Raw genomic sequence first — 63405 nt, forward strand, 5'->3', positions numbered from 1 at the left:
GATTCTATGATGAGAACGCTCTTAAAATAAAACCCTAGCCCTCAACTTTAATTTTGTCAAGATGGAGTTTTCTAAAATGAAACATTTGCATACAGTACCAATTACCTATACTCTTCCCCAGAATAGCACAAACTATAATTCTTAGCCAACGTTGGAAATTTGGTCTTAAAACCAAGCTGTTTGGTCTTAAAACAAAGCTGACCGTGCAAGGCAGCCGCTCAGGTCCTCAGATCCCGCTCAGCCCCAAACTCAGCAGGAGCTGAAGAAACTTCACCCCAAACCAAAATTTTGGCAGGAAGAGGCCGCTGCCGTAGGGGCAGGCGCAGGCGCCGGGCCCCGGCTGGGTCTCCGTCCTGCACGGAAACCTTCACCTACGGGGACGGCGGGCTGCCTCTGCCAGGCGGGGAACCGGGCGGGCTGGAAAGACGGCCCCCAGGGCGGTGTGTGAAGAGAGGGAGGGCCGGGCCCGGGGCGGGCCCCCGCGCCAGCTCCGGCAATCGCCGCCTCGCTGGAAACTTTGTCCCCAGCGGCCCTTCCCGCCCCTGACCCGCGGAGCCGGGTCCAGCCGGGAGAAAAGGGGATCCCCGCGGGCAGCCGGGGCTGGGGCCGACGCCGCAGCGGCCTCTCCTGCGCCGCGATGGACTCCGGCAGCGAGACCCACGAGCTGAACGGGCGGGCGGAGGGCGCGGAGCCGGCGGTCGTCGAGCGGGTAGGGGCCGCGGGAGCTCCCCGCCGGCTGAGACGGGCGGAGGGCGGGAGCGGGCTCGGCTGCCGCAGCGCCCGGACATGGCGGGCGGCAGCGAGGCGTGAGGAGGCGGCGGGGGCCGCCGGGAAGCGGGCCTGGGAAGCGGCGGGTCTCACGGCAGCGGCGAGACAGGCGTGAGGGGCCCGGGCCATCTCCGCCCGGCCGCAGGTGCCCCGCGGAGCCCTCCCGCCGAGCCGGGGCGGGAAGCGGCTCCGGGAAGGGGATGGTGTGCTGAGTGCTGCCGCAGTCCTACAGTTTTTTTTTTTTTTACACGTCTTCCATTAATTCAGCGCTTTTTGTAAGGATGCTGCTGCAAGCGTCGCATTTTGTCTCGCTTCAAAGATAGGCAAGCGCCTACGAAGGACTGAAACGAAAATGCTTTTTAGTCCTCGGCACGATGGCCCCTTAGTTCCTATACATGTCAGCCGAAAGGTCGTCAGATGTCCTCCCCACCCGGAAAGCTCTGCTTGGAGCACATCGGCACCTCTCTGAACCTGGGAGGGTTTTTCCACCCAGATGACTTGGGAGAGGATGGGAAAGTTACTCAGGGATATCTACAGAGGAGATAAGTGAGCACAAAAGTAGGAGGAATTACTTAAAGGATTGGGCCTGTATGTTTGGGTTTGTTTTTTTTTTTTTCATACAGTAATCCAAGTAAAAACAAAAAGACAAATACCCAGCTTTTTACTACTCCATGTAGTCAAAACATGACCAGAGATCTTCACTGGAGAGCATTTCATCCCATATTCTGTTTACACATAAAGGATATTTTCCAAGCATGCCACTTATCTGAAAAGCCAGACTGGCAAAAGAGCATCTTTTATGTTGTTTTGGAAAGGACTAAACTCTAAAAAGCAGCTCTTATTCCAACCTAAGACTCTTCCACATAGAAACAGTTGTACTAAACCACTTTCTACGTCACTGGTAAAACTTTCTGGTTACAGACAGACTGGACTGATTGTGTAGCAGATCTGTCCTTCCTCCCTCCCTTCCTGACAAACCCTTGTAGTCATGAATATCATAGCAAGAAAACAAAAAATCTGGTTTTAATAAATCCTGGAAAGTACCTGAAGAGAATGAAGGCTGGGATATGCGTGCCAAACTGGTGGCCTGAAGGGGTTTTCTTTAAGCCACAGACTTCTCAGCAATTTTCTTTTTTTATTAACATAGTGTTTTTGATTGCATCACAACTACCAGTCATGGGGTTTTATTTCTTTTAACTTGGTCTGCTCCAAGAATTTTTCTGCAACTTTCCTGTTTTACCTCATCTTCAGTTGCAAGCAGTCATCATTTTGTTACATCTTTCCCATAGAAACTGCAAGTTCTATGTGAGTGCCATATAAAGAATAAGCAGCGAGATGTATTATTATATTATATTATGTGTATACAGTAGCACTTCAGAGAATTTTACAGACACTTTTTTTTTGTTTTCTAACCAACCAAAAATAAAGTATATGTAAGGTAAAACAGATGGGGACAGATTTCTTAAAAACCAATCTGTGAATAGGAGATACCTTAAAAAAATCTGACCAAGTTCACAATTCACACAAACAAAAGAACGCCCCAGCTCAGGAGCCAGCTAAACCTGGAGAGACCACAAATCCGCAGGTGCCTAAATCTTCAGTATTGGAGTCAAAAGTGTGTGTCTGCTTTTAGGAATGCTTGCAGGCATCGCAACTTGGACCGCCCTGGTTTGCTTACTGCCCATCGTAGCGTCTGCCCTCTCCTCAATATAGATTCTCTTGCACATCTTCAGCAATAGACTGCTACCTTCTCTGACACAAGAGCTGACATGAAATGCAGATATAGTTGTCTTACCTTACAAGCATTCAAAGCACACAAATTAAAAAAAGACTAGTTAAGCTCACTGTAATTCTGCATGAGTGGTCACACGGTGGTTTAATGTGGTTTATTTTAACTCCATTATTAATTTGGATAAATTTTTTTAGCAGCTGTCAAGCTTTTAGAAGCAAGAAATTCCTTGCTTCTAATACAGGGTTGGCCTGGCACACCTTACTGACTAATGTGAATAATGACACTTGGCAGAAGTATCTGGCAGCTTCTGCAAAGGATCTGTTCATACAAATACAGATAGTAACTGTTTTTTCTTCTTCCTCTATTTGCTTTCCTTGTTTGTGTTCCATACTGAAACAGTCTAGATTCACCGTGTTGTAAAATCTAGTTTAATGTTTCCAAGATAACAGGAAATGCCAGTTGAAAGAGTTAAAGAAGAACAAGAATTGGATAGTAGGAAAGAATAGCTCTGGAATAGTTGGCTTCTATTATAGTTATTACTTCTATTTAGTTATTACAAAAAATGTATTCAAGATTGTATATTCATTCATAAGTAGTTTAGGGACATGGCAGTTTCTTGGCATCATACTGCAAGTAACAAACTTCAAATTTGTAGGAACTTGAAATTATTTTACTGCATATGGAATGAAATGGCATGTTCTAAAGCATTGCTTGTATCAAACTGAATTTGGAGTATTTGATATACTCCAAATATTGAAACTATTGATGATAAGGTTTTTTTGTCTGTTTTTTAAGTAACTAGAATAAACAAACAGTGCTTTAACAATACAAAATAGGCAGCCCACAATCCGGTTGTGAGAAATATTATTGTAAGACCAAATCACTGGAATGAGCAGTAGTAATGCATGACAGAAAAAAAATCATACAGGAGAAAGCTTCTATTTAAATAGCTGTACAAACAAGTTTAAGTTATTACTTAATTTCACAAAGTATTCATTAGCTGTGCTGATTATTGTTAAGTCATTTAAAGAGTAAAAATATTCTAAACTGGTCCAGTATAGCTTTAGGAAAATGGTGCTCTGCCCTGAGCTAACATGACTGTACTTTTCCCTTTTTTTCATACTAACTTCTTAGCTCTCAGGAATCAGCATGGTTACCACTTTTTTTTTTTCATTAATGTAGTAATAATTGCATTTTCTGTCTGTTTGTATAGAAAGTGGCTCTTCCTAAGTATAGGCTTTTAAAGATGCTAGAAAATTGATGCTGTCTATGAAATATGAACACAGGCTGAGTTTTTCCCTTTTTTTTTTTTTTTTTAATTGCCTGCAACCATACTGTCTCAAGATGTGATTGCAGAAGTCTCACAAGCTAGTTAGTGTTATGCTAGGTTGGTACTTGGATGGACAGATTCCCCGCCATCCCAAAATTAAATTCTTACAGGAAATGTAACTGATGATGTAGGGTTTTTTCTCTCTGAGTCAGTGCTAAGCTGAACAAGTAATCTAATGTTTTATTGGGGGAAAAGAAATAATATCTTCTGAGGAGGCATACAAAGGATCTAATCATCCATTACATAACTGATATAGCTTAAAATATTTTTTGTTGGAACAATATTTCTTTTCTTTGTAGAATATTTTCCCTATTTCTTTAGATCAGCAAGATCTCTGAGACAGAGGGGAAGTCCAGTTTCAGAGTGGCCACATATGGCCCATTAAATTTTCAGTGTGTGGGTGATGGAGATGTGGACAGAATTTCCACATCTATGAGGATCATTAAATAATTGTATAAAGTTACTAGTTCAGTTCTGTAACGGTAGGGTTGATCTTAGAAAAAAAAGAAAAGAAAAGTTCTGAAATTGTGTTCTGGTTTAGTCCTATATTATTCCTTTTATGTCTGAGCCTTCTCTTTTTTGATATAACTGGAATTTTTCCTGAACATGAGATTACCACTAAAAGATCTGGAAAAGTTTGCTGTGCAGTATTTTTCTTAAAGGTGAATATTTAAAAAACTTAGAAAATTACTTTTTAAACAAAAGGGCTTTTTAGCATCTTTTTAACAGTTTTGATTAGAAAGGCTATTGCAAAACACAGTAAAGAACAGTCCACTGTAATATCAGTATGACTCAGCCTTATGTTTACGCATATTATTAGACTCATTATTATGCAGCAAGTTTCCATTATTTTAAAATTAGGACTGTCCCTAAACACAAGAATTTAAGGAAGCTTGCTCTGTGACATTACAAACCCAGAGGTCATATTGATCAACAAGCTTGTCTGATCTCATTTTGAATCAAGGCTGTTTGGCTATTGAAAGTGTCTAAAAGCTGCCATAAAATTGCAGTAATCACTAACCTAAAATAGAAAGGAAACTGTATGCAGAGTGAGAGCAAGCCAAAGACTACGAAGCCTGCACTTCAGAGTAAATGTAATTGAAAGAGAAGAGCCTTCTAACAGCTTAAGGAAGGTGTTATTAATCAATCAGAAGCACTGTTCTTAGAAACCTTGTTTGGAATACAGAAATAATATTCAGCATTATTTTCCCGATTAAACTATACAAAACTGTGTGTCTCCTGTATTTAATAAAGGCATTCTACTGCATAATGATTTAAAGTTAGAATAACATCTAAGTATTTAGTGCTAATACTGTACCAATAGTAAAATAAGTATTTGTACGTTTTCAGAACCCAGATATGAGAGTCTGGGCCTGACATGCAAAACATGTTGAGCTCTGGGTCCTGCAGTACCAGCTGATACTAAGCAGCTGCAATTACAAAGTGCAAATCAAAATTAAAGTGACCCAGGGTGTACTTCTAGCTTATACTTCGCAGTTTCTGGTTCTAAGTATTCATCTGGGAAATTGGAAGTTCACCTTGCTGACTGCAAAATACTGGTTTTCTAGTGGGATTTAAGAAGAAAACAGTAACCAATCTTGTGCTACTGCAAGTGTCTGTTAACTTCATTTCAGGAACAGTAAATTCAGTATTCATAACAGATCTGACTCTTAACTCGGAAATTTCAAGGTCCTGTTGGTTCAGGCAATATTTGCCTTTTACAGCTTTTGTGGGGCTTTTGTTTTGGCTTTTTTTTAGATTTTATTAAAACAATCTCTTTAGGGGAACAGATATATGGTGGAAGACATTTAAGAAGCTGAGTAAAGTACCTAGGGACATACCAAAAGAGGAGAGAAGGAATGAATCCTAAAAACTTGCACTCAAAATCCAAATTATTTCTTTCCTCCTGCATTCATAGGGCAGAGTGACAGAAATGAACATAACTGTGTTCTAAATAGAAATGCAAAGTAGGTGTCATTTTCACTAGTGGTTTTTTCCCTCTATGGTTTACAGATGACTGGCATGTCCAAAACCCTACCCGTCTTCTCTGGACACACTAACTGGTACATTTTGGGAAACTCAGGTCAAGTTGGACAAGAAAAAAAAATTACTTTCGGTCTTTCCTTTTTTTTGGTCAGACTTCCAGCACGTTAATTTGACTGCTTCAGCAGTCACTAGTGTTTGATAAATACTCTGTTGAACAAACAGCTTCATAAATTTTGTCACAAGTAGTGATTTAATGCTGTAATAGAAGCAGAAATCCTTACTATAACAAGTTACTGTATTTAGAAAAGATACTTTATTATTCGTTTTCAAATGTTTCCATTTTCAGTGCTGTTTCCTTCCTGGTGAATCACCAGGTGGGTCTTAGATGTGATTCATGAAACTCAGCATCTAAGGACATTCACCTCAGTGCCACTTTTATTTATTTTTTAATAAATGTAATGAATAAATCCTTTCTGTATTTCAAAGGGACTCAGTTCTTCTGGGTGTACTGTTGGAATGATGAGTCAAGGAAAGCAGTGGCAAAGTCTGTACCAACACAGTAAGACTGTGTATCCAATACTGTTCAATCCTGGTGTGAAGGTTTGGTTTTATAGAAGCAAAAAGGTGCCAGCTTCTGATGTAGCATCTTAGCTTTATCCTTGCAAACTGCAGTGCTCTGGTGTCGTGGTTTAACCCCAGCCAGCAACTAAGCACCACACAGCTGCTCACTCACTCCCCCCACAGTGGGATGGGGAGAGAATCAGAAGAGTAAAAGTGAGAAGACTCATGGGTTGAGATAAAGACAGTTTAGTAGGTAAAGCAAAAGCCGCACGCGCAAGCAAAGCAAAGCAAAGCAAGGAATTAATTCACTATTTCCCATCGGCAGGCAGGTGTTCAGCCATTCTCAGGAAAGCAGGGCTCCATCATGCATAATGGTTACTTGGGAAGATGAATGCCATCATGCTGAACATCCCCCCCTTCCTTCTTCTTCCCCCAGCTTATATACTGAGCATGACGTCATATGGTATGGAATAGCCCTTTGGCCAGTTTGGGTCAGCTGTCCTGGCTGTGCCCCCTCCCAGCTTCTGGTGCACCTGGCAGGGCATGGGAAGCTGAAAAGTCCTTGGCTAGTATAAACACTACTTAGCAACAACCAAAACATTGGTGTGTTATCAACATTATTCTCATGCTAAATCCAAAACACAGCACTATACCAGCTACTAAGAAGAAAATTAACTCTATCCCAGATGAAACCAGGACAGTATCCACCCCTTATTCCATACCATTTACGTCATGCTCATGTCCGACATTATCCAATACATCCTCATTAACCAGCGCTCCCCTTCCCATCCTTCGATACAATACACAGGTATCATTCCCTTAGTCTATGGACAACCCCTGTGAAATGTCTGTAAAATGTCCATAAATGTCCACAAAATGTCCATTGAGTTCATTTAGTTCATGACTTTGGGCTCCATCTGTGATGGTGGTTGCTCAGGACAGGAGAGGTGGTGTGTTGCCTGGAGTTATTGGGCACCAAAGCCAGCTCAGGTCCTGTCACTGCTGCACTTGCACTGTTTCTTGTAAGGCTTGTCCTCCATTGGTTCAGGTGGTTCCTGCTGTGGTAATTCCTATAACATGCAACTCAGATCATGGGTTACAACAATTTAAAGGTATTTCCATTACAATTGCCACCCCTGGTCCCTTTGGGCCAGGTTATAGGATTTAACATTGCAATGAACTCCTCCCCTAGCTCCTAGCCTGGCTAGCAACAAGGGGTTCCTGCTATAGTAATTCCCATAACATGCAACTCAAATCTCGGGTTACAACAATTTAAAGGTATTTCCATTACAATCTCCACCCCTGGCCCCTTTGGACCAGACCGTTGGGTTTAACACTGCAATGGACTCCTCCCCTTGCCCCTGCTCCAGCTTGGACTTTTCCACAGACTGCAGTCCCTTAGGGGTTTACCTGCTCCAAGTGGAGCCTTATCTGTGAGCCACAGTCTCTCCAGGGGTATACCTGCTGTAGCATAGGCTTATCCACAGCCTCAGTCACTTAGAGGAGCACCTCTTCCAGCGTGGCCTTCTCCTTGGGCCACAATGCCTTCAGAGATGCACTTGCTCCAGCATGGCTTTACCCGTGGCCACACGCTTTGAGGTGCTCCAGCATGAGCTCATGCACAGCCACTGATGCTTCAAGGTGTACCTGCTGCAGCATGGACTTATCCACAGCCACAGATGCTTCGAGGTGTACCTTCTCCAGCGTGGCCTTATCCTTGGGCTACAATCCCTTCAGAGGTATACTTGCTGCGGCACAGACATAACCATGGCCACAGACGCTTCGAGACATACCTGCTCTGGCATGGGCTTATCCATGTCCACAGACGCTTTGCGGTGTCCTGCTCGCACGTGGACTCACCCACAGGTCACAGTCCCTTCGACTTGAGCTCACACTGGAGTTCCAGCCTGTCCAGCACAGCAGCACAGAAACAGCAGCGATGCCCTGGCCATCTGCCAGCCCAGGTGCATGGCCATTGCTGTTATCTAAATGTTCCCAGGCACAGCAGAGTAAGATGATCAGCAGCACAGCAAGCAGCAAAAGCAAAAAGCAGCCACTAACAAGCACTAGACTCTAATATACAGTAAGGCAAGCAAGCCCTGTTGCAAGCACAGAAGCCTGCTGATTAATAGCTAAACAGCAATAACAGCTATAGATTTGACCTAGCACATTCCAATTAAATCTGTTGTTATCTCGAACCCTTCGTGCCCCACGTTTGGTGCCAAAAAGGACATCTGGGCAAGCAAACAGGCCCTGCTGCTGTGCAGGGACACGGAGCGGTACTGTCTGTGGGGACAGCATCACGTGACTGTGAAAATAAGCTCTTCCACAGGGGATTCTTCCAGTCACAGACGGAGCAAGAGGGGGAGTCTTTTTACTCCTCTCCTTTTTATAACTGTGCGTAGACTAGCATGGCAGGTTGTTCTGCTCAGAGGTTGATGCTTTGTGGGCGATGGGAGACCTGAGGGCAGGCTGTTACTGACAGGGAAAGGAAGATACAGCAGTTCCAGCTACACCCGGCTCTTACACGCACACATGTGAATACACATGCTGTTTTTCCTTAGACTCATTTGGTGACACACTAACTGAAGGGATCAGCTTGTCTGTACCAGGTTATTTGAACATTGAAAGTGTGTAATGAGGTGTTTTGATTACATTGAGACTGAAGCAGGTCACGTGGAATACATACTGTTCTCTTGCCAAGTGACACCTGCAGGAAAAGCCGCACTTTACATGCATCCTAGCAAATCTCTAGAAGTTTCACTTTTCCTGTCTGCAGCCCTGTGGGTACTATGCCCTTACAGCATAGTGTGTCGTTTGGTCCTGCAGGCTGCACGTGTTGCTACAAGGTTGGAATCTCCTTGAAACCATAAAGCCACATAACAAAGTTCCCATATAATTTCTGTTGTACATGACTGTCATTATCCTGAGGTTAAGGCAACAGCTCTTCTTTCATTGCCTGTCTATATATTGCTGTGTAACACGTAGTCTGATCTTAAAAACTGCTGCCATAGTACTGACTGCATTTGTTTCAATACTTGTGGCATTTGCCTTCAACTTGCTTCCAGAAGGCAAGGCTAATGTGCCTTTTTTTTTGGTTTTATGGTTTTCCAGCATGAGTCAGGAGGTTCCATTTCTCAATCAGGAGATGGGAAATGATTGTTTCTGAGAATGTCATGATTATAGGTCCTTTTTCCTGCAGAAGGCAAGATCACAGGCTGAGATAAAGCTCTGTACAGTAGAGCTGACATTTCAGTTCTCCATATGCCTAGTTCCGATTCTGAACTGGTCTGCTTTCAGGAGTGGTAGCTGAAAGCTTTTAACAGAGTAAAATGCTATTTTTTAGAATCTAAACATAGTAAATAGCTGAGTTGTCATTCCAAGAATAAGAAGTTTTGCCTTAGTTCGCCTTAGCAGCACCCTACTTTGAAAAGTCTTCTCCATTTATTGGAGTTCAGAAGTTACTCAAAACCTTTGCTTCCACTGCAGTTCAAATGCCATAGCCTGCTATTTCCACTTGCAACTTGACAATACAAAAAATTAGCAAACAGCAAGGTCCTAAAAGTGCAGCAGGGCATTTCCGCAAGAAAAAGAAAAGATCATATTCTGTTGTTTATGTATAAACTGTCTTACATCATGTAGTCACAGATGTAACTGAAAGAAAGATGTAGCCCAGACTATTTACTCTTTTGTATAGTGAAAAAAAAGCCGTGTCAAACATGATCACATTCCTACATTGAGTGAAAACAAAGAAATCGGTCATCATATTTTCACTGCGGTCCCCTTCCATCGGGATTAAGAACTGAGTCACAGCTACCCGTGTAGTTTTTGCCTGTGTTACAAACTGCAGCCTTGTAGACCCAATAGATATTTCAAAGTCAGTATTTTTGGCAGGAAGGAGTTACTTAGCTACTAGACATAGGAAAAAGCTTCTTCTATTATGAACTTGTGACAAAATAGGTCATATTATTTCTACAGTCTACTGAGAAAGTTTCTTTTAAATTCATGCCCAGAAATTGAATTCTGCTGTTACACACGTAGCTCTCCATCCCCTCTTACACTGCTAGCATTAGGAAGCCAAGAGCTAAATGTGTGTGTTTGGCTTTTTACTGTACAATAAACAGTGAAAAATGTTAGTCTGGATTTTTCTACTGAGTACTGCCAGCATACATTCCATGCTGCTTCCATACGGAAATGAACATCCACACCTGATTTAGTGCTTCTGGTTGATGGTATACTAGAATTACAGTGTTTTTCTGAAGCATCCAAATGCTATAGTGGTTTAATGGGGCAGGGGGGTGGGAAGAGGAGGCTCTCCTTGGGGAGAGAAAAGGTGACAAATGTGGGACAGATTCCCCAGCCAAATTGCATTTTTAGATTGTGGGATATAGACAAAACCAAATGAGTATCAAGTTCTTCCTGACCAAAGTCAGTATCTGTCTCAGAGCCATTTTCTTCCTGGGAGCTTGGTCTCAGTAAAGAAGCCGTCTGCGTGAACCTACGATTACATGTCTTCCTTCTCTTTGCAGAAAAAAAGTCTGCTGCTGCCCCATGACATTTTTCACTCAGTAAAATATTTAGGCTGTGGTTGACTGCAGCATGTCTGGTGAAAATAGGTCAAGTTTGGTATTTGAATGCCCTGGAAAAACTGGCAATGTGCTTGCTGTATGCATCAATATCTGTTCTATTTAAAAGGATGCTTTTAGGTCTGGACAGTGGCAAACCTGGCTTTGGAGTTGGAAATTTGATAGTTATGACTGCTGCTGAAGAGAGTAATTAGAGGGTGTTTTCTGCATTTGAACTAACCTTCAAAGCGAGACTTTCTTCACAGTGTTTTCTGGCAAGCAGGAACACGTTTGTGTAGTAAGAAGGTCTCTAAGAGGCAGGTTTAAAGAAGTCAGCTAGAATAAGCTTACTCTTAATATATTTGTGTATTATTTTTGAAAATAAAGTCTAGAAGTAAGAGCAGTGAGCATGAAGTTCCTAACCTGTTCAGAGACTACAGAAAAGAAGGTTACCTACTCTTTCTTCATCACGGAGTTAGGCATCTAAGTCTAACCTAGTTACCCTAAGCTGCATGTAATCCGTAGACAAATAGGCACCTCTAGGAGACTTCAAATCTCCAATTTCAAGTTGGGTCACATGAATTGTCATGAGGAAACACTCATTTTATTCATCCTGCTGGATTAACTAGCTCTGGTTTTACCCTGCAGTTGGTTTTTATTTTCCTGTTTGTTTGCAGGGGAATTTAAAAAAACCCCAAACACCTGCTGGTGTGAAAATGGAAAAAAAGTTTCCCTTGTAATTGAGCAGTGCTTGGCAACCACAGATCATATGATATTTAAGCTGAAAAACAGTTGACTGTGTATGGATGGACCTGGACAGTGGCATGGCGGAGTAAGAAGCAGCAGGGAATCAGGTCAAGCAAAGGTTATACAGTGGCCAACTTTCACAGAAATCCTCAAAATAAGACTCATGAGTAATTAAGGAACTGTGTAGATGTGTGATGACAGAGGATGAATTTAATAAATACTTGTATTTTTAAGTACACCTTTAGGAGTAAATTAGTTACAACAATCTGTTGTTTGCTTGATTGTTTTACAGTGTTTTTTCCCTCCCAACTTTTCTCAGTGCAAACTTTTCAGCTTTTTCAATCTTTCCTCTTCCCAGGGTAGAAACATACTATTTAAACTGATCCTACAAGCTGGAGAAAGTGTATCTGCCAAAGTGCAATACAGACACGATTTACTGCTCCCTTGTCACATGGAGGACAGCGGTAACAGTGAAAAAGATGCACTGATAGTCGCAGTACCGCTATTACTCTATCAATCAGTATGATTACAGAAATCAGTTGATGGGCCAAGTGATCTCTCTCTCACTACACCAATTAAAAGAGATGTGAATAATCTTTTTCGTCTCTCCCAATTTTAGCCCAGAATGTCACAGTGGTTTCAAAGAAATGGACCTATGAATATCAACCACTATGCAAATAAGAAGAGCGCTGCGGAGAGCATGCTGGACATTGCCCTGCTGATGGCCAATGCATCCCAGCTGAAAGCCGTGATGGAGCAAGGACCTTCTTTTTCCTTCTACATCCCGCTTATCATTCTTATCAGCCTGTCGCTCACACTGCAAATTATGGTGGGAGTGCTCCTGATATTCCTTGGTATGTAGCAACAGCAAGAACCATTGACATGTACTTTTCTTACAGGATGGAACCTATAAGATGGTATGTAGACTCCCTATTTATTTTTAAAAAGCTGCTATATTTGAAAGTCTTTACCTCAGAATTGATTAAAGTTTTCTCTTCAGACCATAGAAATATTGCAACAAAACGAATAAGGGCAGCTTTATGTGGAATCTTATTTGCCCAGAGTATGAATATTTTTCTTTTCAGAAGGCCTGAGAAGGAAGGAAAATTATGAAATACTGCAAAAGAAACATTAATAGGCCAGATAGGATCATGCAGCCTGCCCAGTTTCGTAATACTGTTTCTGGCAAGACCTGTTACTTGATCTTATGACTGAAATGTATTTCTTCCATATCAGACATATCATAAATAATATTATAAGAATATATTATGAACATAGAACTCCGAAACAGAAGTGGAAGTTGAAATGTCCATCTTCATGTTGGTGTGGTATATTGCCTTCAGTTTGTTTGTGTTTCTGCAATCAAATCAAAGGTTTGATAGCAAAGGCTTGACAATAATGAAAAAAGCCCCCTAGTTTTAAATTTAAGAAATTATTCAAAGCATCCTAAATCTCTAGGTGGGGAATGGTAGAAATGTAGTTGTTATTGTTAATTTTCAAACCTGTGTTAAACTGAAATTAAAGTTAAAAAGAAGAATAGGCTACTTGGAGCAAGATTTACCATAAAGAACATACCTCATCTATTACCCACATACTATGACTTTAGTAAAAAAATTTGAAATTACATATAATACGGAAACACAGTCCAAGTAGCATCCTGGGACTACAGATAAGATTGTCTTGAATTCTGCTAATTGCTAGGGAAACCTTTTCTACTTTCTACTGAAGAAATGTGATGCAATACCTTTAACATATGCTAGAAATCATTTCAATAGAATGAGTTGAAATAGGAGTTGTGTTAGTGCATGCTTTGGACACATTTAATGAGACAGCTGTAGAATTAGTTTCCTGCTCCCTGCCTTCCCCCGTCTCCTCTTTCTGTCTTATTTGTTGAATTATGGATCTTCACATTCCTAGGAGTTCAATGCAGTGTCTTTGCTGTTCTCAAAAATAGAGGTTCCACTATTCGGTATTAATAGGTACAATGCTGTGAGGCACAAGAACCTATACTTAGCACTAAAAATTAGGTATTTTAAGTGAGTATTGCTAGATTAGTAGCACATGTATGTGCTACATCCTCTGCCTTATTCTGTAAGGCAGAATATTGATCTAAGTAGCTATAGAACCAGGCTCATTTCTAAAACAATGTCATCACTAAGTGAGCATGAATTATGCAAAAAACCTCAACTAAAACTCCACAGAGAGTGGAGAGACAACACTCTTCTGGAAATCCGAGTTTTCTGTTTTGACCTTAAACAAGTCTTCAGTACTTCTCTTTGCTACCTTAACCTACTGTGATATTTTCCCCCATGCTTTTGCAAGGCAAAATGCAAAAAGAAACCAGTGGCAGTTTGCAAAGCTGCTGAAACCTGCGACATTCATTAGCAGCACCCAAAACCCTAGACCATAACTTTGGAGAGGTGATCAAAGATACCTGTGGAAATCAGAGGAAATGTTTAGGTTTCAGCATCAGTTGAACACTGTTATTCACTGAAATAAATGATGCCTTCACTGGTAGGAGACAGCTATGGATCACTTCTTTTGCTAGTGATATATGATCATTTATTCTCATAAGTTTTTTCAAATCTTTCTCTTTAAATTAATGGGTACTATATGACGGATCTTAAGTCTACCATAAATCAAAAGCCTTGAAGGTGATAGCCAGAGTTCACACATGGCATTTACTAAGTTATAGGTGCCACCTTTGGCATCTCTGTTAGTCTTTCAATGTTCTGGTTTTTAGCACAACTGAAAAAACAACTTTCTGTTCAAGGAGGAAGTTCCTAGGAAAACAGGATACATAAGACTTGTAATATTGATATGCAGCTGACCTAGCTTTTTTCTTTCTTACAAAAGAGACAGAATAAAGCTGTCTCTGCATTTGATAGAGTTGGTACAAGAGAAAATTCCAGGTACTGGCTCAGAGGAGATTCCAGAAAGGGACTGGAAAAAGCAACCTGATGATACTGGGGGATGTGGGAAAAGAGTAATGGAAAAGTCAGCAAAACACTTATGTTTCTTGGTTGAAGGCATCTCCCTGGTGGTTGTTTCGGTTAAGCAAGATTTGAGGCTGTAAACAAGTTCCCTGTTTTTTGTTGGGCAATAATTTCTCATTATATGCTGAGTCATTGCTTTTTAATGCTTGTTTCTGACAGACATTGCCAAAGTGGCTTCCGAATCTGTAATTTTTAGGGTTTGTCACATTTAGAGTAAAGAGAGCACCCAGCAGCCCCAACTCTGAAGTTGGGCTGAGGCAGAGTTCATAGACCGCTTTAGCAAATAGTGAGATTTATCAGGAGTTCAGCCTGTGCTCTGCAGTCAGCAGTGGCTCTAGGTTTGGCCTACCGAGGGTGACAAAGCTTATAGTGGTATGCTGTTGGAGTGATGCTGTCATGCTGAGCTCAAAAGTACTGAAGATAGGGAATAGGATATGAAGGTACAAAGATACAGGCATCATAGCAAGAACTTGCTTTTTACAGTGTGTATTTGGTAGTTTTGGCCTGCAGGAACAGTTTGCCTCTTAACAAGCTCTCACAAGTCCAAGCAATAGTCTGTGCAACCATCCAGTTTCTTTCCTTGAGACAGAGTTTTATCCCACGAGCTACCAGTTCTCACAGTTCTTTACTGGGGATTAAAAGCTTTTGCTCCTTCAAAAGAGCCTTTCACAAAAACATTTTGAAAAATGTTCAGTGAACTTGTCCTTGAAAGTGATTTGGTAATCTTAACTTTTTGGAAGAAAAGTGACGAATGTCTTGAAATAGTTCAAGTGGCATGAAATCATAGTAATCTAATCCCACTATAATAAAATACTTAAAGAATAACTGTTCTTAAAAGCATTTTCACAAACACCCTCATCTTAAGTACTATAATCACAAAGATAGGGTTACTACAATTCTACTTCAAAATTTAGAGCACCGCCTAAACTGACAAGCAATACTTGTCTTCTCTGACCCTTATTTGGACAAAGGGACAGCTGTGAAAGTGTCAGTTCTCCTTTGAGCATGATTTCTTTTAACTCACAAAACATGTTAGGCCATTATTGCCTTTTCTTTTTTAAACCAACCATCTGAAATGCTTTTCTTCCATACTTCAGGATTAATTATTCCATTTCATTTATTCTGCTTCATTCACGTGATAGTACTAGAGTCCTTCCAGGTACTGTTAGGATGCAAGCATCCACGTAGCTCCAGATGCTTTACAAGACATGTATAAACTCACTTTCAGGGTTAAGTACTGCTGAGCTTAAATTATTTCATGCCTACACAGGTGTGCAGTAGCTTAAGCTTCTCAGTTCCCCCATGCTGTTCTTCGGTGCTTTGACTGGCCTGTGATGTTTAACTATACTGCTTTAGCAAACAGGACTTGAGCAGGCGCGCAGAATTCCTTGAAACCAAACCAGCATTAGACTTCCTAATTAGGGACACCAAGTGAACCTGGCTTTTAATACTTCAGCATCACGAGTGTGTTTGCCGCCACTTCTACTTTAACTGCTTCAACAAGCAAGTGAGTCTTGGTTCTGTGGTTAAGTTCTGCAGTGTTGATAGGGTCATTATGTTAAAAGCAAATAACAAAGTTTATCATCCATCAGAGGGTCTGAGTTGCAGAGCTCTTACTGCAGGAGAACAGAGACAGAGGAAAATCTTGGGCTTCCGCTGATGCCAGGCAAGCACCCCCAGACTTCTTACTGTCTTATACAAGCACATGCTTTACTGTCAAGTCTATTATCAGTCCAATGTAACTCATTTATATGTTTTCACAAGGCCTGGAACCAAAACTTAAACTAAATTAATACTATCTCCCTTGTGTGTTCCTCCCTCACTTCCATTAGCAGTTCGACCAAAGAACAACTGCAAGAAACAAAAGAAAATGTTTACACAGCTGATGCTCTCTGTAAAAAGGACTGTAGCTACTGCTTTGAAATCTTCTTCTGTTTAACAGATATAATGCCCTTGCTTTCTGAAAACAGAATCAGTGCAAAAGCAGGGAGTACAGCTGTGGAAGGGCACCAGTACAAAAAAAATCCAGCGCTGCTAAAGAGATTGGGCTGTCTGCAAAGAACCTGTAGCATTTTAACTGTAGGAAATTTAACTTCATTCCATCCTGTCAGGGCTTCAAGCTTCATGTATTCAAGACTGAAATAATTTTTAAATGCTTATAGTCTGCAACAAAACTAGGTTTCAAAAGATCAAGAACTCAGAAGATTTCTAGTAATATTTGTGTATCCATTACTTCCCATGCGTATCCATAGGGATTAGATGCTAGTTACTGGAAGCTAATAGGCTCCTTGTGGTTAAACATCTTCTCCTTAGCACTTCCACTGACACTGCAGAATCTTACTTCCCTTTTAACTATGATTGATGCAAATAGCTCACTGTAAGAGAAATTCTTGAATTACATGAGTAGTGAAGACTTTTATTCTGGATTTTGAAATATACATATAATTAAAACTTATTTTTTCCTTTCTCTTTGAAGTAAAATATGACCTTAACAACCCTGCAAAACATGGAAAGCTGGATTTCCTCAACAACCTTGCAACTGGGCTAGTATTCATTATAGTAGTTGTGAATATTTTTATCACTGCCTTTGGAGTGCAGAAGCCAGTTGCTGAGTCAGCATCAAGACAGTAAGTGCAAGGTGAGTGTGGTCTCTCTGCACCATAAGGTAGTAGGGCATAGCATACAAGAATGCAGTGCACACTAGGGCATAGCTTTCAAAATAGCCACGAGCTTATCTATACAGGTCTAGCCTTCACACATAAATGAGTTTACTTCAGACTACTGCAAAAGCAGAAGCTACTAGGAACTGCTAAGTTATTACATTGTATTTGTAAATGTAGACTTCAAAAATTGATGGCAGCATCTTACTTTGCCAGGGGCCCCTTGCATGTGTCACGCACAGGAAGTGTAAAGATTGTCCTTCTGGCTTAGCCACTCCTTTTCCTCATTGCTGACCAAGCCAAGAAGGGAAATAATGTTGTTTTGCTTCCTCCAAATGCCTCTTCTTTTTTTAAGAAAAGTGTGCAGTATACTGCATCTACTCTGTTATGAACACTGAAGACTTAATCTTTATCCAGGTAACTAGGGCTGTTAAGTCCAACATCTAATACTACACATTATTGGAGCCCTTCAGTTCCTATGCAAATAGTGTGGCTTTTCTGTCCTCCCAAGCTGCAGGTCTTTTGCTTTGTGGGAGACTTGGCATACAAAGATATGCACTATCTATTTGATACGTGTGGTCATTTAGAACCATATTGTTTGCTCTACCTGTTTGTTATTAACTTAAGTTTGTTATTTACTTATACAGAAGGATAAGTATAGGGATTGTGGGAATCAAAATAGGTATCTTCCTAGCATCATAGCTATGATGAACAATTTGGTAGGAGATAAACCTCAACTGTAGGCTTGTAGCCCAAGAAGCACTGTAGTCCAACATCTGCCTTTAAAATAGCACTGCTAAGTCTGTGTGTGCCAACATCACTCTGGCTCTTTATCTTCCAAATCTCAAATCATGTTCAGAATACCTGCTGAAGAAGGTATATATGTATGACTTCCTTGACAAGCCACAGTACACTGGCTACTACACAGACAGCCCATACATGTAACACTATTAATTTGAGTTAACTTCTAGATGAAACCCTTTCTCCATGAAAAAGAAGATACAAGGCCTTTAAACCCCTATCTGAAGATGACTGGTGCAACAGAAATCTGTAACAAGAATGGAAACCAGACCAAAATCTATCAGGACTCCAAACACCATGGGGGGAAATCAGTGCAACAAATTATTAGGAAGATGAAGAATGAAATTCATTTATTTTGGGGTGTGGACGGAATCGTCTGCTTTAACCAACACCTGTGAAATTCTGGCAGTGAAACAAGGTAGTTTTATTGTATTTTCTGGCCATAGTCTCTACAAATAAACTAATAAATATTTAATTTTAGCAGCAAAGAGCACATAGATTATCTGAGATATTATCAGAATTATAGGGAGAACATCCATCTCAGCAGTACGTATTAGAACAATACTGAAACACTAACCACAAAATTGCACTGGCAAAGCCAAGGGAACTGAATGAAGGATTATTGGAATTTTAGCTGTCTTCACAGGAAAAAACATGCACAATAGCCAGTAACAGAGGCAGAGACAAGAATCTGAAATAGGCATCAAGAAATTCAAATAATGGACAAGGTGACATACCAGAATCCCAGCTGTGCCTCTTTTTTGATACAGTGAAAGAAAAACTTAAGAGGGAAAAGAGGAGAAGCATTTTTTTCTTATCACACTGATATATGCTGAGTAGAGAGGAAGATGAGTTGACAATCCAGTCCCAAGCCAGATAGTGCCTTAATATAATGGTATATTGAGAAATCAGCTAATAGCTAGAAGGTAGGTATCACACACCTTGCCTTAGCAGGATACTGGATGGGTGAGCTCACCACATTTCACCTGCTATTTCTCTACTAGTACCATGTTCCCTAATGAGGTCTTACTGATTCTCCCCAGTACCAGTGCCAGCTCTGCTCCCTTTTCGATCTCTTGCTGGCTTTTAGGAGCTGCTGCTTCTGCAGTTTTCCAAACACAACTGCTGTATTTCTCTACAGCAGAACTCAATACTGAAGGGCTTTGAAGAACGCTGCAGCTGTTACAGGTTTTGCAGGACATCTGTTTTGTGTGTTACAAGCCAATTCAGCTCTGGGCAGCACTAACATGCCAGGCTGGCTTCTGAACATTGCTACGCATTAGCTCTTTAAACACATAAAGTGCATCCCCCTGCAAATTTCTTCCACCTGTCCATGGACTTTGTCTCCTTTCCCCTTTCTTCAGACACATGTGTGGCTAAGTCTTAGGGAAACATCAGTGGTTTTCTGCAATGTCTTACTGCTTAGCTGGCACTGTCTGGCAAGAAGATGCTCTTCTCAGCATTTGTGTTGGAGTTTCTCCTCTACTATTCCTTCTGCTTTCCATAAACTGTCAACCCAAAGGGTTTTGTGGCTTAATTATGACTAGGATTGTGGACTCTCTAGTTAGAAAGCTAGGTCTTAAATAATAATAAATAATAAACGAGTTCACGTGTAACTTGTCTGAGATCATCATGAAAGTATGAACACAGTTCTGCCTAATGTATGCTACTAGCTCATACAGCTATATATCATATATTGCATATAGCTATGCACAACCAGAGTATTTGTTCACGTACATAAACGTGATTGATTGGTATCTACTGCTGAAATTGGTTTAATAAACTTGCAGTGCCGCATTAGAGGAGAAACAGTAGCCATTTTATGTAACCTCAGGTAGAGGCAAGACCAAAGGATGTTTAAAGCAAGTTTACATCTGTACAAAAACAGCAGCTGTGTGATCCTGCCTTCATACTTCTTACACATGCAGTTTCTTAATAAAATGGCCAAATGTCTGGGACCTGTGGTTTTTTGCTCCACACTTGTTAAATGCTTGTTTAAAGCATTTGACTTTAACTGCTTAAACTTCTTGAAGTTCTTCATTGCTTTGGAACACTACATCTGTTGTTTGCTCATTTGTACATATTGCCCTTGCTAAAAACACCTGGTCATCTGGATGCAACTTGAAAAATAAGTTCTTTCCAGTCCACTGCCACAGTCTCCTGAGAGAATTGAGTGGCCACCATTTTCTGGCTTCACCTTCACTATAATAGTGCACGCTCTTCCAAAGAAAACTTAATTCCCCCTTTAAAGCAAATTTGTCATTTACTGTAATTCTTATATCCCTAACATCTCAATATCTTTGTTTTCTGTTTCAGATACCTGAAGCATTCATTCTTCTGTAGACACCATTTGCACTTGAGACACAGTGGGAAAAAAAAAATAATCTGAAGAAGCTGGACATATCAAGCAGCTTTCTCAAGTACAAGGTGAACTTTACCTATTAAACTGGGCACCTGCGAGCAATTCAAGTAGCAAATTGAAAGAAGTTTATTCCTCTACAACTTACTTTTCCCTCTTCTCTTCCCAAGATTGATTGCTGCAGTTGTGTTACTCTATGGCTAAAAGCATCACTAATTTTTTAATTTTTATTTTTAAATATATATAGAGATATAAATATCTTCTAGGTTCTTACCTGCTGGCTCAGGGACTGACACTATTTCTAGTAATGGTGTAGATTATAAAAATTTCTACACCAAAAACATTTCAGTGTTTTTATTTCCAAGGTATCACATCTGTAATCAGAAAAATCCTAGTTTTCTAGAGTGTGCTTACTTGTAGGTGCAGATCTGTACTGATACATTTCCTTACCGTTTATTTTTAAATGCTCTCTTGTACATATCAATAGAAGTTTGACTTCTGTGTGTCTCATCTCATTTACAATTTTTATTGATCACGTTTCTCTTTAGTTATGTCCCAAGGGCTATGGAAGTACCATATCTTCATTTATGTGTTCTGTAAGAATTACTAAGAAAAAACAAATCAGAAACTTGTGTGATTAGTAATGGAATAGACATTCTTTTTTATTTTTTAATTAATCTTTTGTTGCTTCATTTCCAACTTAACACATATTTAACCAGTATCTAGCAAGCAATGGTTTTAGTTGTGCGTATCGTACTAATTTAAACATAGCTCAGAACAAGTTCTGAATGAGATACTCAGGACAACTTTCCTTATTTATTTTTTACAAACCAGCGAACTGTTGAAGGACTATTCCTACATATTTGTGTTATTGCAGTTTTGATGCTGTAGTGTAGTGAATTGATGGGCCAAATAACAGTGCTGAAAACCTTAAAAACCTTTCTTTTGGAGAAAACAAGTGACTGTAGGCAGAGCCCTTCCAAGCATGAAATTTATCTGTGGCTCAACATCGGGCAGTAATTTTGATAAGATTCTTGAACATACCACCTTTGTTGCCTTTCACATTTTTACTCACTGGAGTATTTGCCCATCTGTGCATCTGATTCAGTCTGGAGAAGCTCTCTGGAGGCATCTACCTCTCTTCTGTACAGGAAACTTTGTACCTAAGCTAGATGTCTGAAGTAGTTGCTTTGTGTTGTCCTAAATACATAACCCATCCAAAAGATAGTTACTTTTAACTTAGGTATGAATATTAGATATTTTTCATTGCCAGATTCGCATCTTTGTATTTTTTTTAAGAAAGACGTAAAAATAGAAAGAAATGTGTTTCTGGCAGTTAGCTAATCCTCTCACTTTTTGACTTGTCCTTACTACCCTGAAGGCAAATGCAAACAAACACCCAGGTTCTACTGATGTTTACTGTATTTATACTTAATGGTGATTTGGCCCAGTTTTGAATGTAGGTTTCCATTCCTGTACTCCTTACTGCCACAGCCTTCTCTTATGAGCATGATCATGTTTGTCTTGCACTGAAACACTTGAAAGCAGTCAGAGGGGGTGCAATACAGACATACCAGGTCTTTTCCCATTTTATTCCCCTCGTTATTGGACCATAATTTTTCAGGTAACTCAAGCAAACAAGCTGTTAAAGTAAGTTTCTCCTGAAAAATATAACAGCTGTTCTTATAGCGTCTTTACTGCTAAGGTGTTGTCCAACAGAAACTACCAAGTCTTGTATATCACATCTCCCAGCAGCCTGTGGAACTAACTGGATCCAGAGCAGTAGGGTAGGGAACACTCACCAGGCGATGACTTGTCAACTGCAGATTCCAGTGGACTTTGCAAGACACAGGTTTTGCTACATACAGGAGGGAAAGAAAAAATGCTTCAAGCTTGAACACATTGTTGGGTGCCAGGAGCTGGATGTGCATTAAGGGGGTAGGTGTCTGTTCACTTCAAGTAGACCAGCGTAAGGCTCAGAACAACAGCAACCCCCCCCCCCATGAATCCTTCTGTCTCCTGAGCTCCTGAAAGCGGCACTGAAGCATCACATCAGAGATAGATACTTACAACTTCAAAGACCATGGCCTCTTCTTTTGGTTCTAAACACATGAAAACCTTATCTGAAAGCCATCCATCTGACTACAAGACTGTACTGGGCATCAGCAGTATTCAACTTGCAACTGGATGTCTTTTTTTAAATAAAAAGGATGCTGGTTTATTATTATGTCTTTTATTGTGATTAAGTAAGATTTGCAAAACATCCTCAGACACGCAATCTGTGTTTTAAGTCTCTGAAGCCTTCAGACATCATGTATTTTTTAGCAAAAGCATCTGCAAGTTGGTTTCAAGTATAAATAATTTAATCACATGATTATTATTCTTTTAAGTCAGGTGCTTATTTAAAATCCTAGTGAATATCTCCTAGGGGTGGCAAACAAATGCATAGGTTTAAATGGTTCTTTGGTTTGCTGTGCTTCTCCAGAGTTCTTGGTTGTAGGCAAACATTTCACTTAAAAAGAGGTCATCAATAATGAAGTGAGATGAATTTTTACAGGCTGTCTTGGGAAACGGTTCATGCCAGGTCATCCGTTTACTTCTGTTTCATAAGCTGCTGAGCAGAGTAAGAATTACACATGCTGCTCTGGTCGTTCTCATTAGTCCCTTCAGCATCTAGGACTGCCTGGGTTGAAACTTTCCGTGTAGCTGTACTTACTGAAGCAGGTGACAGCAACTATATTTACAGGAACTGACTTTTAAGTATTTGTCTTCTAAACCAGGTCACTGCTGAAGCTTATTCTGCAGCTGAGTATTGCGTAAAATGGGCTGAACTAGAAAGCATAATCCTGGTTACTGTTTTCCCCTCAACTGTCATTCAGAAGGTTTTGGTCACTCATTTTAATTTATTCTAACAAATGCTTTATCCTGTTTTCTGCCATGTCCTCCCACAAGCCGCACTGAGCCCTGCCAACCACACTTTGGTGTAGGTACTGGTTGACTGGGGTGAGCGCGCTGCCCTGTACCAGAGGTACCAGTGCTCTGCGCTCATCTCCTTGGTCCAGGGCACGGGCTTGTTACTACGTGTTACCCTGAAAGCTTGGACGCTCTTTTATTATTAACAGCTGGAAGAAACATGGTAAGCTTGATCATTCAAATATTTACGAAAGAGTTATCATAATCAGAAATGAGTGACAGAATCCAAATGCTAAGCTCTGCTTATTTTCTAGCTTACCAAAGGTGTTACCATTATAAGTTTTATCTCATTCAGGAAATGCTATATGTGTGGTACCAATGTATGCACCATTTTACAGTTTGTTCTTAAAAACAAACAAATAAACAAAAAAAACAATATCAAGAGCTGGTCCTTGTTCTACAATATAATTTTGTCAAACCACAGGAGAACAGACTCCACTGAAAGTGTATTTACTTACTGCAGGGCAGTGGGAACACTTAGAAGAAAACTGATGATATATTTTCATATGTATAACTCATATCTTTGATAACCCGCACATTTAAACACACCACTCCTTGAAAATAAATCATCAAATCTCCCATAAGGTTAGAGGTAGCATAGGGCATATACTGAGACTGAAAAGAAGCAGGCTCTCCTTCTCCTTAGTTGTTTGCATACAAGAAAAAGCCACATATTGCTTCTAAATGACAGTGTTTTGCTTTTAAAGAAATGATTTGTAGGTTATATACATAAACAGAATATCCAAATGTGAGAGGCGGGGCCTCCCATCTTTGTATGGCCAATCCCACAAACCCTCCACTTCCATTAAGAAATTAAAAAATAATAAATGAAGAGCTTCTGAATACTCCCAGTAGTTTTGCTACACTCTCTGTAGGGAAGTGATCTAGCAGAGCAGAGTAGTTCTGTATAGTTCTTAAGACAACCCATTCAGTATTATCACTATTCAACCACTATCCAGGAAAGGATACTGCAGAAGAATAGCGTAGATACCGCATTTCCCTTAGAATAAGTCCGGAAACAACTGGTACCCCGGATATCACCAGATGGTAGCTATTTGTAAATTACTTCTTTCCTCGTAAAAACGAACGTGGCTAACATCACTTAAACACACACAAACTTAATGACCTTAAAGTGAAGTTCGTGCATTGCAAAGACCACAACACCAGTACGTTCAGATACAGATTTTGCCCCAAGGAACTACCCCAGAGGACAGTATGTATCTTGGAAGGAACCTTCCACAGGGATGGGAAATGAGATGATGTTCTCCTTTATGAAATCCCATTTCAGCACTTCATTTTGATTTTAGAAGCTTTCACATACAACAGTGCAAGGCACCATGGTCAAAAGTCTTGAAAAGTAGGCAAATTCCATCTCAGGACTACTACTAAGCTTGAGCTAACTACCCACTTGGAAGCATGCAAAAGAGAAGAAAGTTTGCTATGTCCCAAATTCCCACTGCCTTTATCTTGGAAAGCTACGTGTCTGAGAAGCAGGCTGTCTTTCTCCCCTAGAAAAAGGAGAGGTGGCTGCTTTACAGCAGGAGCAGGATGTATTTGTAAGTAGCAGGAGAGGAGCCCATCTCAGCTCCTTAAAGGGAGAATCCCATTCACCCTAATGTCACATAGGGGTCTTGCAGCTCTTTAATGTTCGCAACTGATCAACAAGGCTGGATCAGAGTCAAAAGCTAAGACAAGACATTATTAGAGCAAGAAATAAATTAAAATAAATGAGAAAAAGCATTTGAGGAAGAGATAGATAACTGTATGGCCACATCAGGCTCTTTGAGCAGATTTTTCATCAGAGGCTGGGTTAAATCCAAACGCTGCAGGGGTGATGTGTCAGCTGTACCCAGAGTTTTACCCCTATCCCCACCATCATTTATTCACATCCTGGCATTTGAGCACATTCAACATCAGTGGGAGGGCGGGAGCATGGGCAGAGCTAAAGGAAGTGCTCACACCATGTCGTGGCTCTTGGCCATGTCAGGGAGCAAACCCTGGACATGGTAGGTACAGACACAGCAAAAAGGCTGACATGAAAAAATGTGGTGTTTAAAGGCTTCTTCTGCAAGGAGGAGTTTCACATTTTCACACTCATTGAATTTTTTACTCTGCATTAAATGCACACACTCGGCCTCAGCCCCACTTTTCTAATGGCCCTTAGCTGTGACATTGGGAGCATTACCTACACATCATTGCAGGATATGTTGTTATAAATAGTGGAAGACACATAATACAATCTTTTCAGGAATAATATCTAACCAATTATTATCCAACCTCCTAACAGGCTGGTGACAAAAAAAAATTACCTTCCCTGCTATTGTATGCAATGGATTATTTTGAACTCACTTTCCTCCTTCCTCATAGTTTATTGAAGTGAAGATCTGTTTTCATGGTTAGTTTTCTCCCCCTCGGATTATTTCAGAATGAGAACTATTTAATAACCTGGCTGCCTTCCCAAGGAGAGTGCCACAGCTCCCCAGCCGGGAACTGACTTTCCAATGCCTGCTCATCAGGCAAGTTGGGCTTTGTCAGAAATGGAGATGGCAAAAACTGGTTACTTTTTCTTCCAGCCTCCTTCATGATGCTTTCCACTCCTCCTTCATTTTCCAATCTTCCGTCTTAGAGACAGCTCCAACCCCCTCTTTACAGTACAGGTTTTAATTAGTTGGGAGGTGAGTGGTAATCTGGTGCCATGGTATGAAGCACTACATCAGGACCCCTGAAATATTGCCAACCATTTTCACTGGTGCCAAAAATATCTGAGAATAAATCAGTTTCATCACCACCCAACACTACTCCAGTGTTCTGGCATCAAGGATGAAAATAATTTAAAGCGTTGGAAAGGCCTTATGTTTCACATTTGTGTTGGACTTGTGGAAGCTATGGAGGGAGACAGCTACGTGGTGTTACCCTGAAATAGGATTTATTTTTTTCTGTGTCAGAAAAATATGATTCATCAGGCATGCCAGGGAGAGCATCGTTCAGGAAAGAAATGACTGTATTTCCCCCCAGGCCTCTCCATCACTCTTGGAGATTCAAATTCTGGGAAAGTGACTTAACAAAATCAAACTGCATGAAGTGCTGAAATGGGGGTGGCATGAAAGCAAGCCATGACGGGCCTGTGTGGGTCAGTATTTTCCTTCACACTCTGTGAAAGCTCTTTTTTGCTCCATGCTGATAAAAAAACAGGTTTGAAAGCCCCACATCCCCCAGCCGCACTGGTAGGTCTCATCACAGTATCTTGAAGGGACCATGGGTATCAGAGATGCCAGCATCTTTAAATCTGATGTCACTGTTACTATTTTGTTTAATTTGCATGTCCCCTCCACTTGCAGAAACAGCGTGTAATGGAATAATGAGTCTTCTTGTTTGTGTTTCCAGAGCCAGGACCAGCCTAGACTCATCCAGGGCTGAATTTCATCCAGCTCTGAATGAGGAATTTCCTTCCTACTTGTTTTCTTAAGTCCATGCTCGTCAAGACAAGTTTCACCCATGCCCCACAGTGCTCCCTGTCTGGGAATACGCTGAAAGATGCCTTTGCAACTCTTTCATAGAAAACTGCTGTCTAGATTATTAGTATTAATAATAATTATTATTTTCTGCTATCATTTTACCTGTTATACCTGGACTTTGAATTTTGTCCCTACCTGCCGTAAACTATCATCTTCCTACCTCCTGGCAGGATGGAGTTCTTCCAGAGCAGTGAAAAGCAGCAGTGATAAATCACGGTGACTCTGCACCAGCTCCAAGAAGCACACGTGGGACCTCAGAGTGAAGGATGAGCCTCTTCTCATCACCAGAGGCTCTAACTGCACCTTGCTTCTTAACCATAAAATGGCATAAAACTAAAGCAAAGCAGGCATGGAGTGGTGGATGGTTTAAGGGTGGGAGAAAAAGCTCCCATACTTGCCTTATAAACCCTCCAGGTGAGAGATTCAGAAGCAGGTCCAGCCCCATGCTTACAGCAATGGGACAAGAACATCCCCTCTGCAGGACCCTTAGTGCACCAGAGCACAGCCAGCTCATGTTAGGTGTGAGGCAGAGAGTAAAAGCTACCAAGAACATATGAAGGTGCCCATTTGGACTCTGTAACACATCCAGAAGCATCCAGCACAGCCTCTGACTGGTCAGTGCTCATCTGTGCATAATGGGTTCAATTTTGCGTTTGAAAGTAGTGATGAATTCTGGATTTTCCTCTCGGTGTGCAGGAAAATGTGTGAGAGCAGAGCTATTGCTGCTCACTCCTGGCTATTGCAGCACGGCACCTATCTCCCCTGTGCCACCCCTTGTTTCCTCCATGCCAGCATCCCAAGCACCAGCCCACGGTGTGGGTTACTGTACCCCACCGTAGCGGGGGCCAGGCAGCTCTGTGCCCTCCTGCCAGCTTGTCTGGCAGGAGAAAGGGGCAGAAGTCACCAGCTCTGCTCAGGAGCAACCCTTTGCTTTAGACAGCTGCGAATTTTAAAAATGTGTTGTCCTTCCAAGCACAGACAAGCCCCAAGCTGGAATTCATAGGATGGAGAGTGCAGATTTTTTTGCCTCTTCTCCCTCTCTGAAAATACCTGGAATCCACTTTGTGCTTGGGAACATTCTTAACAAATCTTTACTGAAAGTGAAACACCCAGGCAAGTGGAAAGGTCACGCCAGGACACCAGAGGGGTGGGAGAGGGACAGAGGGCTGAGCTCTCCCTGGGCAGCCACAGGAGCAGGGTAACACGCCTCTTCCAAACATTTCCAGTGTGTTTCTCAGCCATGGGTAGATTTGGAAATTTCAGTCTCAGTGGGTGTTTTTTTTTCCTCCACAGAGAGATGAAAAGTGTAACACAGCTGTCCACAACCATTACGGATCAGGAATATTTAAGAGGCACAGGCATCCTATTTTCAACCTCTGCTAGGAAATTTTAAAATTAATTAGCCCAGTGCAGACAGTGGAAAATAACCTTAGATCTCTCCCTTTCTGTTAACGCAAGAGCTGTGGCATTCAGCAAGGAGGCAGCCGCAGGGACCAGGCAGCACTGCCATCTGAGGCTATTGCCGGAGCCGGCGCTGTGGTGGTGCCGGCCGGCATGAGACAGGTGCTGGATGGCATGGAGCATCCTCTGGACAGGGTAGATAAAACCTGGTCTTATAAGAAAAGGAAAAAAACCCCACTCGCGTAATGAAATATTTTGCTACTGAAAAGAGAGGACTTGATGTAAGTAAGTCACACCGTGGGACACATCTTGCCAGTTATTTATTCAGGCTTCAGGTGCCATGGTGCTCCAGCTGCTGACATCTGACTTCCCCTTTTACCAGCTCATGAAGCACAGACCGAGTCTGAAAGGTTTTTGCTTTACTAGGCACAATGTTATTAAAGATTTATCAACAGCAACATGGCAGAAAGCTTTTTCTTGCGACTGCAGTGTATAGCAGCCTGTGCTCCAAAATAAAGGGCAGGGCAGGATTCACCCAAAATGCTCTTTTATGCCAAAACAGCTACATTGAATTAAACAGAGCAATGCTGCTGCATACCTGTCTCATCTCCAGCCACTGGTTTCTTTTGCATTTGGCATTAATAATGTTCCTCTGAAGTAGATGAGTTGAAGCTATAATGAAAATTACCCCCTCCCCCAGATCCTACAGTTTTGTAGCTTAATTGAGCTGTTTTTTCACTCACATCAAAACCTTGGTGAAAAGCTCTGTGCCAGTCCCTTCTCCTGGCACCAGGCACAAGACCTCTGCTGCAGTGGCAGAGGGTCTGGGCACCACATGCCTGCTCTGCAGGGACACAAGTATGTCCTCCTGGTAATAAAGCTGCTCCTCTCCCTCTTCCCCCAAAGAGCCACATACCAGCCAGGAGGAAAGGAGGGGGAGAGACTCTCATTCCCACTCATCAGGCGGAGACCCTACAAGGGATCGACAATTATCTGAACAAGAGATCATCCTCCATCGACACTGACAACCCAGCTCTGTTTAACAGTTTCATGTGCCATGGGAAGGCGCCGAGGCTCTGGCTCTCAGCCCCCACAGAAAGTGTTGCAGCTGGGGATGCAATCCAGGCTGTGGGTCAGTGACTCCCCCTGAAGCTTCTGCTACAGAAACACACTGCTTTCGTAGGATCCTCAACACTGCCCGTAGTAGCACCTGGGCTAGTATATCCCCCTTCAAAGTTGACCCAAAAGAACAGGCCAGTAACAAATTTGTCTCCATGTTTTTCTTACCTGAAGTCCCTTTTTGGGTGGTCAAAGTAACCCTTAAAATCAATATTGTGTCAAAGTCACTTTATACCAAGAAGAGGTGGGTCTCCACACAAGTCTTGATGGGCAATGATTCACTGAACTACCAAAATGACACAAAGTCAAGGCTTAACCAAAAGACACCTAGTCTTTGCACTGATGTGTCTTGTTTAACTTCAGATCACTAAACAAGTTAAGCAGAAAAACTGCAAAGAATTTTGAAAGCAGATGAAAACATTAAAAATCTTGCCCCAAATACCCAAAACAAAAATTTAACCACCACAGAGCAGAGACGAGGAAGGACTCAGTCAGCAGGTGGCAGCCACGGGAGGGCAACACATTGCGGGACACTTCCGGAAGAAAGTGCAAAGCATTAACTACAAGAAAAACAGCAGCATTTTTTTCTCAGTACAGATTTATTTCAATTTAATTGCCAGCTTCACTCCATTAAAAAAAAACAAATTCCATTAATTTCTACAGAATTCAAGAAGACGTACGTTAAGAGAAATGATTACAAAACACAGGACGTGTGAAGTACAGCAAACTGCATTTCTTAGTGTAACAGCAACGCTGATTACACAGCTACAGCATGGTGTCTCCCTGGAATAATGCTTGTGCATACAGAACAGCAGTGAAAAGCAAAATTTTGACCAAATATGTTTTCAATTTATTACAGTATGAGAAAAATAAATCACAAGTGAAAGAAACAAAAAGAGTAACTTTGCCTCGGCAGCTTTGAAAACTCCAGCCAGCAGCTATGAAGTGGCCCAGTATGTCCCAGAATGAATCATTACTTTATTCCAGCTCTGGCTTGTAGGCACATCATACTTCACTGAAGTACTTTAAATAGCAGTCTGTCTTTAAATGGAATTGTGCAAATTCATTGTATGATGTGTCACTTTGCTTCCCAGCGCTCTCTGCATGCAGACGGCCCCATCACTCTGCCTGAACTATTTACATGGCTTGGGCCAGCTGCCTGCATGCTCTGTTGAGGGGGTTAGCACACCGGCTATCTCTTGTCCTTGAATCTAGATAGTCCCAACATTACCACCAAGACAATCAGAGGCAGTTCAGCTTTACTTTAAATCAAAAAGCCCATTCATAAGAAAAAAAAACAAGGAAGGAAGGTTTTTGGCTAGGTATCAGGAGTCCTCCAGGCTGAAGAGCACGGAGCTCAATCCCCCTTCCCTCCCCTTGGATTCACGCACGAGTCGCACAGCAGTGAAGGGGGATGGTCCCTGGTGGGAGCTGCAGCAAGTCCGTGTGCGAGGCACTCGCTGCAGAGCAGAGTCTAAGCTGGCAGGGGAGCCAACTCCTTGATAACCTGCACACTCCCACCCTCCAGAGACCACAGCTTCTCCTTGCTCATCTCTTTCCCGAGAGCCGTGTTCAGCCCTCCAGGAGAGTATCCCTCACGCAATAGCTGTTTCGGTCCTCAGCCCATAATGCTGCTAAAGACACAATGCTGTTTACGCTGTAGGGAAAAATCAAACATTTTACTTCTTCAACAAGAGCCGCAGAAGGTGAGAGAGGGTATGTTGAAAACATGGCTGCTTTTTATTAGCTCCTGTACATTTACTGTCTGCAGCACAAGAACCATGGCATTCACAAGAATGGCCTCTATCCTCTGCACGTGTAACCACCTACTGTATTTTACACAGCCAGGACAACTTCCCTGCACATAAAGTAAAGCACATTTCTAAATACCAGTACAGTTTCAGCAGCAAACACCAAGCTATTCTTGACTTGACAGGGAAGCTGCAATTCTGCAGCTAGACAGGCTCATCCACGACCCTACTTGATTTGTTTCCAAGTAACACTGTTTGCCTAGAAGGACCGGACTCCCACGCACGTACATACGGGCTTCCTCCAGCAACTGAAGATGGAATTATCACTTCATCTGCTCTCTGCATGTGCTGCATAGATGCGCTTGCAGAGAAGTGTATGAAACCTCAGTTATTTGCTCCTGAAAGAAAAACCTTCCAAAAAAAAGAATGTCTCCCAACATATGCCCATGCCAATTTTATAGCTAGCCTCACTTTTACTTTTTAAATTAAAAACTAGCACTAATAAAGGAACAGATTATTTTTTATTCTTTGCTGTCAGGTCCTTTAACTAACAACACTGGGATGAACCAAGACTCATTTTTCCTCTCTCCTCCTAGCCCTAACCCTGGGGATAGCTCATCCTGGATTTTTTTTCCCCAAGAGACATCCCCATGTCAAGCAACCTCAGAAAAGGAAAAAATCCAGCCATAGCCTTCAGTAAACTTTCCTATTCCATATGGTTTTCAAGGCTCAAGAAAGCCACTTCGTTTAAGGAACTGGGAGGAGAATCCTCCTGCACAGCCAGTGTGCTCCTGGGGCAGTTTTATCGACTCAAGGGCTCCTGGCACTGCAAGGCATCCTTGAACCAGTAAGTAAGCAGAATCTCACCTTCAGATTAAATAAGGCACTGGTAACTTCTGTTAGGTTTCAGTAACAGCTCACAATTTGCAGCCTGTTAATCAAAGGGTAACACAGTGGATAATCTAAACAGAAAGAATCTGCCTAGCACCAATAAGGCCTCTGTTTCTGCTTCAAAATGAGATGTGACTGTTGCGATTACTTTGAATAATGTTTTTTGTGTAAAACGGAATACTGTTCCTCTAACGAGGTTTCAAAGTTGGCTTCAAGGCAAAGATTTAAAACCCCTTTATATTTCAGAGGTATTTTTTGTAGTCCCTTAAAAAGGGGCTGCTATAGGAAGTAAGCAGCTGTGGGGAAAGGAACATTTAATTTCAAATGTTATAAAGCCGAGCTGGTTTGCTGGAGAAAAAAAAACAACTTGTCACCTTAAACACAAGGCAAGGCAGAGAAAAAACAACAGAATATAATTAAAGCACTTCCCAAGATGGAAGGCAGCACAACAGCAGATCACTGTGCAACAAGGGCAGCAGAGCCTCACGGTTAGCCAATTCTGTAGGAAACATGCTCAGCTCCATCACCGTTTTCTCCCTAATAAGAGTCCCCGTGGAGATTAGATCGAAGAGATGCATGAGCTGGTGGGGTGGAGGCAGGGGAAAGGAAGTCTAAATAAACTGCTCTGCTGGGTGTTATTTTGTTTGCACGGCATTTGTCTCATTCGACATTTTACACTGCAGCAATCAGGCTATTAAGTGTTTATAATATCCCTTGGTCCACTGCTGATCTTCTGTCTGCACAGAAAACTCTTCTGTTGAGTACTGCACAGTTACACTGTGGGAGCTGTTAGGGAAACGCTAGTTCTGCAGTCAAAGGAGTGGCTGCAGCTGTGTAAAAACAGCCAAGCCAGCTTTAATGTGGCTGGTGGAGGCACTGTTAACAGTGTAAACCCAGCAACTGGAAGCTCACCTTCCAGAATCAGAATAAATACTGAACCAAATAGCTTGTGCTGACTTACAGAGTGGTTGTAGTGTTATCCCTGTAGCCTGTTTGATTTCACCTGGGTGTTTCGAGATGAGCTGCACTCACACCAGCGATGACCACGAAGACGTGCCATCTGTTCTTGAGATTTGACCTAACAAAGACTGTGGCTACCTCTACGCGGGGTTGGCTCGTGTCCCAACCACACTCCAATGCCATAGGTAGAAACATTTTATCAGAAGAGTAAAATCAGGGTCCTCTGAGCCCTTTTTTGTCTCTCAAGATGTTTCCTGCAAATACTCTTTGGGTCTTTTATTTGAAAATTTGGCCCTGTATTCAATTCCTCCTCTGGACTACATGCTTGTTACTGTATCAGGTGAGTGTTGCCCTGGAAGGAAATACAGTTATTACAAGATGATTTACTGTGGAGAAATGACATTTTTATAACATGAATAAAGTTTAAAGCTGAAAGACAATGTTCAGTCTGACTGTTTTGAGAAAACCACTCCAAATGACTTAAAATTTTGCATGGGATCCTCCAGTGCATGGTAACTTGTGATGTAGCTGCAATTTTTATTCAGGTGACATTTGATCTGATCTGGAAATCTCTTCATTCAGGCAGTGAATGAAGAGCCACAAAGCATTATTCTCACGAAGCACAGGCACATGGTCTCCCCAAGCTCCTTACGCTCTTGAGCAGGTAACTGAAGAACTATCCACTAAAAATGTCATTTCTCACAGCCAGTTAAGAACTACTGCGCCTCCCATCAGGAAGAGGAAAGCCATTCGTACTGAGCTAGGCAGGAGCAAGGTTAAGTTCATAAAGCTAAGAAACCCCAAGCTGCTTCACTTGCAGCTCTGACTCCCTGCATCTCCCTCAAGAATTTTAGTCTTACAATGGCTTCTGTAAGTTTTTTCAGGTTTCAACTCACAGAAGAAAAACATAACATCATCAAACAACATTATGCACAACCTCAGGCTCTTCAAATAAGTATACAGATTTTTGGCCATTAAAAAAAAAACCCATGTCATGGCACTTCTGCCCCTGCAAAATATCTTGGATTACTTCAGTTTCTTAGATATACAGACTGCGAAACACTTCACTGGAAAAGGAAAAGTTAAATAAATATGAAAAATTTTCTTGGTAGTTTCAAGTGCTTCCGATCAGACATGCCAGTTCCTGGGACCCTCCGCGGGCTGGGAACCAGTCTGCACCAGTCAGCACATTCAAACCACAGCCAACAGCTGAGTGTGAACGTGAACAAGGCAGGCTGGGATGAGGCACAAACAGGAGAATTAGAAAACACAGCAAGTACTAGGCATACACAAAGGTAACTGGCACTGATAAACTTTGTAGGTGCCAGTGCCCACCTGAGCTCAGGCAGTAAGTACAAAGGATCCAGACAGAACAGACAATCCTGAGATGGAGATCCATTTCTTAGTAAGGCTTTGAGTGCATGTGTTTTTTTAAGTGCTTTTCTTAAATTATCACAAGAGACAGGCTAGCGTTCTTTAAACAGTTGTGATCCTTCATTCCAGTATAAAACACATATGCAAACATGGCTTAAGACCCATGATCATTTAAGATATAATTTTAAAGTTTGTATTAAAAATATTTTTATCCAAATGATAAATATTTTAAAATAAGCATTTACAAAAATAAAAGGTCCATTCCCATAAGGAAGGACATATATAGCTGAAATTCTGAATACATCTTGAGGCAACACAATTATTGATGAAGCTAGTTAATAAAATCTTTGGTATGAGAGTATAGTACATTAATATTCATGCACCATTGTCTTCCCTTGGCAGGTATACTGTACAGACAAGCGAAGAGGCAGCTTTTCCTTAATTTCTTGATATGTCTTCCAAATACACCATACAAATATTTCTAACGTGCCTTCCTATGATAATAGGAGAAAAGCCCAAGATTCTCCTGGCTCTTCCTATGACTTTCGTATCTGAAACAGAATGAAGATGGGAGGAAAAAGAGAAAGTGAACACAGTTAAGTTTCATTCTAGCTAGTAAGCAGCATCTACAGAAAATAAAAATAAATTAAAAAAATTACTCTAGAGAAAAGCTCATTTCCTTCAATATGGTATACATCAACTGCCAAGACAGTATGATTCTGTGATTCATTGCTGCAAGTTCAGACACACGAAGAAGAGATTACTGAGTTAGGTAAGGGGGCAGCTTTACACCTGAGCACAGCACTGGATGGTGCAAGCCTGGAACACCACATCCAGGTCTGGCGGCCCTGTTACACATTGGGCATTGAGATACTGCACAGGTACAGGAAAGAGCCTCAAAAACTGGAAAAAAGAGCCTTGGAACAAAAGACTAGGAGAGATTAGTTGGTAACTTTAGCGAAAATAAAGATAGAGAGCTGACTTGAGGCACAAAGACCTCCACAGGGAAAAAATATGAAATGTCAGCTGGCACACAAACAAGGGGCTAAGGGGCTCTGCAATCCGGTAGAGAAAGGCTTAACAAAAAGCATACACTGGATCTGAAACCAGTTCAAACTGAGAATAAGACACACGCTTCTAATGACAATTAACTGGGATCAAGGGAAGTGATAGATTCTCTGTTTTTTTGGTATCAGTCCCTGAACGCTTTTCTGAAAATGCTTCTATTAAATGCTGGTGACTGAACCTGATGAAAGGAAGTGATGGCAGCTAAGGAAACACATGGGTTAGCCTCGAAGGTCTAATGGTTCCCTTTTAGCCTTAAATCCTGATTCCATGGACAGTCCAGCTGAGGGACTCTGATCTGGGAATGAAGGGTAACACAGCCCAGACTCCCACATCACCTGAAATGTCCACGAACTGGTGCTACTGTAGCCCACAGCTCTGGGAAAAAAATAGTAAAGAACAATGTCCAACTCTAACTGCTGTGACTGGGGTATAAGGAGCAGAAGGCACTAAACCAAAATGGAGTTTGGATTCTGCTCCCCATCTACTGCATGCTGCACTTCCCACAGCACCATGCGAAGACTCGAGAGAAAGTGACACCTCTGAATCAGCTGCTCTCTCCTCCTGTATCTTTCCCACTAGCACTGACTCACTGCTTCAATGAAGTTGATCCATTTGGATGCATCAACGCACTTTCTGCTGAGAGCTGCCACTCTCACAGCAACATTGGGTGAGTGGAAGGCAGGACTGTGAAGAGGAGCAGGAGTCCTGCTCTGCTGGCTGCTGTGAAGCAGGCGATTCAGCCGACAGATGAGCTAACACCTAGAGCCAGCAACAGGGGCAATGGTTGTAGCTGCTTGGGCTCAGCAAATCAAGCCAGCAACCTCCAGCACTGGCACTGGTCATGCTTCAACCAGCTCCCAAGGGATGTGGAAGACAGAAGGTTTGGGTCTGTCTCATGACTGCTGGGAATCATGACCCATTGCTACAGCAACAGGAGCTCACATGACTACTGTCTTTAAAAAGAGCCCCTGTTTGCGGCATCCTCTGTAGGCAAACTATCCATTATTTATATCTCGGCATGTCTGAAGTGTAATTTGTATCCTAACCTCATCAATGAATGATGACACCTTGACCCACTCTATTAAGTAAGCCATGTTAGATGAAGAGGCATGCTGCTCTCCCGTTCCATGCTAAAGTACAGCAACCAAGAGAAAAAACAATGGAGTAGATTACCTGAGTGACAGCAATACCAAAATAATGCAAATCCTGCAGCAACACTAAAACACGCGAGGAAGAACACTGGACCTAAAGAAAACGAAAAAGGAAACACATTAAGACAGAACAGAGCAGTGGAAGTTTAGCTCAGTTCATAAATCATCAATTGCTATTAATATGCATAATTAAGTGTATTCAAATGAAGCTAACACATTCACAATTATGTACGTTCCGTAGCTAATGGACTATGAAGCACATTTACTATACTGTAATTAATTTTTATTACAGTTGCTTTGACACCATTCACTGTTAGCCTCTGTTCATCTAGCTATATCCTATGAAATGTAAGTGAAAGGTTCCTTAGATGTTTTCTCACTCTAAAACTTTGTGCAAAAACCCCTTTAAACACTACAACAAAATACGAACCAGACTACTGGGACCTCACCACACAGTGTAGCATTTTACTCTATAAATAGCCCCCACTGGGGCAATGCACTGCCTGTGGGTAAGAGTACATCATATGAGACTGCAGTCCCTTAGAGGCAGATTTTTATGGTTTTGTTTTTTCCCCACAAATTCTACTTTCATGACAAGAGCAAATATTCTTGTTCCTGTTTACAATTCTGTTGGAAGCTGAAATGCAGAGCCACACGCACATCTAAAACAAATCTTCCCATGGAAACATTTCCTACATGTGCCTGCCTGGAATTACATGCAGTTTAATGCTGATGTTCAATATTGATGTTCAATAAAACCTTTCTAATTCATACTTATCCACAGACAAAACCTCATAAAGATTTATATCTGCTTCTTTATCATCTAATATTCTATTTGTATTTACTACTTCACTATGAATATAGCTACAATTAAACTGCATCTGTCAATTTAAGGACAAATGTACTGCAGACTAACAAATTAGTGGAGCTGACCACGTGAACAAGGGCACTGGAGAAACAGCAGAGGAGCAAGGACTTGGTTGCTCCTTTGGATATAATCTCCCAACAAGGGTGGCTAGCAGCCAGGCAATCTCCAGTCTGAGGCCAGCTCTTTCATCAGCATGAGTAAGAACAAAAATTATTTCATTTTCTTATTTCTAAGAACTTTCTCTGTTCTTACTGCTGCAGTCAGCAACAGCAAAGTGAATAATCTGAATAGCAATTTGGTTCAATATTCAAAGTAACAATACCACAGGCAAAAATATACATTGAGTTAAACTGTGTTTCTGTCCCTCATTTCAGTTTTCTCTCAGGGGAAAACTGGCAAAAAGGCATAGTTCTTAGAAGATCCTTTTATTCTGTCACAATTTTATCCAAATTTCTAAATAAATAATCAATTAAACTTAAATGATAGAACAGTTCATTATAAATCTTGAAAATTCTTCAGCTTGCTTTCAGATCTTCAATTCCTTTTCGAGATATCTTTCAGTGAATAAAATATTTGCCTCTGTAAGCTGGGCATTGAAAAGAGGAAGGGGAAAAAAATTAACACGTTTTCCTAAGGAAAATATATTTAAGTTCACCGTTGCACATCCTCCTTTCTGTCTTTACTTTCAAATTATTTGTACTTAAATTAAAAGTTAAAAAAATGAAAAAAATTGAAAGTTATATAAAAAAATTTTTGATGGCCTTATGCAAAATGACAGCAGCTGAATAGACCTTACTATTCAAGCATTGAAGAAATCATAGGAAATTAAGAGTTTAGCTATAACAGTGTAAGTAAAAATACCATTGTAAATATTGATTAAACTCTGCAGTCTCTTGAATTTCCTGGCCCTGGTTTCCTCAACAGAAGCTCAGTACGTTTTTCTCCATTAATTCCACTTAACTTGTGACAGTAAAGACATCATAAAACAAACTATTTGTTACATGAAATGTAAATTATATGAAAAAATAAATTGCATCATAATCTGAAAAGTCATTCCATCTGGTGACACTGTATGCATTTATTTACCCCTGTCATTTAGCATATATTTCTCCTTGTCAGTGTCTATCTCTGTGGAATCTGTGGTTTCTAGAAATAAAAGCAACACATGAAAAGTTAGTACTCAGCTCAAGCAAACAAACAAACATAATCAGCACATGCAAAATTGTGCAAAACAACACATTTCAGAAAAATATCCAACCTTGACGTAAAATATTAACCCTCCAAAGTTAAACCTGGATATATGTTGATCAAAAGACATAGGCACATAGTCATTTGAATGCAACTATAAATAGCTGCAGCAACACCTCTGATCTGGTTAAGCACTAACCACGTTAAGTAACTTTACACTTGTTTTCCAAGTGAGGAAAGGAGGAGCTAATCCTTCCATAATGCCAGAAATTTTCATTGTAATAAACACAAACTATTTGTTAATATATGTGCTAATCTGAAAACACCCCTATAATTTAAAGCATCACTATTCTTTCTGTTCTTGAGTAAATCTCTGGGCATTAATGTATTGGCAGATAAAGCACTTGGAACAAACTGCTTGGCACAGATTATTTATCTAAATTCTGGTCTCAGCTAAAGACACATACAACTTCTTTGAAAGTCTGTAGGTACTACGTGCTAACATTTGGCACAAATAATTTTTGCCTCTATCTTTCTGCAAATTCTAGTAGAAAAGGAGGTTAACCTTAATACAAGGTGTTCAGTAGTTAACAGCAATAAAGCAGATTCTGCCTAAAGCAGCTCTTTTAAAGGTGTCTTTGCCATACCGCTGGGGAGATAACATTGTCTGCAGACGTGTGTGCAGCACCAAAGAACGCCACTGTCACGATAAAGGGCAGAGGAAAGACTTTCCTTTAATGCATCACAAATATGCAAAACAACTTTTTTAGCCAAACCTCTTTGTAGTCAAGAGGGTTAAAAAAAAAAAAAAGGCAAAAAAATAGTGAGAGCTCCAAATTTGGCTGTCAATATGGAAGAATTTGAGACTGTTTGGTTTCAACTGATTTCCTTCTTCTATGTGACAATCTGAGCTAGGTGAGGTGCCTTGGAAAACTGCCTGTACACCAAGTCAGCAAAGGGGACCTGCTGTCAGCCAACGTTCGACAGTGAACATCCATCTCCCATGCTAAATACATCCCTCTCGGTGGGGTGACAGGGCATGGCATTCAAGCAGAACAGAAACATCTGAAGCGCTTTGCTGCAAAGCTTGAGAGTCGCTGAAGCAGAAAGGATTGCTGCAAAGCCTCCATGGCACACTCTATATCAATGGCAATCTTACATAGCCTGCCTGTTTTGAGGGATGCCCTCGCTACGTACTCTAGCTAAGAAATCTTCACACCTCACAGGAAAGCACAGCCAAATCTCTGCACTTTTGTCAGGCTATTGCTGTGTGGGGCTGATCTGATCCTTTATCTTTCTAGTCTACATCAGCATCGACAGAAATAAAAACATTTTCTGAGTCACTTGGAAGATCCTGTTTGGCTTCAATAGCTCAGAAGTTGCCCATGCCATGTGCCTTACCCACCCTCTAGTGGGAATTCTGAGACATTACTAAACATTTCACTTGCAATATTATACTTGAGGCAAAGAAATTTGCACAAATTTTAAAGTTGTTTTGAAAATGAAAAAGAAATCTTTGAAAGGATTTCCTCTGTAGAAAACATTTTTCATATGTACAGCTGCATGTAATCTATTACAGAACTCTGTCCTGGCCATAGTTCATCAATGTCCTCACCAATAATTTCTCCAGTTGTTGATAATGCTGCTTGTTTCAGTTCAATCTGCATTTAGAAAAAAGCCCCCACATTTGGGATTCCCTTTTTTCTTCACATTTACAAATTCTAATGTCAATTCTGTAAATGCTCTTTGCTAAATTTGACAAATTTAACAACTACTGCTATGACTATAAATACACGTACAATAAAAATTGTACATGTTAGAGGCTGGAAGGATAATGCCTCTACTATTCAAAATGTTCAAGTTCACTTAAATGAGAAATAACACCTCATATTGAAAAGCGAGCTTTTTCTGAAGAATAAAATTGTTTGCAGTTTTAGCTTAAAAAGCTGCACAGATTTTATTGACCATTCAAACCAGAATGCAGACATTTGTTTTAGCTACAGAACTCATAAGAAGCAGCAAACATATTAACACAATTATCTCATTATTTCCTTCTCAGGTCCTTCCTTATACGAAACTGCAGAATCTCACCATGTAGTAGTATTTTAGCTCAGTTATTTAAATTATTCTCATCGTTCTGAGGATAGTAACATCAGAGAGTGTACCAAGATACAGAGAATTTAATGACTTATGACAGTTACTGGAGTCCCTTTGCATAATGCAACAGCAGCAAAACCGTTTTGGGGCACCACAAACAGCTCTATTTTTTTGTGAAGCACTTCTAGCACATGTACTTGTTACGCTCAGTCTGAACACGAGGAGCCCTACCCCCACCTAGTCATGCGGCTACCTGAGTAAAAGTTCTCAGAAGTAGCCACGTAAATCAGATACAAGGATGAGCACGTTTATGCTCTAGCTAAAAGTGAAAACATCACACAAACACCCTATGCAAGTTTGTCCAGGTGTGACAACAGCACAAGGCAGTGTGAGAGTTCATCTTCACAATTATCTGCACAACTTCCGATGTGAGTTTCATGGGTACAGATGAACTTGGTCACAGTTAGGCTGTTTCTAGCACCCAGCTGAACTCAGACGGTCTATATGGGATGTAGTCAGGCCTTGGCTATTGTGTACCCGTTAAGACACATTTTCAGAAATGGCTTGTCGAAGATAAGTGTTATTGAACATTAACAGAGCTTAAACTCTTAAACCATCAATACGCTCTTGAAATTTTATTCTTAGTGACTACACTAAGACTTCTTAAGTTGCTTTTAACTAATAAGGGCTGCTGCCTTCTAGTCAGCCTGGCAGAAAAACCTGTTGCTCTTGAGCTCTACCCAAGTACAAACGATTGATCCAAGACTATTTGATTTAAGAGCCTGTTGCTTCAAAGGGCATGACTTCTGCAAGGTGAATATGAGATTGGAAGCACTGCCTTAAAGCTGGTGCGTGGCTGAATCAATAGGGATTCATGCTCCTCTGAGATTCTGAAGCAGGGATGGGCCCAGACTTTCCCAGTTCAAGAGGGTTCAGGTATGGGATATGGAGGCCTGGGGTAACTTTGCAGCCTCCCTGTGCAGGCAGGAAAATGGTGCAGTCTTCCACTGGTACGTGCTGGGTAGATACAAAGCTTCTCCTTCAAAATGAAAGGCAAAACAAAGCTAGGCAATGCAGTATCTTCAAAGGTAATTACAATTTTACATGCCATTTTCACTCCAGAAATAAAAGAGGTCTAATTGTTTTTTTAAACCTATGGACTTTTGGTGTAACAGTTTGAATCTCACTGGAGTTTGACCCACACATCTAAAATTTCCCCTGGGACCTAACTGTGGAGTTTCTTACAACTAGAAATCAATTGACCGGTGAAGCATTAGTGCTCTTAGATACTTCATAAGGATTTCTTAAACTGCAGTCCTTTTGCAGCTTCATTAACTCAAATGTGGGAGCTTTCCCTCAAGCTCCTCAAGTCACTACAGTATGCGGCATGCCTGAACATATATCCCATCCATTTGGAACACTGTGCTTATCTCCAGTTTGTTAGGTAAGGGGAAAAGAAAAAAAAAAGAAACACCAACACATAGCAAGCATTATCCCAGGTTGGCAAGTCAGGCTTGATACTTTTCTGTAAAGAAATGAGCTCCTTTGCAGTATAGAATCAAATCTGTTTGAGCCTCAGTCCTTCTGCAGTACATACACGTGTATTTGGGGGGCAGCTTTATGGGCATCAGTCAGGCCTGCCAGCTGCACAAAACAAGTCCTAAGTGATTAATATCAGAGTTCATCATTGCAAGGGCCTATGAATGTTTGCTTCACGTTAAACTAGACACAACTAGGAGATTTATGGATTGAGGGAAAGCCAAGCTTCTGGGTCACCAGAGTTTTGAGCTTAACAAATTTGAGGTTTGTAATGTTCTTAAGCGCTACAAGTCAGAATAAACACAGAGGAAATAAACAAGCCATTAAGAAGCAATGGTTATGAACAGAGAAATTGTACTTCACACAAGTTATCTCACTGTCTTACATGTTGCACTTAAACTGTTTTAAAGACATATTTCCTATTTCAAAACAATCAAAGAGTTTTAGACTGCCCACACTAGTCAACAAATAACAAGAACTATGCAGTCAAATCCCCTTACAGCTTCCGGAAAATTCCAGTCAGAAGGAATTAATGTATACCTAAACAGGTTATCTAAATAACCTAAACCTCATCTGAATGAGATTTTGTGATACACTGATGAGGAAATCCACAACTCAATCAACTTACAAATCAACTTACTTAAGATTTTCCTGCTTGGCAGGTCATTATACAGCTGTTCAGCATTGATCTGTAGAGCCCTGTAAAACTCTTGACAGTGTCTGTCTCCTTTCTTTTGAAGGTGCTTTATCAGATCTGAAAGTCTGGTATGGAGTGATGCCTTTGGATTCCTGAACTGTAAGAGAAAAGCACTCATTAGAAGAGAGATTACAACAGCTGGAGATCAATTTTACATCACTTTACAGTATGCTAGGGAGTGAAGATATGGAGCTTGTTTTATCTTTGCTAACAGAATGGGCCAAAAAAAATGAGGGGAACCTAAAAAAGACATGCATTGCACAGCAGTCTTCAAGACGTTGAGCTCCATCTGGTCAGCACTGCTTGATGGAGAGTGTATTGCCTCTGCCTTCCCTCACTCTTTTTCTGTCCTGGTAAAGTGACAGCTACTTTGCGTTTGATGTTTTTTCTGCATTCAAACTAACATGGTACTTGCTATTCTACAATTTGATTCTGACAGCTCTTGATAGAAAATATCAACAAATCTTATAATAAAGTTTTACGTTTTCAAGTTTTCCCTTAGTTGCCTAGTAATGATCATCCAAAAAGGTACTTTATACTGCTTAGTCCCAATATTGGAGTGTTCATCATCCCAAGATTATATGTTTCATTGTTTCCAGCACAATTAACTGCTGCGTAACCAGTGCAACATGTACAAATTCTCATTACTCAGGCAACATGGCAAGCAGTTGCAGAAGAAAGTACTTTTTTTCCGTAGTCCAAAATGTGACGAATATTAGGAGACCTTACAAAGAGAATGAAAACATGTACGTAGCCTTACACACATCAAACTGATTTCAGCTTATTTGAAAAACGTCCAAAGCCATTCTAAGCAAAGCATTATATTTCAGACCAGTACAGCAGATAACATTTGTAGTACACTTAGTTAGGATCAGTTCCTGCTCTACGGGGACAGGAATGCAACATACCTTATGCAACACTCCTTATTCTGACAAATCCCCACAAGGTCTACCGGATATAGCTGAGATTATAAGCTTCCTAAACACTCAATAGAGTTGACAGAAACTTGCCTGGACCTATGAGAATGCAGGCCATTTCCATCTGCTAAGCACAGAAGTCAGAAATTACGTTTCAAAGATTCTTTATGCATTTATTTTGAAGCTCTTGAGGGAATGAGATTAACTTAATTGTGCATGTCACACTGTTTATCATAACTTAGTGGCTAGACTGGCTCAGCTGATGATCTAGCAGTGCTCTACACCACCAAAACACTATTCGTCCCCATGCAGCTTGATTATGACAGAATTAAACCTATTTTTTCCTAATGTTAAAATACTGATATGCCAAAACCCTGAGCCTTGTGCAGACAATGAAGTCAGCAGAGGGCAAGTACAAACTGTCGTAAGTAGGAGCTGGGAAGCTTTTAACTAACGTTAACTTTCACTTCACACAAGTTTAAAAGATCCTTCTGCCTAAAAAGAGCTACCCATTTTTGAAAGCTTCATGCCAGGGAGGGCGGCCTTCCTCTATATGTAGTGGCACCACTGGAAGATGTTACTAACTCCATCCACCTCCCACAGCTCCCACACTTATAGGTGGGAGTAGTGCCCCCCTCCTCTACCAATACTCAGTGTTATTAATCACATTAATCAGCAACTAAAACTGATTAAGCTAATAGAGATGATTTTGTGGACAGAGCTGGCAGCACAGATCATCTGACATGACACTCCACACCCACTCATGTGAGGAGGCAGGCATGCAGGGCATTTGGCCACATGATGGGTGCAATCCTGCCCATGGAGTAGTTATAAGATAGTATGCTTCTGCATGCATGGAGTCAGACATCATGGCAGGGACCATGGTCAGCAGACCAGGGCATTAAGCTGCTGCTGAAGAGAGTGCTCTCTCTCTCATCACCACTTGGCACAGGAAATGTGCCAGCCCTGTGACTTCTCCTCTGATATGAGATCCTGGATACAACTGGTCAGCAAGTAAGAGGTGAGGAAGATTGGCTGCATGTGTCACCCAGAGTCAAGTCACGAAGAGGGCAGCTGAGCTACTGACCTGCAAAAGCAATGCAACGTTCAGAGATATAGTAAAATTCATCAAATTACCTTTTCTGCTTCTGCATTGGTAAGAATTTGGGGGTAGACTCTGTTAAGCTGAAGAATAATTTTATCAACCACTTGCTCATTCAGTCGGCTGTTGCTTGTAAGAAAACACATGTCGTGTTGCAGCCGGTGACAATACGACTGATCTAGAGATAAAATAATACAAAGAACAAACCACAGCAGTTAATTAGCAAGCCATTTTTAAATTCTGTAAATTTCATTTTCCTAACAGTGGTTAAATAGCTAAAATAAAATTACCACCATCATGTAATTTCAGAAAGCTGAACTATCTATTAGGGAAACACAACATAGCCACATGCTTTAAAAGACTCATCCACTTAAAATTACCCACAGCTGAACTCCTGGCTGGTCACTCGTGCTGCCTCTCTCTTTCCAAAGGGAGAAGGTTATAAATTATTTAGATGTCAAGCACTGATGGATATTTAATCAAATACAGTCCTAAAGTTGTTAAATCACTGACGATAAATTTTCTATCATTTATGAAGTCAGATTATGGAGTTTAAAACTAATGTGTTTTATAATTTTTTAAATGTAATTATGTATTTCACACAGAGAGGTTCTCACTGATGTAGAACAGTAAAAGGACATATATTTGGCTTTAAATTTTGTACATTATGGATACTGGTATACAGCACAGGGCTAGTCTTTGCCTGCTGCTTAGCACCCGAGGACTGCAGCACATCGTGGGATGGGATGGGATGGGACAGGATGCAGAGAAGATCACACAGCTAGGCAAAGCAGGGGGCTGACTGAGCTGCAGTGATTTGGCCCTAACACCACCCAGCCTGCCAAGAGGCTATTGCTGCCCTTTGTCTAACAGGAGACTTCAGCAATTTGCCCGCCAGAAACTACCCAGACTGAAACAGAACTGGAACATCAGGAACAGCATCTCTGCCAAAGAGCCATGAAGTTTTTCGGGAAGGACTTCTACCTTCGCTTCATGTGGGAGTGGGGAGAAAGGGCATTCAAAAAGCAGTACATTTTTACCATGGAAGTACACTCAAATACCCATACAAATAAAACACATCTTTTTCTATTAACCCAAACCTCTGCAAATACACAAATCCAGACTTATTGTTGTTTTAGGCACTGTTTCCAATTTGACAGCAATGGATTTTGTAGGAGCATAGCTTTCCCTATAGCTGCTTGTCTATAGTCCCTAGATTAAGATACAGGCACAGACTGGTTTCACGGGTTACTGTGCCCTTATATTAGATCTAGAAAGAGAATGTCTATGACCGTGTCAGAAGTAAGTGTTAAAATGCCAGTACAGCACTTTATAACCAAGCCGCACAGAAAAAAACCCAAAACAGCGCCACCACCACCACACCCCCAGCACATTCCCCATTTAAAGCAAATGCATAGGTTTTATGGTATTTTGGCTACCAGAAAATACATAACCATTAGCCCTTTGTGCCCTGCAATTTCGAGAAGATAGACAAAAGCATGAAGGAAATGAGCCAGAAAACTTCGGCACGATGCACTACACCTATAGACAGCCCTTGCCCTTTCTATACCATGTCCTTTTTTTGTATCTGTGTAGCACTAAAAGCGTTTATAGGAAAGGGTTCAGGAAAATCTCCCAGTGTGACCATCACGCACTAATGACTTCTCCAGTGCCAGTGTCACTCCTATTCAAACAAGAAGACATAGCTATTGATACTGCACAGGGAGCTGCAGTTCTACAGGCACAACAGGATTTCAGTTACGTTCTTACTTTTTATATAAACACCATATTATTTCCACATGTTTCTAAAGCCTCGCTTTTCCACGGCTCGTTCTCAAGGCAGCTTTTTAGTGTACTGTCAGAAACATACTGCCCTGACATACTTGCTGTGCAATTCCCTTTTGTTGCAAGAAGTTACACATTATCTGATTCATGGCTGAGATCAAACTTCTCCTCTTCAAATCAGCTCATTGACATGCACAAAAGGCTGAGGCAAGGACCAGGAGACTGTGAAGTTTTGTCTGTTCATGCAAATACTTTTTGGGGAATGAAGTGCCACAGTGCAGCTTCCTCTTCCTTCTGCCTCAGCTACATGATTTGTACCCAATCTCAGTGTCACCAACAACTCTGTACCTTCTGCAAACTTACAAAAAACACACATTAAACCAGGGTCTTACAGCTAGCAGAGCAATTAAACTTCAAATAGCACTGTGACATTCAAACAACGGACCATAGCAAGTGCTAAAAGCATGACAAGGATCCAGCACAATGTGTATATAAAGTAAAATAAAAGCAGGCTCAAAGTGTCATCTCCTTTCCTGCTTCTCGCTCTGTTGCTGCCTTGTCATTACTGATCCCCACACAGGCAGCATGCAGAAGTATATTAGCAGCTATTACACCAGTGAAGTTAACCGTAACCAACCGAAGATCTCATTTAAGTGAAGATCATTTTCTGAGCAGTCAGGAGCACTCCATGTCCTTACGGCAATTTTCATTTACACACACCCATTAAACTATCACCAGTCTTACCAAGGGATTTTTGCTGCCATCTGAAATGTGTGTGCTGGTGCACCGTAGATTATATTACGGGGCATAAGACTCTCCAAGATTTCAGGGATGGCTATGTTTTCTTCCCATCTAAGCCAAAAGGCAGGAGAAGAGAATGAGATAATGCTCTTGGCCTCTCTGGTAACTGCTAAACTGTGCCTGCCAAGGACAGGTCTTACACCTGGCTTGGGCATCTGCAAGACGCTTCTCCCTTCCTATGGGATGCTCCATTTTTAAGAAGCACCCATGAAGCAACCTGTTTCCTACCCATTCCCACAGAGATGTTTCATCTGCGTGCACCTTTACCTCCTCCAAATTACTTCAGTTCAGTATTTATGATGAGGTGCAAGGTTTAAAATTTCCATAAGAGTGGTTATCAAACTCAACGCTACCTCAATAAAAGCAGAGCAGAAGTAACTTCCAGTATCTCACCTCTCCTCCAAAATCTTTTGTGTCTCCTCTAACTCTGAGATATCTCTGCCCAAACCACACAAGGAACTGCCTTCAGGCTTCTGGTAGACCAGAGAAGTGAAGCTTCCCACCAACACTGCCCACCAGTGCAGAATGGTGCTCCACCTACTAAATTTAAAGAAAACAAACAAAAAAGCCCCACCAATCCTAGTGGCTGGAATGTGGCACCCTGCTTTGGAGCAATACGGGTACCTGGAAAGCATACGTGTGCATTTGAAGCCACCACATGATGCTCCTGGGCCCAGCTTGCCCCAGGAACTCTGGCAGCTTTGTTACGGCATGGAGTTGCTCCCATGCACTGCCACTCATGGCCCAGTTATAGGTGTACAAGCATGACCGTGCTATGAAGTTTTATCATCACTGTTCACAAGCAGCAGCTTTTTAATATTGAACACACCCATCATTTATATTTTGAAGTAACAGAAACCCCAAACCAGGTAACTTCACAACTGCAGCAAGGCTACTGATGTGCTGTCAGGTCCTAAGAATTTAGGGAGAGGTTGTTTGGGATATTTTGCATATCCACCTTTTATCTCACTGCCTCAAAGAGACAACAGTTATTGCAAGGAAAATCTAAATTCTTTATGCCAAGATGACTTTGTTTTTAAGCAGGAGTCACCCCAGCATTAAAAGGACAGTCATGCTGTTAGTCAGTACTTGCCTAGAAAGTTCAGAGCAGCAAAATCGGGAGAGCAGGTCAATTAACCACAGCTTACAGCACAGGCGTGGCATTGCCGGGCATTTTAACGCCCTCAGACTGCATGAGGATTGCATCTAACACTGAATTTGGAATTTGATATTACTGCAGTTACACCTTCTCCTCCACTAGAACATTAATCTAACTGAGCTTAATTCTGTTCACAGGCTTTGGACCCAACGGCAGGTTTGCTCAGGCATGCAGCTGCAGCGGAGGAGTCTGCAAGTTTTGACATAGCCGGAGGGTTGGCAGTGGACTGAGCTCAGCCTCACTGAGGAGAGGCAGTGAATACAGATGAGACTCGATACCACATCATTGAAGCTGACCTAAAGGTTGCTTAAAATAAGGTTGGTATTTTCCTTACTCAGAGGAAATGTAAACTTGTCAAAGAGACAGACGGGAAACTCAAGAACTGTCTTTGACAGTTGAGAAGAAAACATGACTAATAATTTCATGTTATTGACTTATAATTACTATAATAAGCCCATGACACATCATACACGACTGCTTTTTTTCTCTTACCCAAAGCACAAAAAGCCTCTGGCACACAGCATATGCACACCATGCTAACATACACAGCCTGCACCTGACCGCACACACAGAAGGAAAGTACACGCATAATTAAGAGATATCAGAGAAAAGCAAGAGATGATTGGTTTTTTGTAGCCAGCAGCTCCTCAAACAGGGAATAAAATGCATAGAATCAGCGATGATAAATGCGCAAGCAGCAAATGACAGTAACAAAGCAACGCACTCACCATTTTTCACCTGCAGGTAAAAATCACCCCCATTCCAATCCTTCATAAAATGACCCATCTCTATTCTTCCTTCCAAATGGGCAATTAGGTTTCTGGCAATAGCTGCAGAATGACCCAGCCACTATACTAAGTGCTGGCATTTTACGGGTGCTGAAATATATTCTGCTCTTGGAAGTAAGAAGGCTCATAAAAAAACCTGATCGTATGTGACCGTAACATGCCAGACTGTCTTCTACAGCACCTGCAGGAAAAATGTCAAGGGTGACAGAGCCACCCTTCCCAAAGCTCTTCCTAATTAATAGCAGAGTGTGTTCACAGCGAGTTTTTCAGAGACAACTCCTAAACTAGGCACCAGCATGCCAGACCTTGGCAGCAGCCAGGACGTCAGACAAGCACTGTGGCTTTGGCAGTCCTGCTCCATACGCCTGTGGTGAGGTATCTGGTCCCTTAAAGGTGTCACTAGCCACTGGCGCAACACACTGATAACACAAAACATAACTTCCAGGTTATAATGGCTGTCAAACCCCCCCTTGTAATTTTGATTCTGCTTAATTATTCTTACCATGTTGTTTTCTGTACAAGGAATATCAAATGGGACTTTGTCTCTCGCAGCCCCCTGCATATGCTCCTCTATAATCTACTTCCACTGCCCTTCTGGATAAAACCACATGGCCCTAGGGACCTGCCACCTTAGGCTGGGGTCTGCATTGCCACCTCATGTTTATCACAGTAAATGAATAAATCCAGCTGCATTTCAAATTCATAGGCTGCTATCAGCCCCGCCTCACTATGCTGTGACATGTAACCGCTCTCATCCATGCTTGGGCCCCAGGAGCATAAATGCTGCCAACCGCCTTAGGTCAGGCGTGTAGACCTTTCCAATTAATAACTCCACCAATATTTACATAAGGACTCTTGATACTGTCTCTGACACCACTGTATCCTTATGTCCTGGTTTTGGCTAGGATAGAATTAATCTTTCTAGTAGCTGGTATAGTGCTGTGTTTTGGATTTAGCATGAGAATAATGTTGATAACACACTCATGTTCTGGTTGTTGCTAAGTCAAGGACTTTTCAGCTTCTCATACTGGCCTGCTAACGAGAAGGCTAGAGGTGCACAAGAAACTGGGAGCGGGCACAGCCAGGACAGCTGACCCAAACTGGCCAAAGGGCTATTCCATACCATATGAACTGGGGAGAGTTGGCCAGGGTGGGGGCTGCTGCTCAGGGACTGGCTGGGCATCAGTCAGCTGGTGGTGAGCAATTGTTTTTCATTTACATCATTTGTCTTTCTTGGGGTTTATTTCTCTTTTTGTTATTTTCCTTTTCAATTTATTATTATATAATTTTATTTCAATTATTAAACTGTTCTTATCTCAGCCCACAAGTGTTCTCACTTTTACACTTCTGATTCTCTCCCCCATCCCACCAGGGGCAGGGTGGGATGTGAGTGAGCAGCTATGTGGTGCTTAGTTGCCGGCTGGGGTTAAACCATGACACTTTATTACAGTTTCATCTTTTGTTTGTTTTCCCCTGAAAAGCCTTCTTCAATTTACCAAGCAAACAGACAGGATCATCATAAGCAGATAAATGTAAATACAACAGACACAAAACCCAACACTTCTCCCTGACATTCTCCTTAACAACACACATAATTTGTAAACATCCATTCCAGAAACCTCAATGGTATCTGCTGTGCAATGCAAACACAAGTTGCAACTTCCTGTAAAACTCCTGGATGATTTTCATAAACTTTATAAGGGCAAGCTGACAACCAAAACCTTGAAGACGCATGACCTGCCATTTGTACGTGTCCATGCAAACTCCCTGCTGAAGCATCTTGGAAAAGAGCTGAAGAAGTCTCAATAAAATGTTACCTGAACACTAATTCAGTTTTTGGCTTTTCCCTTTCAAGAGCCCAAGAAAAGGATGCTGAGGATTTAAGAAGGAATCTGGCTACAGAGAAATGGTCTGAGATGATCAGATTGCACCGGTTACCAAACGCACTCCCAATGAAGAGCAACTGGTCTGCTCCTCTGGGCTGGAAGTGACGATACAGAGGTGAAGGACAACGTGCCACCCTCCCCAGCCACATTCACCCACTGCCACATGCTGGTGCCACTGGCAAGTTAGCAACCAGAAGTGAAGAGTCTTTGACAGCAAGCCATAGAATCATTTAGATCGCAGAAGACCTTTACAATCATCGAGCGCAACAATTAACCTAACACTGCCAAGTCCACCACTCAATCATGCCCCTAAGCATCACATCTACCCATCTTTTAAACACCTCCAGGGATGGGGACTCAACCACTTCCCTGGGCAGCCTGTTCTACCTGAATACCCTTTCGGTGAAGAAATTTTTCCTAATATCCAATCTAAACCTCCCCTGGTGCAACTCGAGGCAGTCTCCTCTCGTCCTATTGCTTGTTACTTGGAAGAAGACACCAACCCCCACCTCGTTACAACCTCCTTTCAGGTAGCTGTAGAGTTCAGTAACTCATCTTTATCTGAAATATCTTTTAAAAATAGAAGAGAAAAAAAATAAAACAGTGAGCAAAATATCAAAATGCTCTTGATACTCGAGTGTGACATTACTTTATACACATTCCCAGTCCCTCAAGCTTCATACGAAGGCCAAAACAACCTGGCCCTTAAGTAACCAGGAAGGCTTGTGTGCACCACAGGTGCAGAGGCAGAATCTTAACAAGCAAAACATGGAGGCTGGCCACAAGCAGCAGATTTCTTTTCACTGCCACACAACGTGCGGCCAGCATGACGAGATGCGAGATCTGACACTCCTCGCACCTGCTCCCTTCTGCGGGGTAACGTGAACGCTACGTTTCAGACACGGGTCTAACCGCATTTGCTGGCTGCAAACCCCAGAACCGGCCCCTGCCCGCCCGCGTAAAGCCAGCCGCCCCGAGCCTCGGCCGCTGGGCCCGGCTGTGAGGCGTGACACTGCGGCGCTGCCCGGAACCGGCGCCGAGGCCAGAGGCGGCACGGCCGGGCGGCGCCCGCTCCCCAGGACCGGGGCTTACGCCGCGCTACTGCCCGCGACGCGTCACCCGCGGGGCGGTGACCGTCACCCCCTCCCGGGACCCGCGGGCGAGCCAGGGCTCACGCAGCTACACCCTCCCTCCGAGCTGCCGCGCTGACGGCGGCCCGAGTACGGGGCGCCGAAGGCACCAAAACACCCGCCCTCGCGAAACGCAGCGGCAGCACGCCAGCGGCTTCAGCCGCAGACCCCGGAGCGAAGCGGCGCCGCCTCAGAAAGCGATCGCCTCCTGCCCGAGGCGGCCCCGCCGGGGCAGCCCCCGGGCTCTCCCCGCCGCTCCTGGGCTCTCCCCGCTCCGCACTCACCGGTCATGGCGGCCGCGGCCCCGGCCCTGCCCGGCCCGCCGGCGGGCTGCGGGCCTTCCTGCTGTGGATGGCGGCGGGGCCGGGCCGGGGCGGTGCGGAGGCCTGCCGGGGCGCCGCCTCCCGGGCCCAGACAAGGCGCTGCCGGAGGCGGCGTGGGGAAGCGGAGCGCCCGGGGCTGCTCCAGGGGCGCCCACACCGTTTCGTGGCGAGTTCCCCACCGCCTTGGCAGCCTCGAGGCGTCAGACCCATTCATGGGTAATGACTGCGTTTATCTGGCCATCCCGGGCGCTGTGAAAGTATGAATTTACACTTGCACAACTGTCAGGCTTGAAACGGTCAACTGCATAATTAGTAATGCCGCAATTTACTTTTCCACAGGTAATTGACCTGTTCAAAATACCATGTCTATGCTTTCATCATATCCATATGCAATTTATATTTTTTCTTGTACCACAGTGCTGTATGCGTTCGTTTAAATGCAGCTACGCCATGTAAGGCAAATTTGACAGATCATTATGCAAGTCCAAGGAGCAGGGACAACTCTCAATCAAAGAAAAGCTTGCAGTGAAGCATCTGATTAATTGGGATATATTAACTTTGTGAGGGAAGAAGTAGAATGAAATCTGTGCATTTTAAAAACTCCTGTTAGCACAAAATTTCATCAGCATTTAATTACCCAGCGAGGTCTGGAGGACAATATGCCTTCCTAGGTATAAATGCTGCAGAGGAGCAAGGCTGAACCTTAGCTTTGCAAATTGTGATACAGAAAGGGATACATGATTTATTACTGCAGGTTTGGTTTTTTTACTGCAAAATCTGGTATTTTTATAATGTATCAGAAAAGGCAGTTTTCTAGTATGGCAAAGTGACAGGGTGATTTGTAATTATGACTTCTGTTGAAACCATGAAGAAAATGTTTATGTTGAACAGGGACAGAAATCTTCCAGAGAGACTGAAATCACAGTAGGCAAAGCTGCCTCCAGACTGGTACATAAAGTGCTTCAAGCACACAACTGCCCTCGCACAGACACCGCTTATTAAAACAGTTTGCTTCTCTTAGTTCCCGAGCAAGTCCCCGAGCACCAAAACACACTCTTCCCCAGGAAACAAAACCACTGTGTGGATGACCAGTAGTCCACAAGACCCTGAAAGGTTTGCCCTGTTTTGCCACCATGCCATCACAACCCAAATGCATGGAAAAACTATACCAATATGCCAGGACTGGTTAAACAGCGAGATAATAAAACATACAGCCCCTTGCTTTGAGTGGTGCGGTGTTTTGGGAACTTGTAGCACTGAAGCTGGAAGTCAGCGTGTCCCAACTGACAGGCTCGAACTTCCGAAGCCGACAGGGTAGGCACGAGTTGCCAAATAGGAGGTAAGAAAGGATTTAGTGAAGCCTTGACTTTGCGCTTGGATATGCGCTGTAGACCCTCTTATGAGAGACAGCTCCAGCTAGCCTGGGAGTTAAAAAAAAAATGAAAAAAGATAATTTGCTGGAAGTTTGCGAGTGCTGCCACTTCGTGGTCTCACGGAGGAAGTGTCATACCCAGCGCAACCCCGGAGATGGTGCCTGGGGTGTACCGGGGCATTTCTAGCACGTCCTGGGGCAGGATTTCAGCTGGCAGGGTTAGCCACACCGTCCTGAAGCTTTCTTCCGCATAATTTCTTTCTCTGATACTCTCGCCTTTGTTTTCAGTGTCTGGCCTTCCCTGCCAGGGTGGAGTTTCTAGCCTGGCAGAGCTCTCTGAAGAGAGCAGCGTCCCACCCCAGTGCCACATCGCCCACCCTGCACTCTCTGTGCAACAGCTCCAAGAAGCTCATCGCGGAGACCTTCCTGGAGAGCACAGCCAGAACTGCTGTAACTCACACGATTATGTGCACCTCCATTAACAACTGAGATACCTAAATCCCCACATTTACTCTTGAAAATGTTGGTCTATGCCTCCGTACTACACATGAAAGCAGCTTCTTTATCTCTAGAAAGTGTAAGGACATGGAAAAAAAAATCTCATTGAAATATTTTTAGTATTATCAAATGCTGTGACATTTATGGTGCATGTCCTTGGGAAGATGAATAGAGTATAAGCATCCTGAGTTTATTCCATTTACCCTCAGGAATGCAGATCTTCTGAACAGCATGAAAAGAGGTTTTTAAATTACTATTATTGCACATGGAGACCTTGATCATGCCTGTATTAGAGTGATTTTTGGCAATGTATTGTAGTAACCAAAACAGGCACCTTGTGGAAAGGAAATTGTCATTTTATAACTCCTTTCATCATATATTTTTAAGACCATTTCACATGTATATTAAAATATTACAGAAGAGGTGTTGCCTAGCACTAAGAAGCAGCAGTAGTATGGCATGCTGAGGATTTGCTTTTATGACCACTTTATACCATTGTGAATTCACTGCATTTTGTGCTCTGCTAAAAAGTTTCCCTGGAATTGCTACCAGAATCTAAACCACAAAACTGAAAACCTTGTCGTCTTCATGTGACATAGACTGAAATCTCTAATATCTATCTTAAACAGTTTTTAGCAGATGGTGTTTCTGAGCGCTGAGTGAAATGGAAGTGAAAATCAGTCATTCAGGAGTGCTGCGGTGTACAGTGCCACATTGCCTGGAGATATTTCTGTCCTATAAACTCACATAATGATACAAGAATCAAGGGCTAAATATATCTCTTCCTCATGCCCATGGCATGCAAGACTTCTGCAGCCGTATGGCTGTTAGGGTTGCCTTGGAAAGACAGGTCCTCGGGAAGCCACATGGCCATGGCAGGGGTAGCAGAGAGGGACACCCGTCCACATACATGTGGCTCATCCGTGGGGAGTCACGTACTTGGCAGGAGCTGGGCCACCAAATCCCCTCCCACAGCATGATCCGTGACATTCAAAGAGCACAGCCGGATAGGGAGGACACCCGCTCGGTACCAGTAACAGCAATGAGCCATATGTAAACAGCGCCACGAAACTCTTACGCTCTTTGAGGCGAGTAATGCTGATTTTCAAACCGCTCACAGACAGAGCGGCACAGTGGAAAGCCCTCGATTCCTGCTGACAGCAGGCCTGCCACACCGACAGAGCCCAATGCATTTCCGAAACTCTATGATTCATTTCAGATTTCTGTCTCCCCATTTAGTGGCTAAAAGTGACCCGCCCAACAATGTTTTATTTCCCAGCATCTAAAGGACACCAGATGGATTTCCTGGTTAGCTAATCTCAAAAGCCATTGCTGTTTCCCCCTGCTAAACCAACTATTTTGTTTATTTGAGTGAATTATTTGATTTACTAAACATTACCCTTGTCCTGGCAGCATTGGCACGTAGTGTTTTCTTGTTTTATCTATTAATTGTTAAATCACAATATGGTTTCTTATTTTCCCACAGCTGAAGAGGACTGGATCTCTTCAGGAACAAATTAAATCCAGATAGTGCAGGCAGTTCCATTAACAAAGTCTTTCTTTGTGTTTAAAAAAATACAATGAAATATTTCTTAAAAGCTCAGATTACACACTAAGCTCCCTTCAGCAAGTTTTAGCTAATCATTTACAAAAACAGACTCTAAGAAGGAAAAAGAATGGGACAGCAGGGACTGGCTGGCCACTCCCGTCACAGCCACTGCCCCTCCTGGCTCCGCACTTTTGTCCCCGCAGACTTTTCAGACCAGTCATTTTACCCAAGTTCCTTGTTACAAATATGCACTTACATGTCTTGTAGAGCATCATCCATAGGTTTCACAGGTTTGTGCTGTGCCCAGTACACATACAGCGGGGCAGCTGGAGTGCTGTTCTCCTTGGATGAGCAGAGGTCACTGGGAAGTTACAGAAGCGAAAGTAAACTGAGAGGGAGCAGGTCCGGCTGCGCACAGCTGGCAGAGGCCTCCCACGGGCGTGTGGGTCACGGCTGCCGGGGGCACAGACCCCGGCAGTGCAAATGGGGGGCTGCTCCTTTGCTCCCAGGAGCCAGCAACAGTTTGCTGTTGATTTTAAGGGACGTGTAATCAGCTTTGAAAACCAAGATGTTTGTTTACTCAAAGTTATGGGATTTATTTTTTTGTGCTAATAATTTCTAAGATTGCTTTGCATATAGAATGGATAATTTTCCAGTTTTATTTATATAGTCATTATTATTTGTATAATCACCTTTTTTTCCTTCATTGGTTAAAAGGAAAAACAATTCTCTGACTCCAAACATGAAAGCAGCAGCTGTGCTGCAAGTTCGCAGCTTTTTACTCTCGACCAGCTAAGCCAAACTATTATATGTGAACAGAACTGACTTGGGTAAAAACATAGCCTGGAGCATCCATAGATCTGGAAATCCCTAGTCAGTTTTAACTTCTTGTATTCATATGAGTGAATTGCATGCACCCCGATTCTGCTGTATGACATCCTATCCTTGGAAATTTTGACAGTGTTAGTAAAACAAGATGATGCAGATAATGGAAAAATTGAATACCTCTTCTTCCTGGCACAATGGAAAAGTCAGCATATAGAATAAGCCCTTGTATACTGATCATAAATCATCTTGATAAATATTACAGAAGTTACTGCGTTGGCTGTTAGGTTGTACATGAGATAATGAACATATATGCTTCACATATATGTTCAAAACTGCACACAGCTCAATATCTGATCCCTTGTAAAGTACAAATCAAATTGTACACATGAGAAAAAATACTCAACTAATTTTTTTTTCCTAGAAAACCCCAAAACATTGAAATTCTTTGAAGACAGAAAGCAAATAAAGCCATTTGAGCATCCTCCCCTTAAAATAGGTGTATAAATAAACAGCTGACAGATTTGGCAAACTGAGATTCGGCAGAGCTCCAGGGAGAGAACAAAGCCACTTTATCTACAGTGTCCTCACATGGAAGTCATCACCCTGGCAGCTCAGTGCCTCACCTGACCATGACGGGCCAGGAAGGACAAAGGATGGTGTGCAGCCAGCACGCAACCCACGGACTTTAGGAATTAAAGGTGGCCAGCATCTGGTCATGGATTAGAAGCCACTGCAGACTCCAGTTCATAGATGCAACATACCTCCTGTGGGAAACACTACTGTGAGCATTTCCATATAACCTTGACCTTGAAGCACATGAGCAGTCTGAACACACTCATGCTTAAGTATAGCATCAGGGATCCAGGGAACAAGCTGTTTCTGCTCTGCTTTACACCGGATGAACTCTCACTGCCTCGCTTGCTGCTGTGCCAGAGGAGTTTCATGTTTCCATCATTGCATTAGCATTAGCTTCCAGAAATGGAGACTGGCTTCTGAAACATCTTGATGTGCAGGGTGTTGGCGACTACACAGTGCTTCCACCAGCTGATACGTTCTGGGTGCAGTGACAATAGAAATGGCTATTGGTTGTGGAATAATTATACAAGGTCCTTTTAACGTTGGCTCTGTCAATCAGCTCTCTCTTCATAACAGTCCTTAAAAATAAGTAGAAAAGATCACCTCCTCATGTTACTAAAGGCAGAAACAAATGAGGTTCCCTGTATCACTTTTAGGGGGACAGGATTTGATCAGAGTTTACATAGAGTCATGTGTTATGAGGTGTAACTCAAAATACCACCCTAAATCTGAAAGGTACTGCTCCACCCCACAGCAAGAGTTTATTAAAATGTCATAGAGGAACCTTGCTTTACCCCTGTTGGAGGTTGTTATCTGGCTCTTGCCTGTGGTCTGACTTGTCACGCTGTTTAATATGGGGAAATGAGCCCAAGCTGAGATGAAACAAGTCCCAAGGATATTTTAAACATATATCACTAGCTTTTCTGGACTTTTGCTCATCCGTGAGTTACCCTACTCCCAAACCAAATAAAGTTCTTCTTAAACTTCGCAACAGTTATTAAATCTGCTGAAGATGAAACAGTCCTATAGATGCAGTCAAGTGTAGCCACCTTTCTGAAGCAAGCCAGAGGAGCATGCAGCACCTCTGGATGGATGTCCTCCACTTGCAAAGTGCTTGTTGTGATGTTGCTTTCTACTTTTTCCTCAAGTGTTTTTTCTGGGCACAAGAACTACTGCACTGCAGCATTTAAATATAGTGTAAATTCTGCAGATAACTTGTAAACTGTATCAGATGTCATCAGGTAGCGTTTATATGGATCTTCCCTGAAAATTCCACAGAACACTTAAGAAATCCCTAAACAAAATAAAATACGTATCACAGTTTAACAGCTTCATGCTGAGCTATTATTATGAAAAGATGCAACTGTAAGTCATCTCAAAAGCTACCAGCTGGCATGTTGCCGAATTTTCTTCTTGGTCCTTCCAAGCAGAAGATTCAATTACATCTACCATTTAATTAAAGTTATTAAAAAGTTGTCCTCTGTGACATTGTTAAAAAAAAAAGAAATTGTTGCAAGAGCCATTTACATCTGACAATAAGTTATAGTAGATTAATTTAGTTGCTCTGCTTCCAAGACGTCACTAATGACTGGGATGCTTTTGAAGCAAAATTGTTAGAGATCTCTGCCTCCTCTCCACCCCAAAACATCAGCTGTCTATATCCCGTTCTTATAGCCGGTGTCTGGTATAACCAGAGGGCTCCTGCTTTCCCGTGCCGTGCTGTCTCAGACCAGTGGTATCAGCCACCTCCTGCAGCTTGTCATGTTCCATCAGTTTCACAGTCCTGCCTCTTTTCCAGGTCCTGAACTTCTCATCGAAACTGAGCCATAACTAGCCATACTAGCCACAACTGAGCGATACTAGCCCATAACCAAAAGTTAGACTGACAGGAGCAGACCATCCTGAGATAAACAGCGTATTTAGAGACTTCCAGGATAATACCCAAGGGGCAGGTGACCAGGAGAAAGCCTGCATGTCCATAAATCCATGTGAATAGCTCCATGAAAGCAGCATTAACTCTACGGTAGATACTCTGGTGTCCATCCCAAGCTTCATCACTCCATCTAGATCAAAAGATATTCTTTGCCTTTCTTTCAACCATAAAAGACATGTCAAGATCATACATACATTTGACAGCTTCAAGTATTCATGAATCATGAGTCAGGCCTTCCCCAAATTATATCATTACCATCAAAGAAACTTCAGAGGCTTGTGTGTTTTTTCTGTTGTTTGACACTTCAGGACTGAAACTTCTCCCTAGAAATACAAGTGTGAGACCCTTATTTATTTTTAAATAGAAACTGTGATTTTCACATATTCATCCAACTCTACCATTTGTGGCTTAAGAAAATAAGAAATATCAGGAGACTTGTGACAAAAAACCACAGGATCTGGCAACACTATATTCTGTGATATCCCACAAATAAAAGTAGGTGTTTCCTACAGGAGATATTTCTGTAAGGACTTAACTGCTGCAGGTACAGGCTTCACTGGGTTCCCATGTTCTCAGTGCTCAGCATTTCCCAGGCTCAGGCACTCCATGTTTCCAGCATGGCAAATGCATTCTTTCATTTGTTTCAAAGAATGAATTTTCATTTAAAAGGAAGTAAGGATCAGATACCCTCCTATAACAAATAGTATGTCAGCTGACTTAAAAACCATTTCCTGTTTAGTATTTAGCATAAGATCTTAAAAACTGCCTTTTGGTTTTCTGCAAGCAGTCAAAGCTTAACAACAAACCAGTGCAGCAGCTTCAGCAGAGTTGCCTGCTCTAGGAGAAGAGTTTTAAAATACAGGGTGAGGGAATGCAAATAAGCAATTGCTCTGATGATAAACACTGCTGCCAGTTTTTTAATCTGTGAAGAATTATCCTATCATACTCTAACATACGGCAATTAAATTATAAGCATCCGGGGGGGGGGAGGGGCTGTCTTGTGCTTGTTTATGTAGTTTGTAGCATTTTAACTTGTTCTTTAAGTGCAAGCCATCAGTTCCATAAAATACACAAGGAAATGCAAGTCTTCTGTAGCAGAAATGGGAGCCTGAATCCATTTGAAATCACTGGGTGGCAAACATGTAAGGGTTAACTTAATAAATATGAGTTTTTACATGTCTATTTTAGATTCTCAGCTGCTTTCATCTCCTTCCTGCACAGCACTTATTTTCCTTGTGACAATAAATGTTTACATGAGCAATAAAGGTAACTCCAGGGGGTGCAGCTGTCATAAACTAAGCACAGTCCCAGAGGGAACAGAGCCACAAATCTTGTAAGAACAGTATGGGTGTTGTTTCCTTACCTTGTTGAAACTTTGCTGCCTCTTGTGTTAGACACCTAAATAAATGATAGTAATCCAATGCTCTGGCACAGAGACAGTAAATTTACCTACCTTTGCTGTTGCTTCCCATGGCTATCAATGTCCTTGCCATCTCAAGGTTTTACCTTCCCTTATCAAACATTACTCAGATTGGCTTCATCTGCAGAACAGGGTAACTAGGTTCCCTTCTCATTGCGCTTTGTTGACCTAGGCATCCCAACAAGTGAATTTATTTCACTCAGTGACTTGCAATCACATTATAGCAGTTTAAAGTCACATGATAAAATTAAAATGCCAGGGAGCTAAATCATTAAATACAATCAACATAATCACAGAGATGTAGAAGGGAATTCAAAAGAGCTGCAAAGAGGCAGGATCAAGCATAACTGGGCTACCCTTCACACGTGTACCTTACTGGCTTTTAAAAAATCAGGCATGATATTACTAGTAGAACAGAACAGTTCCCTCCTGTGCCTACAGCTCTGCTTAATCCTAGGTTGAGATGTGCCTTCTTTGCAAATTGATTGTTTAATCATTTGTCCTACACTCTTTCTGGGTATCAGAGAAGCACCTTCGTTCTGGTACTTCTGGAATTTCTCTACTCTTCTCTTATTAAAGTTAGATTTGCCCTTTCCCATCTTCTAAGACCTCCTTTGTCCTTCACAGTTTCCTGAAGCTCAATGATGGTTCAAGTATTGCTTAGCCAATTCCTTAGTGCTTTAGGATTAATTTAATCACGGAATCAAATTTATCCTAATATTTCTGATCTTTTTCTTGCCTTATTCTAGGCTGCAGTCCTAGTCCCATGTTAAAATTCATTGCATTAACCAGTGAACTTTTCAGCAATGCCTGATCCAAAGTAGACATTAAGTGGTTGTCATCTCTGGGTCCATTTTTGCTTTTCCCAAGAAATACCTTACCTGTAGTTTTACTCTCTGTTTCTTCCACTGTATTTTTCTCTTCTTTCATTTCCCTTGCTTGCTGTAACTCACATTCCCTCTTACCTTTCTTTTCACTCACCTCTTTTTGTGCTGCTCCTCAGTCATTTGCCACATTTCCATTTTTTGAGTTTTTCTGCTCTGATTTTCATGTCCTCAGAGTTCCTGAGGCAGCGGTATCAGATTTTTGCTGTCCTCTGCATCGGTTTGTCTGACATGCCTTTAAACAGTCTCTGCTAGTGACTGCCAGCTCGCCTACGCTCCATCTATCAGATTGTATCTGCATGGATCTTTTATACTTTTTATTTCAGTATGTCAAAATTTGCCTTTTTTAAGTCCATCTTCCTTATTCTGCTGCTCTTCCTCCTTTTCTTAAAAATGTGATGTCACTTATTTTCACATTCACCTAAATATCACTTTTGACTTTTAACAAGTTTATCCCTGCTATAGTCAGAAGCAACTGCCACCGCATTTCCCACCCCCTTCGGAAATAAAGCAGTCACCAAGACATACGTTCGAACTCCTGGCGATTGTACACTTTTCCAGCAGAGAATTAGACAAATAAAGTCACCCAGTATTAAAGAAGGTTCTGTTATTTTCCCTAGTAACTTTCAGCCAGCTCCTCCTCCTAACTGCAGTCAGTGCTGAATGCCCACCAGCCCACGCTCCACACTCCTTTGCCCTTCGTTCTCCAACTACAGACATTAATTAAAGAGCATTTCACCTCATGCTGAACTGCAGAGAATGTATAGGCCTTTCTTCTCACCTGTCCTACCTGGAACAAAGTATCATTTACCATGCCAAGATCCTAATACTATCATTTGTCCCACAAGCACTTGTAATTCTTATTAAGTTGTACCTTTTATTATGTGGAAAGTCTTTAATTTATTTTTGCATTTAATTCTAATGTACCAGCCATTTGCATAGGAGCATCTCAGATGTTTGGCTGGTTTTCCTAGCCTTTGTTCCTCTCTATGCTCCTTTCACACATTTTGTTTTTATTTTCATCCACCTGCAGACTTTCACCACTGATGCTATTCAAGCCTTCATTCTCAAACAGGACCCAGGAGTACTTTCCTCTGGCGGATGGAGCCCAGCCATTCCCAGCTGTCCTGACAGAAAGCCCCACACCAGCAGTGAGGAAGAGCTGCCGCTGTGATGGCTGGAGTGCATAGCTTCGTGCAGAGATTTCATATCCTTGCATCTGATTTTCCACTTGAGGGCACCCTGCTAGGGCCTCCAGCTGGCTGCTCTTAGGGACTGCCTCGCGCGGAGACTTTATAACGCATCTTCCCCCAAACTTTCTGACCCCTCTGCATCCTCCCAAACATCGCCAGTGACC

General features: G+C 42.0%; 2 protein-coding genes across 4 annotated transcripts; one reads left to right on the top strand and one right to left on the bottom strand.

The window, feature by feature from the left end:
- Positions 1-501: 501 nt before the first annotated feature.
- Positions 502-23699, top strand: NINJ1 (ninjurin 1). Of its 2 annotated transcripts, none has more exons than XM_082322779.1 (4): positions 502-709; positions 12309-12543; positions 17162-17323; positions 20463-23699. In XM_082322779.1, exons 1-3 carry the CDS (start codon positions 638-640, stop codon positions 17314-17316), a joined length of 462 nt encoding a protein of 153 aa, XP_082178905.1. In that variant the 5' UTR covers positions 502-637; the 3' UTR covers positions 17317-17323; positions 20463-23699. The 2 variants fall into 2 exon arrangements, with proteins under 2 accessions (XP_082178905.1, XP_082178906.1); XM_082322780.1 differs by lacking the exon at positions 20463-23699 and adding an exon at positions 18317-18361.
- Positions 23700-31066: 7367 nt separating this feature from the next.
- CARD19 (caspase recruitment domain family member 19) lies at positions 31067-56779 on the bottom strand. Of its 2 annotated transcripts, XM_082322530.1 has the most exons (6): positions 52950-53022; positions 45152-45294; positions 43041-43194; positions 38663-38722; positions 36731-36802; positions 31067-35040 (listed from the first exon to the last, which is right to left on the bottom strand). In XM_082322530.1, the coding sequence occupies exons 1-6, from the start codon at positions 52954-52956 to the stop codon at positions 34928-34930; spliced, it is 549 nt and encodes a 182-aa protein (XP_082178656.1). In that variant the 5' UTR covers positions 52957-53022; the 3' UTR covers positions 31067-34927. The 2 variants fall into 2 exon arrangements, with proteins under 2 accessions (XP_082178656.1, XP_082178657.1); XM_082322531.1 differs by lacking the exons at positions 38663-38722; positions 52950-53022 and adding an exon at positions 56664-56779.
- Positions 56780-63405: the final 6626 nt, after the last annotated feature.

The sequence above is a fragment of the Platalea leucorodia genome (genome assembly GCF_965183815.1).
Source record: "Platalea leucorodia genome assembly, chromosome: 9".
In the NCBI taxonomy this organism is placed as follows: domain Eukaryota; kingdom Metazoa; phylum Chordata; class Aves; order Pelecaniformes; family Threskiornithidae; genus Platalea; species Platalea leucorodia.

Bases quoted from the DNA above. Each gene is read 5' to 3' on its own strand.
- NINJ1 (XM_082322779.1), top strand. From the start codon at position 638: ATGGACTCCGGCAGCGAGACCCACGAGCTGAACGGGCGGGCGGAGGGC. The intron at 710-12,308 runs GTAGGGGCCGCG...TCCCAATTTTAG, and splicing joins AGCCGGCGGTCGTCGAGCGG to CCCAGAATGTCACAGTGGTT. The intron at 12,544-17,161 runs GTATGTAGCAAC...TTCTCTTTGAAG, and splicing joins AGTGCTCCTGATATTCCTTG to TAAAATATGACCTTAACAAC.
- CARD19 (XM_082322530.1), bottom strand. The intron at 38,723-43,040 runs GTAAGTTGATTT...TTTTATTTCTAG, and splicing joins GCCAAGCAGGAAAATCTTAA to AAACCACAGATTCCACAGAG. The intron at 36,803-38,662 runs GTAAATAAATGC...CGTTTTCTTTAG, and splicing joins ATATATGCTAAATGACAGGG to GTCCAGTGTTCTTCCTCGCG.